This window comes from Chiloscyllium punctatum, chromosome 9 (genome assembly GCF_047496795.1).
Source record: "Chiloscyllium punctatum isolate Juve2018m chromosome 9, sChiPun1.3, whole genome shotgun sequence".
Classification (NCBI taxonomy): Eukaryota; Metazoa; Chordata; class Chondrichthyes; order Orectolobiformes; family Hemiscylliidae; genus Chiloscyllium; species Chiloscyllium punctatum.
In genome coordinates, this window is record NC_092747.1 from 15,890,524 (window position 1) to 15,962,612 (window position 72,089).

General features: G+C 42.2%; 1 protein-coding gene across 1 annotated transcript; it reads left to right on the forward strand.

Annotated features, from left to right (window-relative positions):
• The first annotated feature begins 2,893 nt into the window (after positions 1 to 2,893).
• On the forward strand, positions 2,894 to 50,755 carry LOC140481155 (S-geranylgeranyl-glutathione receptor P2RY8-like). Its single transcript, XM_072576912.1, has 3 exons — positions 2,894 to 2,954; positions 34,027 to 34,245; positions 43,106 to 50,755. The coding sequence occupies exon 3, from the start codon at positions 43,153 to 43,155 to the stop codon at positions 44,191 to 44,193; it is 1,041 nt and encodes a 346-aa protein (XP_072433013.1). The 5' UTR covers positions 2,894 to 2,954; positions 34,027 to 34,245; positions 43,106 to 43,152; the 3' UTR covers positions 44,194 to 50,755.
• Positions 50,756 to 72,089: the final 21,334 nt, after the last annotated feature.

Consider the following 72,089-nt stretch of genomic DNA (forward strand, 5'->3'; position numbering starts at 1 on the left):
CAAAGGAATACAGGAATTAAAGTTACCAGGTACAAATGTGAATATGTAATTTGTGAAATAAACAAATCAGCCAGGTTCTTACAGAATGGGGTCAAGGGACAGAATGTTGGCCCACTTCTGCTCCCATTTCATGTGTTCTTATGTTCAAATACACCAAGTAGGATTATAAGGTTGGAAATACTATAGTGAGTCCTTTGAGAAGGTAATCTGCTGTCTTTGTCTTCTCTGGTCTACATACAAGTCCAGAGCAAAGGGAGATGATGGCATAATGGTAATGTCATTAGACTTGTCATTCAACATTCCAGGCTAATACTCTAGGCTTGAGGTGCACCACATGATGAAATGTAAATACAAACAAAAACATGGAAAATTAACACCACTGTACCTACTATCTCATTAGTCACTTCTTTTAAGTCTCAAGAAGCCATAAGACCATAAGACCATAAGACATAGGAGTGGAAGTAAGGCCATTCGGCCCATCGAGTCCACTCCGCCATTCAATCATGGCTGATGCGCATTTCAGCTCCACTTACCAGCATTCTCCCCGTAGCCCTTAATTCCTCTAGACAACAAGAACCTATCAATCTCGGCCTTGAAGACATTTAGCGTCCCGGCTTCCACTGCACTCCGTGGCAATGAATTCCACAGGCCCACCACTCTCTGGCTGAAGAAATGTCTCCGCATTTCCGTTCTGAAATGACCCCCTCTAATTCTAAGGCTGTGTCCACGGGTCCCAGTCTCCTCGCCTAACAGAAACAATTTTCTAGCATCCACCTTTTCAAAGCCATGTATTATTTTGTACGTCTCTATTAGATCTCCCCTTAATCTTCTAAACTCCAACGAATACAATCCCAGTATCCTCAGCCGTTCCTCATATGCTAGACCTGTCATTCCAGGGATCATCCGTGTGAATCTCCGCTGGACACGTTCCAGTGCCAGTATGTCCTTCCTGAGGTGTGGGGACCAAAACTGGACACAGTACTCCAAATGGGGCCTAACCAGAGCTTTATAAAGTCTTAGTAGTACATCTCTGCTTTTATATTCCAACCGTCTTGAGATAAGAGACAACATTGCATTCGCTTTCTTAATCACAGACTCAACCTGCATGTTTACCTTTAGAGAATCCTCGACTAGCACTCCCAGATCCCTTTGTGCTTTGGCTTTGTTAATTTTCTCACCATTTAGAAAGTAGTCCATGCTTTTATTCTTTTTGCCAAAGTGCAAGACCTCGCACTTGCTCACGTTAAATTCCATCAGCCATTTCCTGGACCACTCTCCCAACCTGTCTAGATCCTTCTGTAGCCTCCCCACTTCCTCAGTACTACCTGCCTGTCCACCTAACTTCGTATCATCGGCAAACTTCGCTAGAATGCCCCCGGTTCCCTCATCCAAATCATTAATATATAATATATAATATATAAGCCCAGGTGGACCTGAAGATTTCTCTGTCCACAGCTTCACTGTTTGTTTCATATCACTTACTATATGATTGTAATTTCAATAACTTCCTCCCTCCCTTCCACCTCCTCATTTATAGTGATTAATAGAATGTTTCTTCTTCTCTAGAATGAACAGAGAAACAAAATCCCATCAGTTCTGAGGAAGGGTCACTGGACCCGAAATGTTAACGCTGATTTCTCTGCAGAGGTGCAGCCAGATATGTTGTAATTTCCGTTTCTGAAACAAAATATTTGTTCATTTCATCTAACATTTCTTTATTATTTCCTTTTAATTTCCTAATCACAGTCTTTAGAGGACTAACGCTCACTTTACCTATTTTTTCCTTTTCAGCATCCTGCAGTAACTCTTGCTGTCCAATTTTACATTCCTATCATATTTTATTTTCTTCCTCCTGGTTGATCTTATGTCATTCTATGCCATACCTTACAATCTGATCAGTCATCTGACCTGCCACTTCAATGCTGTTTGCTTAAGTTTGATGCTTTCCCTGACTTTTTAAAAGGTGTTACATCCCAGTGACTATTGTTTTAGAAAGCAAGCTGTTGCAAAAGAGATTAAGAATAAATTGTAGAAGTGGAGCTGTGATTGACAATTCTAATTTGATGTGTGTGTTTGTGTGCGCATGTATACACATGTATGTTTGTTTTCATGTGTGTCTGTGTGTATTTGTATGTATGTGCATGTGCATGTATATGTTCGTGTGTCGATGTGTGCATGGGTATATGTGTGCTTCTGAGTGTGCATGCATGTGTGTTTGTGTGCATGTGTCCTTGTGCATTATGTGTGTGGAAGCAGAGTCATTAGAGACATTTAAGCAACTGGTGGACATGCACATGGACAGCAGTGAATTGAGGGGTCTGTAGGTTCGGTTATTTTATTTTAGACTAGAAAATAATCCTCAGCACAACATCGTGGGCTGAAGGGCCTGTTGTGTGCTGTATTTTTCTATTCTATGTTCTATTTGTACACATATCAGTGCATGCTTGTGTGTGTTTGCCTCTGTGTGAGTTTATATTACGTGTTTGCATGAGTGTCTGTGTGCATGTGTGTGTTCTTGAGTGCGTATGTGTATGTGTGCCCGTGTGTGTACATGTATGCATATGTGTTTGTGTGTCTGTATGTGTGTGTGAGAGCGTGTGTGGGTGAGGGTATGTATGTGGGTGTGTCTGTGTGTGTGTCTGCGTAAGAGTGTGTGTCTGCATAAGAGTGTGTGCATGTGTCTGTGTGTCTATGTGTGAGTGGGTCTGTGTGTGTATGAATGTGTGTGTGTGAGAGAGAGTGTGTGTGGTTGTAGGTACGTGGGTGGGTGTGTCTGTGTGTGTGTGTGAGATTTTTTAGCGCTCAACTTCTGAAATAAGCTGGCAACGAAACCAAGTACTTCCTTCTGAAGCGTCATTTCCTTACAGGTACATCATATAATTCTCAAAAGGATCACGCAACTATGCAGAGATGCTGCAGTTCTATCGTGTACTGGTCAATCTCAAACTTGCTAGGTGAGTTTTCCCAGCATTTTATTCTCTAATCTTATCTTGTGATGTAAAAGCTCTCTGTGCTCATGTAGAAAAAATGGAATTTCTGTCCTTCAAATTCCTCTTTCTGTCACATTTTTATCATTTACATCTGAGCTGGTCAAAAAGATGTGGACATGCTGGTGTTGGACTGGGGTCAACAAAGTCAGAGGTCACACGACACCAGGTTATAGTCCAACAGGTTTATTTGAAATCATAAGCTTTCAGAGCACTGCTCCTTCATCAGGTGAAACTCCTTCAAATATGATTTCAAATAAACCTGTTGGACGATAACCTCGTGTTGTGTAACTTCTGAGCTGGGTGGTAGAAAAGCAGGCCATCTCATATGTACCTCTTCGAGCGATATTTCTGCTTTGTGTGATTGCTTTTACATTATTTTCTGTTATTGGAATTCTTGATTGAAATAACAGCAGGAGTTCCTGTTTAGATCTGCACTTGATAATGTAACGTATCAGGGGAACGGATAGAATCTAGTCAAATATGTTGCACATTGCACGCACATGGGCGAAAGGCTTTCACTTGGCTCACTGCTTTTAATCGCAACCTGCTTTTTTCTTATATTTCTTGGTGCGTGAGTTGTATAAACATTTATTGCATAGTAACCACGTGGAAAGCTCTAGTGTAGGACAGTCCCTATTGGTGGATAAGTGAAAACAGTTTAACATTACTTTAGCTGTAAAACACCAAGCTGGTAATAATATTTTTTGTCTCAAGATATTAATTTCTGTTTAGTAGAGTTTTAATTTATGTCATGTATTCGTGTCTGAGCTGTGAGCAGGGTGCTAATTGAATGTGCCTGGTTTTGATACTAAGATATCCTCTGCTCCTGATGCGATGCGTTGATTCTTTCAAGAGCAGGGTTTTGGTCAGTAGCCTTTGCAGCACACTCTGACGGGCTGTCACACCCTAACTTTCCTTTGTCTTTCACTAGTAAAATCCTGTTCTGACAGAAGCTTGCGTGCTTACCCTGCCCACAGCTGAAAGAAAAGGAAGTCACCACGATGCAATCCGCAGCCACAATTTCATGGCGAGATAGTGGTTGTGCACACATTGTGACAAGTCTCACATTTTGACTTAACATGTGAGTCTTCTCTGGTTTCGTGCGTCTGAAAGCTTGCCAAGGGCGGTGAGCACGTAGGATGTGGGCATTGCTGGCTGGGCCCAGCATCTATTCCCCATTCCTGGTTGTCCTCTCGAATTACTGCAATCCTTGCGAATGCAGTGACAGTGTAGTGTTGTTGGGGTATGGGTTGGGGGCGCTGGTGGGCGCTTTCAGGATTCTGACCCTGTGAAAGTGAATTAACAGTGATATAATTCCAAGTCAGGATGGTGAGTGGATCCAAGGGAATTTGCAAGCAGTGGTGTTCGAATGCATCTTCTATCCTTGTCCTTTTAGATGGGAGAGCTTGCAGGTCGGAAGATGCTGTTGAAGGAGATAAATGAGTCAGAACATGATGAGATAAATCTCCGCTCCAGTGACTTGAGTTCATATTCCATACTGATTCTCCAGTATGACACCAAGAGTATGCCTTCCGTCGGAGATGCCATCTTTTGCTTTAATATTCTGACTTCCCTCTCAGATGGACACAGAGTCCCATGACATAATTTTAAAATGAGTGCAGGAGGTCTCCACTGTTTATAAACCAATTTAAATCCTCAACCAATATCACTAAAGAAAACCAGAAAGCCTGGTCATTATCCCAATTGTTGATTGTGGGGCCTAGTGCATATATTAATCTCTCGCATTACCTAAATTAGTTATGAAAAGAAAATAGCTGGCAGCACTATGAAGAGTGTTCTACAAAGCAGTCAACCAGTCTTGCATGTGTTCTCACGAACATAGAAAGGATCATTGTGTAAATAGTGAATACAGTAGTGTCAGCATGTATCCAGGTACCAGTCATTAGAAATCTCCACCATGCTCCCATACTGACCTCTCTGTCCTTATCCTGTGGCAGTGTCCCAATGTAGCTCAATGCAAGCTAAAGAAATAGCATGTCACCATTCAACTCAGTGTTCTACAGTTTCCTGGAGCCACCTTTAGTTTAATAATTTTAGATGAAATCTTCTGTTCCCATTTCAATAAAAATGACTTTTGCTATGTCTTGTTTCTGGTTTCTCGCTTTGTTCCTTCACTATGATTCCTGGTGCCTGCCATTTGTTCAAAAGCTTCCTCTGTGTGGAAATGCTAGCTATCTCCCAACCGCAGTACCTCCCCATGGGACACTGATCAATTCTCCAGGGTTTCCCTTTTCTGCTTCCATTCACATGTGGGGCTGTGGGTGGGATGGGAGGGGGCTGCGGGTGGTCGGGTGTGAGAGATCACCAGGTGCCAGCAAAACCAGCTGGCACTGTCATCTCTCTATCCTAGCCCTGAGGAGCTGAGGTGGACCCCAGGTAACAGCCGATTCTGCGAGCACTTGACTGTACCACCAGCTGGTGTTCTGAGGTTTTGCTTCTTGCATCAATGAGGTAGCAGTTTGCAATTGTTACTATCCTTTGTTTTGGCTGCGGTGGTGGGGAATGTGTCAATATTGTGGTCCTCGTGCGTGGGTGAGCTCAGGTAGTTCTGCGCCTGTTTGGGTTTAGTTTGTTTCAGGTCACACCAGCAGATGTTCCTGGCTCCCAGTAATGTCTCTGACAATCACAAGGTACAGCCCTGTGTGATCACCTTTGCTGCTGATTGCTGCCAGGCCCACTGGGTGTAGGGATCTGGATGAAAATTGGTCCCACAGAGCAAAGCAGTGGGTGGCAGGGCCAAATATGTGTAACCGTGGTCTCATAGCCTGTTGATTGTTGTAGCAAAAGGTCCCTGTCTAGATTTTGATGGATGTCAGGCCATGGGAGTGAGAGGAAGGTGAAATCTTTTTATCCCAGTCAACACATACTATTTTTGAAACAATACCATTAAAAAGCAATGAGGCACCAAAGCCTGCTGGGAGAATAATAGAGACTCTCATTGCATTAATTGGAGGGAGAAGTTGTGGTTGCATGATCATTTGCATCTCTCCATCATTTCTCATTAAGGTCCCACAGTCATTGAGGGCTACCACACAGATAAAGGCCCTTCAGTCCATCAAGTCCGTGCCAGTCAGAATCAAGCACGTAGCTGTTTGAATCCTATTTTCCAGCACTTGGCCCTTCTATGCCTTGTCAATGTATGAGTCAGGGCCAGACCTTACCTACACGTTCTTCACAGTTTGTCTGGTTTGAGAGTTGGAGGTGGGATTATTCATGGCACAGGTGAAGACTGAACCTTTTCTCCACTCCTTCATGCTCATAGACAGGTAGTCCCTGACACTGAATGGCCTCTCCTGCTCTAGATTTATGAGCCCAGTGCTGGTGTTGGGGGAAATCAGACTGCCATCTTTCTTCCAGGAAATGTGTATTAGTGCCAGGTAGGATCCAGTGATCGAGTGAGACTGTGCTCTGTGTTTTGACCTCTTGATCTGGTGGGGATAGCTGTCTAATGTCAGAATATGTTGGTTGAACTGGGGACAGGCAGGCAAAGGAAAGGCATTAAACTGGCTGCCTCAACAGTACAAAGCCAGGAGTTTCAATTTTGATCTCCTGCCTACCGTTTACCATCTTTGTCCATTTTGATGTGTTTGAAGAGGAAGAACCACCTTGAGCGAAGCACACAAGTTCTACCCCACTATCCCGCTTAGCCACGGTGGTTCAGAGCTGGCTAATGCTGAAGTATTGGTTGCTTTCCTCCAACATGTAAAGCTCTCAGTGAGGAGCGATTTACCTGGTCCCCTTCATTATGCGCCCCCAGCCTTGGAAGATGGCAACAAGGCTGACTTAGAAATCAATCCCCTCCTTTGTGGGTACCTTTCTTCCACACATAAATTAACTTACATTTTAAACAGAGTCAATTTAACCAAGCTTTCTTAAGTTACCTGAGTTTGTTAATTACTAAACACTAATATAACAAACATATAAGCAGATTAGAAATAAAAATTAAATCCAAAAGTATAAACATTTTTGATCAATGAATTATACAGATCAGTTTCTGAATAGTTCACAAGAGCAAACAGTTGAACATTGCATCCTTTGCAGTAAAGTTAAAAATCACACAACACAAAGTTATAGTCCAACAGGTTTCATTGGAAACACACTAGCTTTCAGAGCGCCACTCCTTCATCAGGTGGTTGTGTGCAGTAAAGGTCCTCGTTAGCATTGGTGTTGGTAGCTGAACGGTCAATTTTATGCCACTTCATTCTACAGCTTTTTTGAGATGTTGTAGTTCTGATTCCTTTCTATTCTGATTGATTTCGAGCATTCAGGATGAGAGACAAGCCTTTTGCTATTGTATTTCCCTTTGTCTAGCTGTTAGTTAGCTGGCACTCAGAGATAGAGAGAGATTCTTTACCTGCAAATCATACCCAAAGGAAGTCAGAATACCTGGTTTCATCCTTTTTTGTCACTTCTCCCAATCTAATTTCTTTTCCCTTCTCTTATTTCTTTTACACACCTGATTTGACTCTTTTTATCATACTTCCTTCCTGTCATTCAGCTCATTTGTTATTCCTTCATTGGGTTTTGAAAAGTTTGATTTATCTGTTTCCTTACCTCTCTTATGATCCCAGTGGTGCATTGTATCTCCTTTTCTCGCTCAGTAAGTAATCACCTGACTCCTCTCCAGATTCCTTTGAGTGAAGCGGCTAACATCCCTAGCCAGAACGAGGTTTAGAGATGGTGATTTCTCAAAGACCCACCTCCTGGCTCACGGAAGCTTCCTCTCCCAACTAACAAGTCATGGAGTAAACCCTAACTTGCTTAACCCCCCCCCCCACTTCCTTATGTGTGCTGTACCCACTCTGACCCCTGTCTCCTGCTCCACCCTCCTGATGCTGCTTGGCTTGTTGTGTTCTTCCAGCCTCCTGCTTGTCTACACGAAACATAATTGCCGTTTCTCATTCTCTGAAGAACTATGTGATCTTTCTTGCGTAGATCCTCTCTCAGAACCTATTCCTCCAATAATTGCTTGGTCTAATTCTTCTCCAAGCTCCTGATCCCTGATTTCTCACTCACTGTTTGCCATATGAATTATGAGCAGAAGTCGGTGATTCTGCCCATCAAATCTGTTCCACCATTCAACACGATCATGGTTGATCTGTTTGTCCTCTGAATTCCACATTACCATCCATCCACAATCACCTCGGATTCTACTGTCTAACAAGAATCTATTAACTTTGTCTTAAAACATATTCAATAACAATGACTCCACTGTCTTCTGAGGCATAGTCTCATAACTGTCAGTGATGAAATATTTCCCACCATCTTTGTCATTTTAAACAGTGTCCTCCAGTTCTGGAGTCAGCCATTAGAGCAAACAGCCTTTCCATGCTCACCTTCTCAAAGCAGTCCATAACCAAGGCCTACTTTACTGGGTAAGGACCACGTATCACTCTTCATGTGAACTCTTTCGTCCAAACCCCTGGATGCATCTTACTCAGCCTCTCCATTTTTGAAGGTTTTTCTTTATTCATTCATGGGATGAAGTTGCCCCTGGCTAGGCAGCATTTATTGCCCATCCCTAATTGCCCAGAGGGAAGTTAAGATTTAACCCACATCACATGGAGGCCAGACCAGGTAAGAACAGCAGACTTCCTTCCCTAAAGGACTTTAGTAAACTGAATGTATTTTTCCTGACAATTGCCAATAGTTTCACAGTCATCATTAGACTCTTACTTTCAGATTTTTATTGAATTCAAATTCCACCATCAGCCCCAGTGGGATTTGAGCCTAGGTCCCCAGAACATCACCTGGGTCTCAGGATTAATAGTCGAGCAATTATAGCACTAAGATATTGGCCCCTCCACCCCTGCCTCTACCCCATCCTCTGTTATGTACTCCCAACCCCCTAGGACATCCAATCTCATAGGCTCATTTTTTGGTGTCACCAATTGAGTTTCAGTTTCCTTCAGGCTACCCATCAGGTGGGTATTAGCCTGCCTCATCAGTGACTGTCCAATGACACAAGGCTGGTAACCAGAGGGCACACATCTCAAATAAGGGCAAAAGACCTGGATGGTAGATGAGAAGATTTTTTTTATGTAAGAAGTTATTATGATCTGAACTGCCCTAATTGAAAGAGCAGTGAAAGCATATTTAATAGTAACTGGAAAAGGGAATTGGGTAGATAATTGCAAAGGGAATATTTGCAGGGCTATGGCAGATGGAAGACAGGAATGGGACTAATCCTATATAGTTCATCCAAAGAATGAGCTCAGATACATTGGGACGCCTTCTGTGTTGTATGATTTGCTGATTTGTTTGCATTCAGTATTTCCCTTAGTGTATTTATGTTTTTTTTTAATTTACTTGTGAGATGTGGCCATCTCTGGCTGGAACAGCATTTATTGCCCATCCCTAATTGCCCAGAGGGAAGTTAAGAGTTAATCACATTGCTGTGGGTCTGGAGTTTCATCTAGGCCAGACCAGGTAAGAATGTCAGTTTTCCTCCCTAAAGGACATTAGTGAATTAGGTGGATTTTTCTGACAATTGACAATCGTTTCATGGTCGCCATTAGACCCTTAATTCCAGACTCTTGACAGAATTCAAATTCCACCATCTGCCATGGTGTCCAGAACAGGAGCTGAATTTCTGGATTGGTAGTCTAGATAATTCCACTTGGCCACCACCTCCTCAATTTTGCTGATGTTATTAACCCAAAGAAACTTTCACTGGATTTTTTTTCCCTGTTGTCACTCCACAGAGTGAGCAAATGAACTTTCACCTGTCTGTGATGCCCTCAGTTGTGCAGTAGATGGCGGTGTGATAGTAAATGCCACAGGGCTGCGTACTAGTAGGCCTTGGATACCTCTCTGGAGCAACAGGCTCAAATCTATTATGCCAGATTGAAATTAGGTGGAATTTCAATCTAATCAAACTGAAATTGAAAACCAAGGTAAAAACAATGACTGCAGATGCTGAAAATCAAATACTGGATTAGTGGTGCTGGAAGAGCACAGCAGTTCAGGCAGCATCCAGCGAGCAGCGAAATCAACGTTTCGGGCAAAAGCCCTTCATCAGGAATAAAGGCAGTGAGCCTGAAGCATGGAGAGATAAGCTAGAGGAGGGTGGGGGTGGGGAGAGAGTAGCATAGAGTACAATGGGTGAGTGGGGGAGGAGATGAAGGTGATAGGTCAAAGAGAAGAGGGTGGAGTGGATAGGTGGAAAAGAAGATAGGCAGGTCGGACAAGCCAATATCATTTATTGTATCCGTTGCTCCCGATGTGGTCTCCTCTACATTGGGGAGACTGGGCGCCTCCTAGCAGAGCGCTTTAGGGAACATCTCCGAGACACCCGCACCAATGAACCAAACCGCCCCGTGGCCCAACATTTCAACTCCCCCTCCCACTCTGCCGAGGACATGGAGGTCCTGGGCCTCCTTCACCGCCGCTCCCTCACCACCAGACGCCTGGAGGAAGAACGCCTCATCTTCCGCCTCGGAACACTTCAACCCCAGGGCATCAATGTGGACTTCAACAGCTTCCTCATTTCCCCTTCCCCCACCTCATCCTAATTTCAAACTTCCAGCTCACTTACTGTCTCCTTGACTTGTCCTACCTGCCTATCTTCTTTTCCACCTATCCACTCCACCCTCTTCTCTTTGACCTATCACCTTCATCTCCTCCCCCACTCACCCATTGTACTCTATGCTACTCTCTCCCCACCCCCACCCTCCTCTAGCTTATCTCTCCATGCTTCAAGCTCACTGCCTTTATTCCTGATGAAGGGCTTTTGCCCGAAACGTTGATTTCGCTTCTCGCTGGATGCTGCCTGAACTGCTGTGCTCTTCCAGCACCACTAATCCTGAAATTGAAAACCAGCCTATTATCAATTGTGGGGAGATGTTGGTGTTGTGGAAATGTCAATAAATCAGAATCCAGAAACCCAGGAAGTGTGGGATTTGGATCCCATCATGACAGATGATAAAATTTGAATTCAATGAAAATTTGGAATAAAATGCTGATCTATTGTTAATTTTTGTAAAAGCTAATCGGGTCCACAAATGTCCTTTAGGGAATGAAATCTCTTATCCTTAACTTGCCTACATGTGACCCAGAGCAATATGGTTGACTCTTAACTGCACTCTGAAATTGCCCAGCATGGGACTCAGGTGAAGTGCACTAAGGGATGGGCAATAAATGTTGGCCTGAAGCAATCTTGTCATCACATGAACCAGGAATGCATTTTATACTTGACATTACCTTCTGTTCAATTACACACATGAAACTCTTGGGGAAGAACTTTTCATGCTTTGGACTGTCCCTTCACCACAATGTGGTTTGTGTTATCAACATGAATTCCCATGGCCACATAATTAATAAACAAAGTGAAGCCTTTCGAGTACTGAAGTCATTTGTAATTAAAAGTGGGCGGCCTTTTTGAATAACCCAGTAAATGTAGTCATTTTTGTTGGTGTCGTGAGAATGTTTAGAATACTTATATCAGAGACTGGCATATAAATTTCATAGCTGGAGTGTTACCTCTGCTAGTTGCCACCCTGGGGAGTGATGACTGTGCCTTACTGCTGGCACTTTGTGCTCATATGGGCATTTGAACTATTGATATTCTCAACACCACACTGAATTCTTGGATGACTCATAATTTGGACCAGCAGCAATGTATTCAACGAGTTTGAATTTCACCCACTAAAGATTAGGTATTCAGCTGCAAAAGAGGTTTTCTTGTAAGGCTTCTTTGTATCCCCATACAAGTTCAAGCCAAACCTCCAGGTAACTTCAAAACCATGTTCATTAACAGCCTGGTTGTGACAGTAAGACTACACAGTAACATATTCTGCCTCTAGTAAGCTCAAAGCCTTTTGTGGTCTGTATTCCTCTCTTCCTCAACATTTCATATATTTATCAAGATATCTCTACAACATTGCTATTGTGTCCAACTCCTGTAGCAGCACATTCCAGGCACTTATCACCCTCTGTGTAAAAAACCTGCCTCTCATGTCTTCTTTAAACATAATCCTTTTACCATAAATGTTAGTCCCCTGGTAATCAACATTTCTACTTGGAGAAAAAGACACTGATTATCCATTTTATCCATGCCCCTCAGAATTTTTAAAACTTCTCTCAAGGTGCCCCTCATCTCTTGATATTCAAGTGAAAACAATACAAGTTTGTCAAATTTCTCCTGACAGCTAATCCCCTCTAAACCAGGCAACATCCTGGTAAACTGTTTCTATACCTTCTCCAAAATCTCCACATCCTCTGGTTGTGTTGAGACTAGAACTACACACAATATTCTAAATGTGGCCGAATTAAAGTTCAAAACAGCTGCAACATGACTTGCCAATTTTTATACTCTATGCCCAATGAAGGTCAAGCATGCTATATGCCTCTTGGCCACCTATCCACTTGTGTTGCCACTTTCAGAAAACCGTGGATGTGTGCATCTAGATCCCTCTGTATGTTGGTGCTACTAAGGGTTTTGCCATTTATCATATACTTCTCTGTTGCATGAGATCTTCCAAAACGTATCACCCTTCATTTGTCTGGATTAATTACATCACCTCCTAGGAAGAGACTGCCATCTTGAATGTGTCTGATTAGCATTTCAATTCAACCAGCTCTTTTTCTGACCAAAGAAGACCCACTGGACTCAAAACGGTGTAGTTCAAAATGGTAATTCTCTTTAGGACCCATGCTCCGTATTGCATACATCTTCTCCAAGTTACCTTTAGCAGTGCTTTCCTTCTGGATTTCTCCTTTATATCCATCTGCCTGCTCTGAGATAAAGTAATCAACCTCTCAAACTGATTGCGACAACGATAGACAATTGCACAAGGGAGGCTGATGAAAAGGTCACTAGGTCACGGATATTCTTGTCGTCTGAATCTTCCATACATTATTATTATTACTAACCTTTATCTTTTTTCTATTGGTTTGATGCTCATACAATTATCATAGGGATCTGAATAAATGCTAGAAAGGAAGATTTAATCCATCTGAATCCATCCTTTGTGGGGAAGCCGTTCCTAGATAAACTGGGCATCGTTGGCCAGAGCAGCATTTATTTATCATCTACGAGATAATGAGGACTGCAAGTGCTGGAGATCAGAGTCAAAAAGTGTGGCACTGGAAATGCACAGCTGGTCAGGCAGCATCCGAGGAGCAGGACAATCGAAGTTTCAATATGATGAGGAGAAGAGTCATTCCTGATGAAGAGCTTAAGCTCAAAACATTGACTCTCCTGCTCCTCGGACACTGCCTGACTGGCTGTGCTTTTCCAGCATCACACTTTTTGACTCATTTATTGACCACCCCTAATTGCCAATGGGTAGTTAGAGACAGCAACATTTGGTGATGAGCTGGCTTATTGAATTGCTGCAAACCTTGTCCTCCTAGGAGAAATAGATACACCTGAAGTGATGTAGGGAAAGGAGATCCAGGATTTTGACCAGGAACAGTGATATATTTCCAAGTCACAATGGTGTGTGACTTGCAGCAGAGGGTGGTAATCCCATGAATCTGTTACATTTATCCCTCTAGGTTAATCCATCCACAAGTTGCCCTGTTACTGGATATTTTGCCTACAAATCTGGATTCTTCAAAGACAAATATAACAAGAAAACTGCACAATCCAGGTATTATTCCAAGTTTGGTGGGTTTCGTGAGAAGGGCTTGCAGCAAATGTGCACCAAAGCCTCAGAGTATAATCTTTGTATCAGTTTAAACCTTGCATTATATCTGCACCTTCTGCTGATTGAAAGCGGAACTTAGGTATCCCTCCCATCAATCCGAATGTGTGGCTTGATTCACCCGATTTATGTCTGAACCACTTGACCATTACTAATCAGGGATTTCATACAGCAACAAAGAACAAAGAACAAAAAAAAATTTACAGCCCAGGAACAGGCCCTTCGGCCCTCCAAGCCTGAGCCGATCCAAATGTACTGTCTAAACCTGTCGGTCAATTCCTAAGCATCTGTATCCCTCTGCTCCCCACCTACTCATGCATTTATCCAGACGCATCTTAAATGAATCTACCGTGCCTGCCTCTACCACCTCTGCTGACAACGCGTTCCAAACGCCCCCCACCCTCTGTGTGAAGCAACTTGTTAACCAAATTCTTTCTCCTGGTCATTTTGCTCATCATTTCCTTGAGGGACATGCTGCCTTATCTAGGAACTGTTTCCCCACAAAATATCACTTTATTCTGATGGATTAAAGCTTCCTTTTGTAGCATTTGTTTAGATCTCTATAATAATTGTAAGAGCATCAAGCAAATTGCTAAGGAGCATGGAGGGCAAATTTGAAATTCATGTCAGCATTTATTCCATCATTTGATTTTTCAGCCCTCTCTCTGCACATATAATTTTGCCCTTAATCTTTTCTTGATTTGGCTTTATAATGTCAAAATTGCACAGAAGCAATTTAAATCTGATAGCTTCTAATGTAGCTAAAAATCACACAATACCAGGTTATAGTCCACATCCTGGCTTCTAATGTACACAGTGCAGCAAAAATACAGAGGGAGTAGCAATCAAGTGGTGCATTAGAGTGGTTTCTGATTATTTGTTCTAAGTTATCGAGATCAAACTGCATATCTTCAATTACATTCAATGATGGCCAAATCAGATGAGTGACTTCTTTTCCAAGGTGCTTAATTAATTATAAAGTGCTTTGGAGTGTCTTGAGATTGGGAAAAGTGCTATATAAATACAAGGTATTCTGTATAGGTGTAGGTCTGGAAATTAGACCAATCAGTTCCTGGTTTCAAGGACTGATTGGCATCTTTACTCTTGAATAAGCTGAGCAGGAAGCAGAAATACACTGTAGGCCACAGTGCAACATATCAAAATAAATGAGATTGTGAAATCTGAATATGCAATTCAGGGGCAGGGAAAGGTCATTCAGCATCTCAATGAAATGGCTAATCTGACGGAACCTCAAATCCACATTCCTATCTATCCCTAATAATCCTTCATCCCTTTGTTTAACAAGAATCTACCTCTGCCTTAAAAATATTCAAGCACTCTGGTCCCTCCAAATTTTCAGATTTAAAAACCTTTGAAAAGAAAATAATTTTCCTAATTTCTGTTTTAAATGGATGGTACCTGGTTCGCAAACAGTGACCCCTAATTCAAGATTCTCCAGCAAGAACAAATATCCTCACCACACCTAATCTGTCATGACCCGACAGAATTTTATAAGTTTAAATCAAGTCCTCCCCTAATCTTCGAAAGAACAGGAGATATAAGCTTAGCCTGTCCAGCTTAGATGGTACTGTGGCTCAATGGTTATCACTGCTGCCTCACAGTACCAGGGACCTGGGTTCAATTTTAGCCTTGAGCAACTATCTGTGTGATGTTTGCATGTTCTTCTCATGTCTGGTTCCTCCCACAGTTTAAAGATGTACAGGTTAGATGGACTAGGTAAAAACAATGACTGCAGATGCTGGAAACCAGTGGTGCTGGAAAAGCACAGCAGTTCAGGCAGCATCCAGGGAGCAGTAAAATCGACGTTTCAGGCAAAAGCCCTTCATCAGGAATACAGGCAGAGTGCCTGAAGGGTGGAGAGATAAATGAGAGGAGGGTGGGGGTGGGGAGAAAGTAGCATAGAGTACAATAGGTGAGTGGGGGAGCGGATGAAGGTGATAGGTTGGGGTGGAGGGTGGAGTGGATAGGTGGAAAAGAAGATAGGCCAACAGGACAGATCATGGGGACAGTGCTGAGCTGGAAGTTTGGAACTGGGGTGAGGTGGAAGAAGGGGAAATGAGGAAACTGTTGAAGTCCACATTGATGCCCTGGGGTTGAAGTGTTCCGAGGCGGAAGATGAGGTGCTCTTCCTCCAGGCGTCTGGTGGTGAGGGAGCGGCGGTGAAGGAGGCCCAGGATCTCCGTGTCCTCGGCTGAGTGGGAGGGGGAGTTGAAATGTTGGGCCACAGGGCGGTGTGGTTGATTGGTGCAGGTGTCCCAGAGTTGTTCCCTAAAGCGCTCTGCTAGGAGGCGTCCTGTCTCCCTAATGTAGAGGAGACCGCATTGGGAGCAACGGATACAATAGGTTAGATGGATTGGCCATGCTAAAAATTGCCTGCAATATGCATGCGAGGTGAATAAGCCATAGGAAATACAAGGTTATAGTGTAGTGAGATGGGTCTGGGTGTGGAGGAATGGCCTGTAGAGATTCTATGGTAACCTGGTATATAACACAACCCACTAATCCCAGGCGTTAGTCTGGTAAACCTGTACCATGTTAATGAATTTACATCCCTCTTTTAAGAAGGAGACCAATACAGTGCTCAGTACTCTCGATGTGGTCTTATCAGTACCATATTGATCCATATTTGAGAACACCCAGAACTCTTGCATCTGATCACTGCAATCTCTCACCATTTAAATTGTATGTTTTTTTCATTCTTCCTGCCAAAATGGACAATTTTACTTTTTTCCACAATGTATCCCATTTTCCAGAGCTTTATTCATTCACTTAATCGATCTATACCTTTTTTTTGGAACCTCTTTATGTTTTCACAACTTACTTTCTAGCCTATCTGCATGTCATCAGCAAACTTGGCAACCATACCTTCTGCCATTTCATCCAAGTTGCTTATATAAATTTTAAATAGTTGAGGACCCAGCACTGATCCTTTTGGCACACCTCTGGTTACAATTTTATCCCTACTCTCTGCTTCCTGTTTGCCTACCACTCTTATGTCCTTGCTAATATGATTCCTCCTACACCATGAATGTTTATTTTGTGCAATAATTTTAGACGTGGCACTTTATCAAATATCTCTCTAATTATATCCGCCTTATTAAATTTTTGGCCATTCTTTGCTTTTTTTTATATTCTCTCCAATCCTCTAACATGCCACTTGCCATGTGTTTTTAAATTATTTTACAATCTTCAACATTTCTTACTTGTTGGAATGTATCTATTCTTTGTATTCTGAAATACCCCTTCAATGGTTGCCATAGCATCGCTATTGATCTAACCATTAACCTAATTTGACAATTCACTTGAATCATCTTTGCTTTCAGACTGTCATGCCCTTATTTAAATTTTATAAAGTAGTCTCAGTCCCCACTCCTCCGTCCCTCAAACTGAATGTTAAATTTAATCATACTATAGACACTGTTACCTAGTGGTGTCTTCACAATGAGATTATTAATTAATTCTATCTCATCAAAATACCATATCTAGTAATACCTGCTCTCTGGTCAGCTCCTGAAAATTCTGTTCTAAGAAACTATCTCATGAAACACTCCATGAACACATCACTTAGGCTACTTTTGCATTTCTGATTTATTCAATTGATGTAAATCTCAGATTAAAATCTCTGATTATCAAACTGCCTGTATGATAACTTCTCATGACTTCTTCCTTTTTACTCCACTCTCTTGTGTGGTTACTGTTAGAGGCACTTACTCCACTCCCACAAGTGAATTTTTGCTTTTATCATTTTTCCTTTCTGCACAAACTACCTTCAAATCTTAGTTTTCTTATGCTAGGTTATTCCTCTCTTTTATGACAACAAAAAGGTAAATTTGCCATAGTCCCAGAGGACCATGGGGCTAATTTCTAATTAGAGAAAGAGAGAGAGAGAGAGAGAGAGACAAAACATGGTAAGCTTAACATAAAGTCCACCATACCTCAGGTACAGGGTGAGATTGAGAAGGTGAAATTATCATGGTAACCTCAGCCTGTTCAGATCAATTGTACTGATATCATTACTAACTAATGCAACCACCGTACCACCTTTTTCTACTTCACATACTTTCTGTACCCTTCAAAACTCCAGTCCCAACCACACCATCCTAGACCGTGACTCCATAACAGATGCTAGATCATACTAATTCATTTCTATTTGTGCTGTGAGTTCATCAATTTTGCTTTGAGTGTTATGAGCATTCAGACACTGATGAGTGCAACAAGTAGTACTCCCTTTGCAAATAAGGTCTGATTCACACCCTGACCACCAGGTAAACCAAGCACCTGTTTCAGGACGTATCCAATTTTCAATGTCACTGATCTACCAGTCCAACGTTATGTCTCACCCTTTATATTTAACTGTTGTTCTCACCAAGCAAGTTTCCAAATACTCAATGTTAATATTATCAACAGAACATTTGAAGAGATTGTATCAAGTGCCTTCCTCTCCAATTTCCATGCCTTCTTTAAGGTGTTAAATAAAGAATCTAGATTAGGTTATTACAGCAGATAAACAGGCACTTGGCCCACTAGTCCATGCTGATGTTAACGCTCCTTTCCAACTCTCTTGCATCTTTCCTCGTCTAAATCTATCATCATAATCCTCTATTCCTTTTGCCCTCCTAAATTGGTAAGCACTCTCGTTTATTCATCCATATCATTTGCTTCAACCATACTCTGGTAATGATTTCTTCCTGCTGTTTGGTTAAAAGAAGCCTCTTTTAAATTTTCTGAAGCTTATGAAGGGCATGAAGTTTAAAGGATTTACATAATATCAGTGACAGTAGCTGACATCAACTAAATCAATCAATAAATATCAACTCTTGCAGATGTTTTGGGTCCACTTTTAATTCCCATTAAGGTTCTGAGGGAGTTAAAATCAAAAATATCTTCACTCTTCATTTCTTCAACCTATCTCCGAAACTTTACCATAAGCTCATAGTGTTGTGTAATATCTCAGTCACTCTCTAAGTAATAACGTGTAAGGGTCATTGGACTCATTGGACTTCATTTTTTTTCCAAAGATGCTGCCAGACCTGCTGAGCTTTTCCAGCGATTCCTGTTTTTGGAATAATGTACAGAAGGAAAATACAAAGATTTCTTACAACACCAGTCTGCTCTTTGTAATTTTTTTTTATCTATAAGAGAAGACTCATGAAAATGTGCAATTACAGATTTAATGAGGCAATTCCAGCTTTGGTGTCTTCCAATTGCTTCACCCTTAGCAAACTTTGTTTCTTAATTCTCAAAAAAAAATCATTGTAATGACATTCCACTCCAGCAAGTAGTTGGACTGATGAGAGACTGGGAACCATTTAAAGCCAAGGCTCTTAGTTTACTGCTATGTTAGGGCTTGCAGAATATTCTGATTATTGCAGTCAGTCCTTGTGTATAATAGACCCCAATCCTCAGTTTCCTGGGGTCAGAGCAGGCCTGGGAAAGACCACACCTGCTCTGATGAGGGTGGCGCAATTCATGTGCTCTGGGCTTTTGTTTGCCTCAGCTGAAGTGCCCCGTTAAATTCCAAAAGATTGGGTGATGACAAATTATCTGTCTATCCTACATCTCAAAAGGGAACACATCTAATAGAATTGCATGGATTCTGCAGAAAATGTTGCCATTCTGCCCTTATAAAGCCCCAGGGAGACTGAAATCAATTGCTACTGGACTTGAGCTATAGAACATAGAACAATTCAGCGCAGAACAGGCCCTTTGGCCCTCGATGTTGCACCAACCTGTGAACTAATTTAAGCTCATCCCCCTACACTATCCCATCATCATTCATGTGCTTATCCAAGGATTGTTTAAATCTCCCTAATGTGGCTGAGTTAGCTACATTGGCAGGCAGGGCATTCCATGCCCTTTACAACTCTCTGAGTAAAGAACCTGCCTCTGACATCTGTCTTAAATCTATCACCCCTCAATTTGTGGCTATACCCTCAAGTACAAGCTAACATCATCATCCGAGGAAACCAACTTTCCCTGTCTATTCTATCTGATCCTCTGATCATCTTGTATGTCTCTCTCAAATCCCCTCTTAGCCTTCTTCTTTCCAATGAGAACAGACCCAAGTCTTTTAGCCTTTCCTCGAAGACCCTCCCTCCAGACCAGACAACCTCCTGGTAAATCTCCTCTGCATCGTTTCCAATGCTTCCACATCCTTCCTGTAATGGGGTGACCAGAACTGTACACAATATTCCAAGTGAGGCCGCACTAGCCTTTTGTACGGTTGCAGCAGGAAGTAATCAAACCCACTAATAAAACCCCGAATCCTCACAAGGGCAAGCCACGCTCACTTTAGAGCGAATTGATTGACTTTGTCAAACTGTATGTCAAGAGTGCTTTCTTCAACAGTCAACCCTTTAATTTTATTTCACAATACCTTCATGCCTTCATGATCTGGTGCAATTGTTACATATAATTTTGTAACAAGTTCTTGAGGCATTGCTTCCGTTTTACACCAGCTGAAATTATTGACTTCCAGCTACATCTTAATTTGTGTGAGTTTTTTTCTCCTAATAATGTCCCCAAGCCAAACCTTAGTTCATTCTGATTAACATTAAAACGTTAGTATAGATGGCATATAGAACATAGAACATCAAACATTACAGCTCAGTATGGGCCCTTTGGCCCTTGGTGTTCTACCGACATATGAAACCAAAGTTGCCAGAAGATCAGAGACAGAATTTTATTTTTTACAATTCAGTCATGCATCATGAGTGTCACTGGCTGTGTCAGCATCTATTGCCCATCTCCAGTTGCCCTTGAGAAGGTGGTGGTGAGCTGCCTTCTTGGACTGCTGCAGTTGACCTACAATGCCATTCTGGAGAGAATTCCAGGATTTTGACTCAGCAACTGTGATGGAATGATGATATATTTCCAGGTCAGGATGATGAGTCTCTTAGAGGGGAGCTTTGCAGGTGCTGGAGTTCCCATGTATCTGTTGCCCTTGTCCTTCTAGGTGGATGTGGTTGTGGAAGATGCTGTCTCGGGATCTTTTGATGAATTCCTGCAGTGCAGTACTGACTCATTGTTCACACTGTTACGACTGAGTGCTGGTGGTGGAGGGAGTGGATGCTTGTGGATGTGGTGCTAATCAAACAGGCTGCTTTGTCCTAGATGGTGCCACGTCTTTTGAGTGTTATTGGAGCTGCAGGCAATTGGACAGAAATCCATCACAGTTCAGAGTTGTGTCTTGTAAATGATAGACAGACTTTGGGGAGTCAGGCAGGGAGTTACTTGTCGCAGTATTCCTAGCCTCTAACCTGCTCTTGTAGCCGCACTGTTATGTGGTGTGTCCAGGAGAGTATCTTGTTAATAGTAACCCTAAGGATGTCGACTGTGAGGCATTCAGTGATGGTAACACCATTGAATGTCAATGACTATCTTGTATTGGAGATAGTCGATGCTTGGCATTTGTGTGGCACCAATATTACTTGCCACTTGTCAGCCCACATCTGGATATTGTCCACATATTGTTGCATTTGAACATGGACTATTTCAGTATCTGAGGAGTCACGAATGGTGCTGAACATTATGTAATCATCAGTGAACAGTTGCAGTCCTGACCTTATGATTGAGGGAAGGTCATTGATGAAGCAGCTGAGGATGGTTGGGCTTAGGGCACTACCCTGAGGAACTCCTGCAGAGAATTAAAGAAAGTTTTTATACAGCAATTTCTTGCATTTTTAATACACCTTTAACATATTCCAAGGCTCGTTATTGGACAATCGTCAAAATGTTATATTGGCAAAGAAGATTTTGGGATGGGTAGCCGAAAGTTTATTCAAAGAGATAGGTTTCAGAGGGTTTCTTAAAGCAGCAGAGAACAGGTAAGTGGTGAGCACACATGCTAAATTGCATCATGAGGGTGGGATAGTAGAGCAGAGGTGTGAGTATGAACTCAAAAAAAAGGTGAGGATTTTATAACAGAGACGTTGCTGTACTTGGCCCAAAGAAATTGAGTGAACATGTGGGTGATAACTAACTAAAGCATACATCGTATGGGTAGTGACTGATGCAAATTATCGTGAGCCATCTCACAGAGTTGTAAGGGTAATGGCTGCCCAGTCAAACAGGGGAAATCAAGAAGGGTGTCTGGAAGAGAGACAGGATTTAAGGGTGCTTTGACACACCTAGAAGAGATTGAGGAACTTAGGAAAAAAATTTCTAAACCATAATGATACCTAAGTGGCTAAAAGTGGGCAAAAGGGGGAGCAGATATATTAGATTCAATAAGAGACCAAGAGGATTTTTTTAGCACTACTGCAGACTACAGAATGAAGGAAGATTATGCACCCAGAGAGAATTGAATGAAACGGATGAGAATTTTAAATTTAAAATAAGAGGAACTGAGAGCCAATATAAAACAGTGAGGATAGTGATGATGAACTTAACTTGATTTTGATCTAACTACAGATTGGGTGAATCAGCTGGTGAATCAATTGATCAACTCTGGATCAGGAGTTCATAGGGGGTATTCAGAGCAGTTTTTTAAAAAATGTTGTAGAACTAACTAGAGAGCTGTTTACATGCGACCTGGAAATGTACAATGTGACCAAATTAATCAGCAAATTATAGTAATGGCTCCCATTGGTAACAGTGATCATAACGTTGCATTTTATATTCCAATTGAGGGAGAGGAGATGAATTGAACACCAGCATTTTAAACTCAAAAGGAATAATTATGACGGTATGAAGAGGTAGTTAAAGTGAACTGTCAGACATTTTAGGAGAATTCTCAGAATACTTAGAAGAGGTAGATCCTAGTGAGAGAAAAAGATCCTGGAGAATGACATGCTGAATTGTGGAAGATAAAGATGTGTGACAGATGAAAAGATTGAACAGAACATAAAGTTCAGCAATGAAAGACTAAATGATTAATAAGAAAGGGAAAATTAGTGCATGCGAGATAGCTAGCTAAAAACGTACAAAGGGATAGTAAGAGTTTCTGCAGTATTTAAAAAAGGATAAAGAGTAAATAAGATGAGTTTTGGTCCTCTACAAAGTGATTATGGGTATTGATAATGGAAAATAGGAAAATGGTCGATGAAATGAACAGTATGGATGGAATACCGGCAAAAAACTATAATAAATTGTGAATCAGAATGTGAAAGGGAGCAAGGGCAGGAGTATTTTGTTGGTTAGGAGGGTAGGGGGGAATTGAGGATACTAGAAGTTTGTAGTTCAATGTTAATGCTTCAGGCTGATCAGACCACATGATCAATTTGCATTTCTAGTTAGATGGAAAGTGTCAAAATAACCCCCCCAGGCTAGAACCATACAAAAAAAACCCATGCCCATTTGCTGAGGATGACTGTTAACTCCCATTTTGGAAAGACCCAGGTTTTTTTTTTATCTGAGCTAAATGTTTAAGCAGTTTCATTGTTAAATAGAGGAAACTGACGAGAGGATTTCTGAGCTGGTCTCTCACTGAGTTGTAAGTTTCAATAATAATGGGCAATGATGCTATGAAATGTCTCTCTGAAGCTATTTTCCAAGTTCTGAAGGTAAGAAGAATTATCCTTTAAAATTATAAGCCACAAAGAACTCTACAATTAAAAATGTTGGAAGTTAAGTAAATGAGTAGACTACAGTTAAGCTGAGTCTTGAATTGTGAGCCCTTTTGTCCTTGTTAATCTCAATATGAAAAGTAGTGTCACAATGGTCCTCCTCATATCGTTGTAAAATTCTTACAGCAATCCAGTTCAGTGGATAGTTTGCACATTAGATAAGCTTCAACACTAAGTGAAGAAGTAGAAAATATCTGAAACTTCTTTCAGATAAAAATCTATACAGGGTATGATACAGAGGCCAGATACAAATTTTAAACAAATAAGATAGAAGTTTGTTTTCCTCCACTTCTGTTGATCCCAATGTAGGCAATGAGCCCTAACGAAGTGCTGAGTGATAATCAGGTCATGAAATTCTAATGAGGGCCTGAACCGACAAGTTAGGCTTGTCTTCTTTTTAATAGAAAGTTTATGCTTTTCAGGCCCGAAGGGCCTGTTTCCACACTGTAAGTAATCTAATCTAATCTAAAACTTTGCCTTGATTAATGTCAGAACAGGTTCAATGTGTTAGTGTTAGAAATGCAGGTCTGTGTCAGGGGAAAGCAGGGCAGTTCCGGATTTGATTCAGAGCATGTGATGGGGCCATTGCACTTTGTATTTAGGACCTAGGTTCCTACCATCTCAAAAAAAAGAACTGAGTTTCTGGCTAAGTTGGCCGTTAACAGGTCCAGGTTACTGATTGTCTGCCCTTCTTCTGTGGTTGCGATTGTGCCTGGGTGTTATCAGAGAACAGAGCAGACGGTGTCCACTCATGGAGAGTGTCAATGCTCTTACAGAAAGGATGGCACCAGAGGGGCCGGAGTGCTTTATCACCCCTTCCAACTCCATTTTGATTTTTCCTTCTCTCTTGCTCCCTCTCTTTCGCATTTGATGTTCTGCGTTGTCCCTCATGAGCTCTGCATGTGGGTTAGTCAATTAGAAAACACTGTTGATTTTACTAATGGTGATTAATAGAAGGAAATCCTCAGGTGGTTGGGTGATAGAAAGATAAAAAATATTCAGTTGTGTCTAGAAGAACACTTCTAGATACGGAAGGAAAAAAACGTTTGGTGATGGGAAAAAGCTGTTCAGTTCTATGTGATAACAATTCTGGATAGAAGAGAGAAAAGAGCTGAGTTCCTCTACAATGCTTTACTTTAATTAAAGACATGGGTGGTTTAATGGTGGGAAAAAGATATAGAAAAAGGCTATGATCATGTATGGGCTTTTGTGAGGTAGTGTCCATAGCTCTGAGCTAGGGTTCAAGTCCCACTTGCTCCATCTCTGACCAGGTTGATTACGATATGTCAAGAGTTAGATTCTGAAGAGACGGGGACATTGTGGGGGATAGGCTGCTGGTGGGGAGGTGGTGGAAGCTAGATTGCACTATTTTCCTCTCTGGCAATGTTTTGATTTACTTCCCTCCCTTTTTGTTGAGCTCCTCATGTTTACACCCAGGTGCTCTTGAAGAGTTGGCACACTAGGTCCTCCAGCATTCTCGAGACATTGAGACAATGGTGGTCACTGCAGGGGTTGAAGTGCATATCTGCCGCTTCCAACTCCATATTAATCTAGTCCCTCCCCCTTTTCCCACTATTCCTTGACTTTTGTTATTATTGCATTGCCCCTGGTGGGTAGTGTCTATGACTTATTTGTTTGAGTGCTTAAATTGGTGATTTGGTGGTTATTGTATTTTTTAAAAAAGAATGAAGAAGCTGCTTTCTTATTCCAGAGGTATGTCATAACATGTCTGAACACGTTGGTTACAAGACAAGTAGGGAATTTTTGTTCATTCATTTTTGGTACGTGGATTTCACTGACTGAACCAGCACTTTTGTCTATCCCTAGTTGCCCTTGAGAAGGTGTTGGTGAGCTGCCTTCTCGAACCTTTGCAATTCATGTGCTGTAGAACAGTGAAAAGTCCAAAATGCTGATGGGAAGGAATTGCAGGATTTTGACCCAGCGACAGTGAAGGAACAGCAATATATTTCCAAGTCAGGATGATTAGTGGGTTGAAAGGGAACATGCAGCTGGTGATGTTCCCGTATATCTACTGCCCTTGTCCTTCTAGATGGAAGTGGTCATGCGTTTGGAAGGTGCTGTCTAAGGAACTTTAGTGAATGTCTGCAATACATCTTGTAGACAGTAAATACTGTTTCTTCTGAATGTCACTGGTGGGAGTGGATGCTTGTTGATGTGGCACCAATCACACAGGCTGCTTTGTCCTGGATGGTGTCAACTTTCTGAATGTTGTTGGAGTTATACCCATCCAGGCAAGTGGGGAGTATTTCATCACAATCCTGTCTTGTGCCTTGTGGATAATGGAAAGGCTTTGGGTTGACAGAAGCTGAGTTACTTGCCGCAATATTCCTCGCCTCTGACCTGCTCTTGGGGCCATTGTGTTTATATGGCAAGTCCAGTTCAGTTTCTGGTCAATTGTAATCCCCAACATGTTGACCATAGAGCATTCAGTGATGGTATCATTATTGAGTATCAAGGGGGGGTTGCTAGATTGTCACTTATTGGAGATGAACATTTCCTGACAATTGTGTGGCACTTGCCACTTATCAGCCCAAGCCCGAATATTGTACCAATCTTATTGTATTTGCACATGGACTGTCTCAATATCTGAGGAGTCGTGAATAGTACTGAACATTGTACATTTGTCAGAAAATATCTGCTCTTCTAACCTTGTGATGGAGGGAAGGTGAAAGATGAAACAGCTGAAGATGGTTGGATCTAGGCCACTGCCCTGAAGAGATGTTTTGGAGCTGAGAGGACTGATCTCCAACTTCCTGGAAAGGGACAGGGAAAGAGACAGTTGGTTTCTAAGAAGGGAAAGGAGCCAGAAGGGAAGTGTGAAAACTGGTAATTGGGCAAAACTGTAGATTTACAAAAAAAAAAAGCCCTTATAATTCCTTTTGAATATCTTTTGCTGCCTAATTCAATGTAGGGATATCAGCCTGTTAAGAAATTGGTGTTAAACAATTGGGATGTGGCATCCAACTGCTCCTGGTCTCCCTAATTCTACAAAGAGTCTTTGATGATGGCTGAAAATTAAGTCCAAGAAGAAAGTTTAAGGTCAACAATTGGTGAAAACAGTTATGGTGTTTGGAAAGTAATAAAACTGACATTCAAAAATTTGTTCGTTCTGAGAGGGAAAAACCAGTCAAAAACCAGACATACTGGAAATGTTTGTTCTGATCATACTGTAGTTCTCTTTTAAGATATACAAGACAAGTCAGACCATATGTGTCATTCGCAAGTGGTACTAGTCCCTCTTGTAGTCTCTGAAAATCCCTACTGAGACTGGCCAAGTCTTACTCTGATCATCTTTCTCATCCCCCAACATCACCTTAGCTCTCTGCTACCAGGAGTTCTTAAATATCTGGAAAGAAGAAATGTAGACAGTGATTTGTAGTAAGCAGCTACTTTGGTGAATGTCTACAGTGCATCCTGCAGATAGTACACCCTGCTGCTGCTGAGTGTCTGTGATGGGACGGTGTGGATGCTTGAGGATGTGGTGCCAATCAAGCAGCTGCTTTGTCCTGGATGGTGTCAAGCTCCTGTGTCCCCAGTAATCTCCAGTTAACTGCAGTTCCTGTGGTATAGGCATCCTCTCAGTGCTGTGTTTGAAGATACTTTCGTAATTTTGACTCGTACAAGAATGAAGTATTGGTGACATGGATCCAAGTCAGGATGGCCTGTGACTTGGAGGTGAAACTGCTAGAGGCAAAAAGATAAATGAATGCTTTTATTTCTAAAGCACCTCTTCAGATTGTCAGGATCTCACAGCGAGTTAGAACTTTTGAAATGTGATCACTTGTTGTAAACAACAGTAACTCAATGCACTGCAAGATTCCACAGACTGTAATGACCTGTTAATTTTTTGGGGGAATGGGATGATTGAGGGATAAGTACCAGCCAAGATGCCCCAGGAAAACTTGACTCCACTTCTTTGAAATAGGATCCTTAAACCTCCCTGAGAGCATTGATTTAACATCGCATACACCAAAGATGGCACCTCCAACAGTGTAGCCATCCTTCAGTACTGCACAGGGAATATCAATCTTATTTTTTGGACCCAGGCATCAAGAGAAAAGCCAACATTTATTGCCTATTTTTGATTCCCCCTGAGAACGTTGAGGTGAGAGTCTTCCTTGTACCAGTGCAGTTGCTGTGGTGTAAGCATCCTCTCAATGCTGTTGAAGAAGATACTTTTTCATGATTTTGGCTCTCGTAAGAATGATGACATGGATCCAGGTCAGGATGACCTGTGACTCAGAGGTCAACCTGCAGGAGGGCACTATTATCGTGCATCTGCTGATTTGTTCTTCTAAGTGGCAGACAGCGCCATTACTTAAAGACTCAGATCGGTCTCAGTGCTTGGCTGTTGCAGTCTGTATGGCTCTCTGAAGGGTGTTTCAATGACAGGATAAGAGAAGTATTAAACTGGACGGGGTTCTGGTTGTTGCCTGGTATGGGGGGTTTGAGATGGAAAATAGACTGAAAATGGTACGTTTGCATTGGAGGTTGGAGGTTGAGAGGTGACCTTATTGAGGTTCAAACAATCATGAGGGGTATATAAGGTGAATGACAAGGGTCCTTTCCCTTGGGTAGGGTAGTTCAAAAATAGAGGGCATATTTTTAAGGTGACAGGAGAAATATTTGTAAAGGAGTAACTTTTTTGACTGGTTCATATGTGGAATGAACTGCCAGAGAAAGTGGTGGATGCAGGTACAATTACAACATTTAAAAGACATTTGGATAAGTTCAATAATAGATAAGTTTGGAGGGATATGGGTCAAGTGCAGGCAGGTAGCATTAGTTTAGTCTGGGATTATGCTTGACATGCACTAGTTGGACCAAATGGTATGCTTCCTTGCTGTATGACTCTGCAAGTGAAGGGAGTTTCATGTTATTCAGTGGTGCTGTTACAGTAAAGTGATGTAACCAATGTTCTGACAATGACCTGACCATGAATGAAAGACCTCGTAACAACTCAGGTTTGCTCATTGAACCTTTCCCTACCCTACATCCACAACTGAGTCAGACCACAATACTTGTACATTTTACCACCCAAACTTTGCTTGCCTCGTGGTAAACTTTCGCCCATCTGACGGAAGTAAAATATTCTGCCCCATTCTTACTCCATCAGCTAAAGCATTTAGAATACTCTGGCACCATCTCAGCTTTGGGACAATTGGGAAGGAATGTTGAAGACTTTCATCTTCCCATTGTGGTGTGGATAACATAAAGCGACAAGGGAAGGTCACACAGAAAGAGAAGTTGATGGGGGCTCTCAAAGGTCCAATGAAAGTTGTTTATTTTATTGTAGCCAGGAATGACTGAGAATGTCAAAGCATACCTACAGATTTGGTATGAGTAGTGAAACACCGCGTAGCACCATGTTATGAAAAGGTAAATATTTGTCAGCATAGGGGGCAACCAGTTTCTTCAGACATCACGTCTTGAAAATGAAAGTGGTTTGATGACAATAAAAAGCAGTGTGAAATTCCCCCAGTGTCATGAAGGAGAGGGGAATTCCAATGCAGATGACGCAAATCTTACTCAGGAGTAAACTGCACTGAAAATTCAAAACAGTCAGTTGTGAACCTAGAACAGGAGAGCAGGCCATCAGAATGCTCTGATCATGCCTGGTGGAGAACTGCAACGTACTTAGTCACTACTCACATTGCTCGCTCCTAAACTTTAGTAAACCTGAATCAGCTCTGGACCTTCAGGTTAGCTGTTTTACATTCACTGAGATTTGCTGCATTTGGAGCTGTATGGGTAATGGGTATTGTGATCTGATGCAGAACAGGTTCAAGACTATGGGCTGTAATTTCCCAGCTCCACAGGGAGGCAGAACTGGAAAATGGGGGAGGAGGCAAAAACAGGATGGCTGCCTGATGTACCACCAGTGGATGTTTGCAAGGACAGATTAGAAACCAGATTGGTTGTCTGCTGTGTGGAGGCAGGCAGCAATTAGGACAAATAAGGCCTCCCAGAAGGGCTTCAGTATTGGTATATTACTGAGACCTCCCTAAGGGCATTGTAGGTCAACCTACAGCATGTGGACTGCAGAAGTTCAAGAAGGCAGCTCACCCCCACCTCCTCATGGGCACCTAGGGACAGAAATAAATGCTGCCAAGCCAGCAATATCCACATCCCATAGGAGAACATAAAAACAAACTCCCCTACTCAAGGAAGCCAGCATTTATTGTCTATCCTTGATTGCCTTTGAGAACACAAAACAGAATATTACAGCACAGTATAGGCCCTTCAGCCCATGATGTTGTGTTAAACATTTATCTTAATCTAAAATGAACCAAACCTGCACACCCCTCAATTTATTGCCTTCCATCTGCTTGTCCAGTAGTTGCTTAAATGTCCCCAATGTCTCTGGCTCTACTACAACAATTGGCAGTACATTCCATGCAACCACCAATCTCTGCGTAAAGAACCTATTTCTGACAACTCCCCAAATGTTCCTCCCATTACCTAAAAATTATGACCCCTCATGACAGCCATTTCTGCCTTGGGGAAAAGTCTCTGGCTATCTACACTATCTATGCCTCTCATTACCTCGTAAACCTCTACCAAGCCACCTCTCTTCCTTCTTCTCTCCACTGTGAAATGCCACAGCTCACTCAACGTCTCTTCATAAAATGTGCCCTCCAAACCAGGCAGCATCCTGCTAAATCTCCTCTTCACCCTCTATAAAGCATCTACATCCTTCCCATCATGAGGCAACTAAAACTGGACACAATATTCGAAGTGTGGTATAACCAGGGTTTCATAGAGCTGCAGCAAAACCTCGCGGCTCTTAAACTCAATCCCCCTGTTAATGAAACCCAAAACACCATACACCTCCTTAACAACTCTATCAACATTGAGGTATCTATGTACATGGACACCAAAAATTCTGTTCCTCCACAATGTCAAGAATCCTGTTTTTAATGCTGTATTCAGCATTGTAATTCAACCTTCCAAAATGAAACACTTTGCATTTATCCAGGTTGAACTCCATCTGCCACTTCTCACTCCAGCTTAGCATTTGTCAATATCTTGTTGTAGCCTGCAGCACTATCTACAACACCACTAATCTTTGTGTCATCGGCAAACATACCTTCCACTTCTTCATCCAAGTCATTTATAAAACTACAAAGAGCAGAGGCCTAAGAACAGATTCCTGCGGGGCTCCATTGGTCACCAACTTCCAGACAGAATACTTTCCATCCACTATCACTCGCTGTCTTCATTTGCCCAGCCAATTCTGTATCCAGACAGCCAAATTTCCCTGTATCCTATACTTGCTAACTTTCTACGTGAGCCTACCATGGGGAATCACACCAAATGGTTTACTGAAATCCACATATACCATATCCACTGCTTGACCTTCATCAACTTGTCTCGCCACACCCTCAAAAAACTCAGTAAAACTTGTGAAGCATGTCCTGTCCCTCACAAAGCCATGCTGACTATCTTTAATTAAACTAGGTTGTTCCAAATAGTCATTAATCCTATCTCTCAGAATCCTTTTCAGTACCTTGTTTACCCATACACCCAGACTGACCGGTCCGTAATTCCCAGGGATTTCCCTACTCCCTTCCTTGAACAAAGGAACAACATTCGCCTCCCTCCAATCATCTGGTACTGTTCCCGTGGAGAGTGAGGATTCAAAGATCATTTTACAGAGGCACAGCGATCTCATTCCTTGCTTCCCGTCGTAACCTTGGATATATCTGGTCCGGCCCTGGGGACTTATCTATCTTGATGCTTCCCCAGATTTCTAGCACATCCTCTTTCTTATTATTAATCTGCTGAAGCCTATTAACCTGGTCCACGATTTCTCAGTATCAACAAAGTCCTTCTCTCTCTCATGAATACTGAAGCAAAATCTCATTTAGGGCCTCCCTTACCACTTCAGACTCCAGCCACAAGTTCTCTCCACTATTCCTGATCAGCCCTACCCTCTCTCTGATCATTCTGTTATTCCTCACGTAAGTGTAGAATGCCTTTGGGTTTTCTCTAATCCTTCCTATCAAGGCTTTTACGTGCCCTCTCCTCGCTCTCCTCCAACCATTTTTGAGTTGTTTCCTAGCTCCCCTGTAATCCTCTAAAGTTGTGCCAGATCCTTGCTTCCTTAACCTTCAGGAAGCTTCTTGATGAGAAGCTCCTCTTCTCTTGTCATCCAAGGCTCTTTCACCTTACCATTCCTTGCCTGTGTCAGTGGGACAAAGTTTTCCAACACTCGCAACAAGTGCCCCTTAAACAGCCTCTACATTTCTGTTGGTCATTTCCTGTAGAACAATTGTTTCCAATTTACGCTCCACAGCTCCAGTCTCATAGCAGTATAAATTCCCCTCCCCCAATTAAATACCTTCCCATACTGCCCTTCTCCATGGCTATGGTAAAGGTGAGGCAGTTATGGTAAATGTCACCAAAATGCTCTCCCACCGAGAGGTCTGACACTGGCCTGGCATGTTGCCTAGCATTACATCCAATATGGCCTCACCCCTAATCGGCTTATCTACACATGAGTCAGGAATCCTTCCTGGACACACCTGACAAAATCAGTTCCATCCAGACCATCTACACTAAGGTGGTTTCAAGCAATATTGGGGAAGTTGAAGTCATCCATAATAACAACTCTGTTGAATCTGCACCTTTCCAAGATCTGCTATCCAATCTGTTCTTCCATCTCCCTGCTGCTATTGGGGGGTCTATAGAAAACACCTAATAAAGTAACTGCCCCTTTCCTGTGACTGACTTCCACTCATACTGACTCAGTAGACAAACCCTCCTCAACAACCTCCTTTTCTGCAGCTGCCCAGGTGAGAAGGCAGTGGTGAGCTGCCTTCTTGAACCACTACAGTCCATTTACTGTAGGTACATCCACAATTCTGTTAAGGAGCAAGTTCCAGGATTTTGACCCAGCAACAGTAAAGGAATGATGATAAAATTGTAAATTGTGATGTGGAACTTGCATGTGTTGGTATTTGTTTGTATTTGCTGCTCTCGCCCTTCTAAATGGAAGTGGTAATGGATTTGTAAATTACTGTCGAAAAACATTGGTGAATTCCTGCAGTGCATTTTATAATGCACTACCTAGAGTGTCAATGGTACAAGAAGTGAAGATTTTTGGGTGTGGTGTTGGTGAGAACAAGCTGCTTTGAGTTGGGTGGTGTCAAGCTTTGTATTTGTTGAAGTTGCACCCACCCAAACAACTGGGGAATATCCCATCACACTACTGACTTGTGCCTTATAGATGGAGGACAGGCTTTAGAAAGTCAGGAGGTAAGGCACATGTTGCAGGATACGTATAGAATAGAATCCCTACAGCGTGGAAACAGGCCCTTTGGCCCAACAGGTCACACCAACCCTTCAAAGAGTAACCCACCCAGAATAATTTCCCTACCCTATATTCACCCCTGACTAATGCACCTAACCTACACATCCCTGAACACTATGGGCAATTTAGCATGACCAATCCACCTATCCTGCACATCTTTGGATTATGGCAGGAAACCCACGCAGACACAGGGAGGACGTGCAAACCCCACACAGACAGCTGCCCGAGGCTGGAATTGAACTCGGGTCCCTAGCACTGTGAGATACCAGTCCTATTAACTAGCCTTTGATATTATTAGATTAGATTCCTCGAGTATGGAAACAGGCCATTTGGCCCGACACCGATCCTCCAAAGAGTAACCCACCCAGACCCATTCCCTTCTGACTAATGCACCTGATACTATGGGCAATTTACCTGACCTGCACATCTGTGTGACTGTGGGAACAAACCAGAGCACCCAGACAAAGCCCACACAGACACGGGGAGCATGTGCAAACTCCAAACAGACAGTCACCCAAGGCTGGAATTGAACCTGGGTCCCTGGTGCTGTGAGACTGTGGTGCTGTGAGACTGTAGTGCTAACCACTGAGCCACCTTGCTGCCCCAGTGATTCACAGTGAAAAAATGCTTATGGTGCTATCAAGTCAGAAATTCCAGAAACTTGGATCCAATGAAGAATTGGAGATATATGCCAGAATCAGGATGTTATGTAACTTGGTTGGGAACTTTAAGTTAATGTTGTTTCTATGTGCCTACATCTTCAGTTTGACTGTTGCCAACTTTTCATTTCAGATTTACTACTTACTAATCCAGGGAAGTGAGAAGTGAACTCACATTCTCTGCCTTATTATTTAAGGGCCTAGTTATTATCAGCATAGATTCTGCACTCCTCCATCAGTGTGCTTAAAGGTATTGAGGTTCAGGATAAGTAGGAGATGTGAAGTAACCAGCTCAATCCTGTATGTGCCTCTCCACTGACTTCTCAATTGAGGCAGGGACACTAGGAAAAAACACGGTGCACCATAAAATCCAATGCATTGCTTTCAGAGCAAATATAGCAAACATTTCATCAAAAAAGGTAACAATTTTCAGTTGTTTGGTTACTAATTAAACAATTGAGGAATCTTGGTGAACACATCGGGGCTCCCAATGTATACATATGTGTGGAAGAGATAATGATCTCTGATTATAACATATTCCCTCAATGTTAAACTAGATTGCCAAGTAATCAGTCACTAACAAATGTTTCGCATCTGATATCCTAACTGTAAACATGTTTGGACACATTGTACATTTTGGCAGGGTCTGTATTGTATAAACGTTACCAAGTAAATGTCTCAGTTAAAGAGAAGCAAAGGAAGGACTGACATTTATAAAGCACACTTTCAATTTCTATGTTCAACTTCTGCTCATCTAAAAGAAATGTATTTTGTATACCTTAGGCTCATTGAGATAAAGGGTCAGACCAAAGTCACCATGCAGTCTGAAGAAGCTTAAATAACAGTGCGGGAAGAATTCCAGAAAATATCGGAGTCTGTTGGTTTGTCCAGCATCGTCAAGGTGTGGGGCAAGGTCACACCGTCATAGAGATTCACAGCACAGGAAAAGGCTCTTTGGCCCATCGCATTCCCATTCATTAAAAAGAAACACCTAACTGAAAGGTAAAGTGAAGCAAAGTGTTCTACAAGGTTCGCACTTCATGTATTCGTTGCATTTATTTATTGATTTATAAAAAAGTATTCATTTTCAAATTTGAACACTCCTCGTCACTGGGATTCTGGTGAAAGTCCAGGGCAGATTCTCAAGATTGAAACAATATGACAAAAAGAGTTCAGGGGTCAAAGAAATGGCTTGTCTTCTCTCTGATTCAAACACAATGGGCTGAATTACAGAATCATAGAATTTTACAGTACAGGAGGAGACCATTCAGCCCAATTCCCAAAAGAGCTACCCAGCTTCCCGTTCTCCAGCCCTGTCTCCGTGGCCCTCAAAATTAATCACTTTTAAATATATCTCCAGCCCTGTGTTGAAACTTGGTATTGAATCCACCTCCACCACTCTCCCAGGCAATGCATTCCAAATCCTAACAATTCTCTGAGTGCAGAAGTTTCTCCTCATCTCACTCCTAGCTCTCTTGCTGACAATCATGAAATTGCAATGCTTAGTTGCTGACATACCAGCTGATGGAAATACAATATCCTTCTTTATCCTGTCAAAACTGCTTATAGTGTTGAACATGTCAGTAAGGTCACTTCTTAATCTTCCTTGTACCAAGGAGAAAGCTCAATTTCTCCCATCTTTCCTTGTACCTAAATCTCAGCATTCCTGGTATCACTTCAGTAAATCTTCTTTGCACTCTCTCCAGGTTTTAACATCCTCCTGCACCATAGCAGTTCTATGGTTGTGGGTTTAAGCAGGAATCCAGTTGAGCTGATTAAGATAGTTACATGGTTTGACAGAATATTTTATTTGATAGGGCAATTGGGACAAAGATACAGTGGCTTTAAAATTAGTGCTGGGCCAATGCCAGATGCTGTCTGGAAACACTTCTTCAGACAAAGGATAGAGTTTGAAGAATTCTGGATTAGAGGGTATGAGCCAAAAGGAGGGGCTAGAAATGCTAGAGTTGCTTTCGTTGGAGGGGGCAGAGGCTGAGGGAAGACTTGATTGAAATATATAAAATTATGAGATGCATTGACAGGGTTTGCAGTCAGAATCTTTTTTTCCAGAACTGAAATATCTAATACTAAGGGGCATGTATTTAAGGTGAGGGGGGAAAGTTCAAAGGAGATGTGACAGGCAACTTTATTACAAGGAGAGTAGTAGGTATCCCTGGATGTAAATTTGCTTGCTGAGCTGGAAGGTTTGTTTTCAGATGTTTTGTCAGCACAATAGGAACATCATAAGTGAGCCTCCGGTGAAGCGCTGGTGTTATGTCCCACTTTCTATTGATGTGTTAAGGTTTCTTTGGGTTGGTGATGTCATTTCCTGTGTTAATGATGCCATTTTCTGTTTATTTTCTCAGGGGGTGATAGATGTGTTTGTTGATAGAGCTCTGGTTGGAATGCCATGCTTCTTGGAATTCTTGTGCGTATTTCAATTTGGCTTGTCCTAGGATGGATGTGTTGCCCCAGTCAAAGTGGTGTCCTTCACACCTGTATGTAAGGATATTAGTGATAGTGGTAGGTATCCCATGCTAACAGGGAATACTGGTGGAGGCAGATACAATGAGGGCTTTTTAGATAAGCACATGAATAATCAAGGAATGGAGGGCCATCGACCAAGACCAGACAGAAGTTTGATTTAGTGTCATGTTCCACACAACATCATAGACTGAAGGGCCTGTTGCTCTGCTGTATTGATCTAGTTTCTGTGAACATTGGAACTCACTTTCCTAAAAATGCTGTTGAGGCCAGGGTTCAACACAAAACATCAGGGATGATTTAATTAGATTTCTATTAGGTAGTAATGAGATACTAAACCAAGTGCAATTGGAGTCAAGATACAGATCGACTGGGATTTGACTGAATTCTGGATCAAACATAAGAGGCTAAGTAGCCTCCTACTTTTACTTTGTTCCTAAATCAAACCCTACTCATGGCATTAGAAACACCTCCTCATAGAATGATGGGATTGAATCTTAGAATATAAGAACATAAGAACTAGGATCAGGAGCAGGCCGTCCGGCCCTTCGAGCCTGCTCTGTCACTCAATAAGATCATGGCTGATCTTTTCGTGGCCTCAGATCCACTTACCCATGCTCTCAGTGTATCCCTTAATTCCTTTATTGTTAAACAAAAATCCACCTCAGCTTTAAAATCGTTTACTGAAGTAGCATCAACTACTTCACTAGGCAAGGAATTCCATAGATTTACAACCCTCTGGGTAAAGAAATCCTTCCCAATTCAGTCCTAAATCTGCTTCCTCTAATCTTGAGGCTATGCCCTCTTGTCCGAGCTTCACCTGCCAGTGGAAACATCCTCTCTCCTTCCATCTTATCTTTTCCCTTCGTAATTTTATATGTTTCCATGAGATCCCCCTCATTCTTCTGAATTCCAATGAATATAATCCCAGTCTACTCAGTCTCTCCTCATAAACCAACCCTCTCAACTCTGGGATCAACTTAGTGAACCTCCTCCAGTGTCATTACACCCTTTCTCAAGTAAGGAGACCAATTCTGCACACAGTACTCCAGGAGTGGCCTCACCAGCACCCTGTACAGCTGTAATATTACCTCCCTGCTTTTAAACTCAATCCCTTTAGCAATGAAGGACAAAATGCCATTAGCCTTCCTAATTACTTGTTGTACCTGCAGACCAACCTTCTGTGATTCATGCACAAGGACACCCTCTATATAGCAGCATGCTGCAACTTTTTACCATTCAAGTAATAATTCTTTTTACTTAATGTATGACTTCACATTTATTAACATTGTATTCCATCTATCAGACCTTTGCCCACTCACTCAATATATCAATGTCCCTCTGCAAAGTTTAAACAGTCCTCTGCACACTTTGCTCTGCCACTCATCTTCATATCATCTCCAAATTTTGAGACCCTAACATGGCCTCCAACTCCAAATCATCTTTCAATTATCACCTGCTATTTCTCCCACCATCTCTTTTAGTACCTGGGTTGCATTCCGTCAGGGCCAGGAGACCTCTCTATCCTGAGCTCCATTAGCTTGCCCAACTCTACCTCTTCCGTAATAATGATTGTTTCCAGATCCTCACCCACCTTTATCTCTTTGTCACTTATTGGCATGTTATTAGTGTCCTCACTGTGAAGAACAATACAAAATACCTGTTCAATGCCTTGACCATTTCCTCATAACCCATAACTCAATGCCCATCTCATCTTCTAAAGGACCAATATTTACTTTAGGCACTCTTTTTCATTTTATACATTTTTAGAAACTTTATATTCTGTGCTAGTTTTTTCTCCTGTTCTATCTTACTTTTATTTATTGCTCTTTTTGTGGCTTTCTGTTGACCTTTAAAGTTTTCCCATGTCTCATGCTGTTTCTGGCCACTTAATATATCTTCTCTTTCAGTTTGATAGCCTTCCTTATTTCCTTAGACACACAAGGCAGATTTCCCCATTTCTTACGTTCCTTCCTTTTCACTGGAATATACTTTTGCTGAGTACTTTGAAAAATTGCTTTGAAACTCCTCCACTGCTTGTCAACTGTCCCACCATAAAGTCTTTGTTTCTGGTCTAGTTTAACCAAGTCCGCCCTCATTCTATCATAGTCTCCCTCATTTAAGCACAGGACCATGGTGTGGATTTTACCTTCACACTCTCCATCTGTGTTCTAAATTCAACCATACTATGATCGCCCCTTCTAAGAGGATCCCTAACTATGAGGTCATTAATTATTCCTGTCTCATTACACAGGACCAGATCTAGGATAGTTTGTTGCCTCATCGGTTCCATTACATACTGTTCAAGAAAGCTTTCACGGATAAACTCAGTGAACTCCTCCTGATGGCTACCTGACCAAGCTGGTTTGAACAATCAATGTGTAGATTAACATTCATATTGATAATTGCAGTACCATTTTTACAGGCATTAGTTATTTCTTTGTTTATTGTCTACCCCAATGTGATGCTATTATTTAGCGGCCTATAGACTACGCCTATCAGTGACTTCTTCCCCTTAGAATTTCTAATTTCCACCCAAATAGATTCAACCTTAATCTCCATAGAACCTATATCATCTCTCAGCGCCACCCTGATGTCGTTCTTGAATATCAGAGCTACACCACCTCCCTTGCCTTCCTGTCTGTCCTTCTGATTAGTCTGGTACCCCTGGGCATTTAATTCCCAGTTGTGACCATCCTGTAACCATGTCTTCGTAATGGCTACCACATCATATCCATTTTTGATGATTTGTGCTGTTAACTCATTGACCTTGTTACGAATGCTACAAGCATTCAGGTAAAGTGCCTTTATGCAAGCTTTCTTACCCTCATGATTTCCAACATCTCCAATAATATGTCCATAGTTATTTTAGATTAGATTTCCTACACTATGGAAACAGGCCCTTTGGCTCAACAAGTCCACACTGACCCTCCGAAGAGTAATCTACCCAGACTCATTCTCCTTACTTACCTCTGACTAATGCACCTAACAGTGTGGGCAATTTAGTATGGCCAATTCCTTCCATTTTACTTCTCTCATAGTCTGCCTTGAACTTAAACCCTCCTGCACACATACCAACCCGCTGATTACCTTTTTATTTACCATCATACTTCCTGTCATTTCCCTTGGCATTTCCCCAACTCACTCGTTTAAAGTCCTAGTGACCACCCTCTTTATCCTTTTCACTCAAACACTGGTTCCAGATCAGTTCAGGTGAAGACCATCCCATCGGTACAGATCCTCCTGGTTCCAAAACTGATCCCAGTGCTCCATGAAATGGAACCCCTCTTTCCCATACTATTCCCTTATCCATGTGTGTACTTCACCAATTTTCTAATCCCTGAGCCAATATGCACGTGGCTCAGGCAGCAATCTGGAGATTATGAACCTCAAAGACCTGTTCCTTGATATCATTCCTAGTGCTTGATAATCCCCAAACAGATCCTCCATCCTATCCTTGCCTATGGTGATAATCCCAACGTGGATCACAACAACTGGATCCTCCAATATCAAGCCGGTCAGAGATGTCCTGGGTAGGTAACACACCATGCGGGACTCCTGATCCGGCTCACAAAGGATACTAACTGTCCCCTAATTATAGAATCCCCTATAACTATCACTTGTCTTTTTGCTTCCCCCTCTTGAATGGCCTTCTGCAACATGGTACTGTGGTCAGCTGGCTCATCCTGCAGTCCTTTTCCTCGCCCACACAGAGTGGAAGTACCTCATACCTGTTGGATAAGGTCAAAAGCTGAGGCTCCTGCACTCTGAACCCAAGATCCCCCTACCTGCCTCACTTATAATCACACCCTCTTGTCCCTGGTCACTAACTGAATTTGAATTACTTAATCGACCAGATGTGACTGCCTCCTGAAAACAAACTGTCCAGGTAACTCTCCCGCTCCCGATGTGCCACAATGTTCGAAGCTCAGGTTCCAGATCATCAACTCTGAGCTGGAGTTCTTCCGGCCCCAACTCCTTCTGGATAGTGAGGAAGGAGACGGAGGCTTTGAAAATGAGATGAATCATAGTTGAGAACTTTGGAAAACTCTGGTTCAAGAATGGAAGAATGCAAGAATTATAAGCAAGAGTAGGCCTCTTAGCCCATTGTCCTTCATGACCTAACAAGACCATGGTGATCTGAGTGCAGCCTTATTTCATCACCTCGACTGTCTGCTCCCTCCACCCTACCTTTCCATGCCAGTTAAAATATCTACCAAACACAGGCCCAAATATGTTCAATGGAACAATCTGGAAAAATCTCTGTGGAAACGAGTCACAGGCCAACAAATAGAGTCATAGAGTCATAGAGATGCACAGCATGGAAACAGACCCTTCGGTTCAACCTGTCCATACCGACCAGATATCCCAACCCAATCTAGTCCCACCTTCCAGCACCTGGCCCATATCCCTCTAAACCCTTCCTATTCATAATGCCTCTTAAATGTTGCAATTGTACCAGCCTCCACCACATCCTCTGGCAGCTCATTCCATACACGTACCACCCTCTGCGTGAAACACTTGCCCCTTAGGTCTCTTTTATGTCTTTCCCCTCTCACCCTAAATCTATGCCCTCTAGTTCTGGACTCCCCAACCACAGGGAAAAGACTTTGTCTATTTATCCTATTCATGCCCCTCATAATTTTGTAAACCTCTATAAGATCACCCCTCAGCCTCCGACGCTACAGGGAAAACAGCCCCAGCCTGTTCAGCCTCTCCCTGTAGCTCAAATCCTCCAACTCTGGCAACATCCTTGAAAGTCTTTTCTGAACCCGTTCAAGTTTCACAACATCTTTCCGATAGGAAGGAGACCAGAACTGCATGCAATATTCCAACAGTGGTCTAACCAGTGTTTTGTACAGCCGCAACATGACCTCCCAACTCCTGTACTCATCTCCGAGAGGAAAATATTTCTCCTCATCTCAGTGCAGTTTTCACACTAGTTTCAAACCCCACCATAAAGGGCAGCATCCACTTCATCACCTGTTCAGCATAACTTCTGTACTCAATGCCTTTTTTAGAAAAGTCCTAGATCCCATTTGCTTTAACGCCTCAACATGATTCAAGATCTTAATAGATCTGTGCACATCAACCCTCAAAAACTGCTGTCCAGGCGTACCTTGCATCATTAAGCCTGTATCAGCTCTTCCTAAATCTTCATTAAAAATACAACATCTCATACTTCTCTGTCTTAATTTCCATTTGAACATCATTCATCTGCCAAATCTGCTCACTCCCTGTAACTCCTATTGCAGTTGATTGCTATCTATCACAACACAAAGTTTGCTATTTTTGGTATGTTTTGACATTATATTCTCTATTCCAATTTACAAACCATATCTTGATTAAAAACAATGGTCCTTAGCATTGACAATTGGGAAACATTGCTGTCGATCATCATCCAATCTGAATAATAACTATCCCAGTCCTGAGGAAGGGTCACCGAACTCAAAACGCTAACTCTGATTTCTCTTCGGAGATGCTGCCAGACCTGCTGAGCTTTTCCAGCAACTTCTTTATTTATTTATCATGGTTCACTGTTTTCTTCCCTTAACTCAATTCATTCTGATAAAAATATATTGTTAAATTAGTTGCAGTCTTACTTCATCCCAAATATGACTCAACACCAGAGAAGGCATGAGATGGCTGGTCAGGAAGTGGAAGCATACATGTTCATGCGACTAAAGATGTTTTGTTGAAATTATGTTTGTCATAGAACAGTGATTAATGAGAACTTTGCAAATGCTATAAATCTGAAACAAAATTACAGCATGAAGGAAATGTGTAGCAACTGAGAATAAGCAGTCTAAATCTAATTTATTATGCTTAGAGATGCCCCTCCACTTGTGAACACAGACATACTCCCTGGACTTAACTGTTTCTCCTAGCAGGAGCAAGTGAGCACTGCAGATGCTGGAGGTCAGAGTGGAGAATGTGGTGCTGAAAAGACACAGCAGGTCAGGCAGCAGCCAAGACACAGGAGAATCAAAGTTTCGGGCAAAAGCCCTTCATCAGACATGGTGGCTCAGTGGTTAGCACTGCTGCCTCACAGCACCAGGGTCCCAGGTTCAATCCCAGCCTCAGGTGACTGTCTGTGTGGAGTTTGCACATTCTCCCCGTGTCAGCCTGGGTTTCCTCCGGGTGCTCCGGTTTCCTCCCATAGTCTAACGATGTGCAGGTCGGGTGAATTGGCCATGTTAAATTGCCCATTGTGTTAGGTGCATTAGTCAGACGGAAATGGGTCTGGGTGGGTTACTCTTTGGAGGGTCAGTGTAGACTGATTGGCCCACAGTGTAGGGAAACTAATCTAATCTTTCCAGTACCACACTCTCGACTCTGTTTCGCCTCGCAATCAATATAGACTTAAGCATATCTAAACATCCTCCTGCCTATGGCCCAATGTGAAACTAATTCCATTCAGTCCTACATTTAGGTGAAAGTGAGGACTGATGAAGGGCTTTTGTCTGAAATGTCGATTCTGCTGCTCCTCGGATACAGCCTGACTTGCTGTACTTTTCCAGCACCACGCTCTTTGCTCATTCCTGTATTTGCTGACCTGTGTTTTATTCCCTGTCTGGCAGCATCTCAATTTCATCTTTATTTTCAAATCCCTCCATGCCATCATTGCCTCAACTCCTACAACATGTTTTGTCCCAACAAGCCTCCAAGGTCTCCACTGAATAGAACTTATTCAGTCATGCATAGGAGCATAAAAAGGTAAGAAATAGGTGCATGACCGAGCCAAATATCTCTTGTAAATCCCTAATTTTCATCTTCCCACACTGGTAGCTGTGCCTTCAGATGCCTAGGTTCTGAACTTAGGAATTCCTCCCTTAAATTCCTTTCATTCTCCCACACTCCATCTCACCAATCTCTTTCACCAAGCTACCCAAGGCGGTATATATGATACTTTCTATAGCTCGGTGTCAAATTCAGTCTGATGCTGTTCCTGTGGAGAGTCTTCAGATGTTACAGCATGTGAAAGAAATGCAACTTGTTGTTTGTGCAATCACCTTTTCCAATCATAAATCCCTGGCATCACATTGCAACAGTTAATTATTCTGCTTAAAATGGCAGTCTGCTTTATAATTTGAGAGTAGCAAGAAAAAAAGATTCGATTCCTAGTTCTACATCCACCCATTTCAATCAAGGTTATTTGTGTCATTCATTCTTGCTTTGTGGGCATCACTGACAAGGCTGGCATTGTTTATCTATTCGTAGTTGCCCTTCAAAAATGTAGCATTGTGCCTACTTCCTGAACTGCTGCATTCATTCATTCAAAAGCAGATTTGATTTCCCCTTATGACAAAAGCATTCTTTTTAGGTAGTCCGTTTCTGATTTCTGATTAATAATGTTCTGTTCTTTCCTTCTCTTAAGAAAATCCATCCACTCGTAGTGGTTTCGATTTGAAGTGCCAGTTCATCATGGCGATGGATAATGAGACTCTGGAAATGCTATCAAATCAAACTATTAAGACTACCCTTCCAGTCTTTTACCTCATTGTTGCAACCATCAGCCTGCCTGGGAATGGGTTCTCATTGTTTCTTCTCTGCCGAGCACAACCTAAGACACCTTCCATCATCTTCATGATCAACCTCACCCTCACTGATCTTCTACTGGCCATCTTCTTGCCTTTTCAGAGTGCATACCACTGGAACGGTAACAATTGGATCTTTGGAATTGAACTGTGCAATGTAGTTACTGTGTTATTCTACGCGAACATGTACTGCTCCATCTTAACGATGACATGTATTAGCTTGGACCGCTATGTAGGAGTAGTGCTCACAATGCACTGTGTCAGATGGCGGACAAAGAAGCATGCAATTGCAATTTGCCTAGGAATGTGGGCAGTCATGTTGGTTGTCTTACTGCCACTGGAGATGAAGGATTTGACATATGACGTTGATGAACTTAATATTACCACGTGCTTTGACATTCTGAAGATGGACATGCTACCTTCCAAAGGAGCTTGGGCAGCTTTTCTTTTCACTTTATTTATAATCCTGTTCTTAATTCCATTTAGTGTGACTGTGTATTGTTACATTCGGATCATCACCAAGCTGATCAATACCTCTTCAAGTTATGTCAGTGCACAAAAGAGGAGAGCTATTGGTTTAGCTTTAATAGTGCTGCTGGTGTTTGTAACGTGTTTTGCACCCAACAACCTTATCCTTCTGGTTCATATAATCAAACGGATCTTTTTCAACAGAGGGGTTTACACAGCCTACAAAGTCACGCTCACCCTGAGCTGCTTAAATAGCTGCCTTGACCCATTCATTTATTATTTTGCCTCCAAAGAGTTTCGTAAGAAGCTCAGAACATACTTGGGGATAGCAATAATCTCAAGCCAAGGAAGTCTAACTGAATGCAGAAGGGAAAGCATGTTCTCAATGCGGTCAGGCTTACAAAATCATCAAGCTTTGGAGATGCATCTCTCTTTGAATTCAACAAATGATTCAGTATAGACTGAAGTTGTCAAAAGATAGTGTGATGTAGTATACTGAAAGCAAACCCATAACTGATGGGAAGGTTACCTGATTGTTCGATTGCAGAGTTAAGATATTAAGCGTGAAACCAACTTTGAGATCATGCATCTCTGGAAGCAGATGGAAAAATTCCAAAGCCACAAGTCTGAGAGGAGTTCTCAGATTTGATACCTACTTAAAACTTGTCACATTAATTCCATGGTTTCCCTAGTTCACAGGTTAAGATTTCCAACCAGAAGCTGTTGAGGTTCCCCCTCGGTTTTGAGGAGTGAGAAGGTGCAGATTTGAAAATCATTTGGAAGGGGTTCCACAGGCAGCAACATGACCAACTGCTGAATGCCATTGAAAATTGTCGGATAACGATCTACAGACAACCTTGAGCTCTCCGTTGAAAGATGAATGTAGCAAAGGGAACATGCATGGATCTAAATCCCTTTGATGGAGTGAAAGGGGAGGATTTGCTTTTCATTTTTAGCTCTTAATAATCTGCCAATGTTTCTGATCAAGACTCGTGAACCATTAAGTTAACTCCCACCTCCTTCTCTCTGTAACTGCTTGCTTGATCTGTTGAGTAGTTTATAGCACTTTCTGTTTTTATTATAGAATTCTATCAGATATTTTGCTTTTTGCCATCTTCCAAACCCCACGTTAACACTTTCCTCAGGAATCAATAAGCAATATGGAACTTTTGATGCTGCTCAGTTCAGTAAATCTTCCTGTTGTATATTCATAAAGCTTTTTGCGGGAATTCCATTGTTATATGTAATTTCAGATTTGGAATTCTTGTAATTTGCAGAAGGCATCGCATAATTAAGAGATAGTTATAAATGAAATTCATTTTTGTCGTATTGTTGTATATTCAGAAGGTCCTTCATTTCTTTCATAGTACAGTATTATAGTGGGAATATTTGTTGCATGCATGTTTCTGACGTATCCTAACTCTAAATCAACACAAATGTATCGGAAAAAGTCAGCAATGAACAGATTCCAAGTGAAATAAAAAATCATTTCATGGGATACCCAAGTGTAAACTGAAGTATCATCAGACTGCCCACTTCATGACACGGAAATAAATTAGCTAATTCATTTTGAATTCATTCTGAGTTGTCAAGTCCAAAAGGATGCTTCTTTCTTTGGATTAGAGAAGAATGACCCAGCTGCCCAGTGTTGCTTGTTGGAGAATGCAAAAATAACTAAATTAGCTGTATTGTCACAAGGAACCAATAAGTCCTTTAATCTCATGAAAACATTGCAACACTCCTTCATGGAAGTGTTATCAGGCAGCCTTCGACACCAGGCTGCATTAGGAGACATTAGGAATGGGGACCAAAGCTTGATCAAAGAAATATGATGAAAGGGGTGTCTTTGAGCAGAAGAGACAGGAGGGCAAGAGGACAAGCTGAGGAAGGAATTTCCAGATCTTGGGGCCTAGGAAACCTTCAGAAATGGAATGGTTGAAATTGGGGCCACACAAAAAGCCAGGCTTGGGGAGAGCAAAGATCTCCCAGCCCAATAGGATTGTAGGGCAAGAAGAGGTTAGCAATGCTGAGTGACAAAAAGATTGAGGGATTTGAAAACAAGGATGATTTTTTTAGATTGATGGTGTTGTATGACTGTGAGCTATTATAGTTCAGTAAGAGCAAGGTTGAATAGGATGGTGCAAATTAAAATCAGTTGTATTGTCTGCACTCCCCACACAAGTTTCTGCATGGAGGAAAGGGTTGAAGCCTGAAAATCATATCCCAGAGAAAGGCCAGGATAGGAATTTAAAAAATAATCAAATCAATTCTAAAAATCCAATGGAGGAAACACCTTTCCTTATCAGCTACACATCCTTCATTTGTCCATTTTATCCAGTGGTAAAACAAACGTTCGATCATTTGACGTATTGGAATCAATCTGAACCTTACTATAAACAAGATATTTCACAGAGTCACAGGATTATTACAGTGCAGAAGGAGGTCACGCAGCCCATCTGCCTGTGCCAGCTCTATTATGTAGTGCCAATCTCCTGTCATTTCCCAATATCCCTGCACATCATTCATATCCGAACAATCATCCATTGTCCTCCTGAATGCCTCAATAGAACCTGCCTCCACCACACTTCCAGGCAGTGTATTCCACACCCTAATGTTTGCCTATTTCCAAGTGGCACATTTCAGCTCCTGACAGTATACACAGGCACTTCAATACGATTAGGGTAAGGTTCACCTCCATTCATTCTGATGTCCTTATATGAAGCTAAAGGTGGGAATATACACAGCAGTTTAGAATTCTGGTATATTGCTGTTACTTTGCAGAGAACTATTTTTCACAGCTCAAGTTCAACTTACAATTGATTTCCATAAGCATATTTATTTGCAAAACTTTACTTTGAGATAATTATAAAGTAGCCTGGTGCTAATCTATTATAGAAGCTCACTAATCTTAACTCCACATAGATGTCCAGATACTGAAGGCTAATTTCATTCCATTATTGAAGGAACTGGAGAATATTTTGTTATTGTACTGTGGTTTCCACAAAGCCTGTCCAATATTTAAAAGGCACAAATCAAAAGTGTGATAGAATATTCCCCACTTGCTTGGATAAATGCAGCTCCAATAATACTCACCACCATTGTCCCTTCATAGATCACCTTAAACGTTCATTCCCTCCAGCATCAGTTTAGCAGCAGAAGCAGGTATCTTCTACAAGATGCATTGCAGAAACTCACTATCTGGCAATACCTTTCAGACAAGTGGAGAAAGAACAAGTTGATCAGGAACGTGGAAGAGATGGTGTAGTGGTAATGTCACAGGACTAGCTAATCCTGATAAAACCATGACAGATGATGACACTTGAATTTCATAAAATCCAAAATAATTTGATTACTGTTGATTGTTGGCTTTCGAGAGCAAATTCCATCTGGTTCACTCATGTCCTTTAAAGAACAGAAATGTGCTGTTCTTACCTGTTCAGGCCCATATGATTCCAGACTCACAGCAACTTGGTGGACTTTCAGCAGTTAAGGATGGGCAATAAATGGTCACTCAGCCGATGATTCTCACATCCCATGAATGATTCTTTTTGTATTAAAAAAAACACCAAATGAGAATTCCCCAGAAAGTCACAGCCATCATAAGTTATCACTGAGTCAAAATTCTGAAAGTCCCAGCCTAACTTCACTGTGGAAGTATGTGGAGTCATCAAAGTTTACAGCATGGAAGCAGGTCCTTCAGCCCAATATGTCTATACCACTCCTCCCAGGTACATCTCACAGACTGCAGCAGTTCAAGAAAGAAATGGACCATCCCCTTCTCAAGGGTCATTATGGGCAAACAATGAATGCCCACAGCTTTAGCACTGGATATCTTGCAATGGCACAGTTTTCATCAATGAAAGTTATCCTAAATGGTTGATTGGCCTAATGTACACAGCAGAGGTTACACCATCCCTAAGGTAATACAGTGCACCATTGAAGTGTCTAAAGGTGCTTTGTGGAGAGATTACGTTTTTGCTCCAGCTGAACGAAGAGGGATATATTCCCTCCAGTGATTGAACCAAACTTAGGGATAGCTAGTTGGTAAAGACTCAACATAATCAGAGGGTGAATTAAGCATTTGAAAAAGTCCTCCAGACCAATATTTTCTCTCATTGTCCATCAGCAACAAACCTGCTACAGGAGTAATAATACCTTTATCTATAAACAGTGTGGAAGCTTACAGAACCAACAACATATTAAAAGGTCAATGACATCACAGATCATGAGATCAAATTTGACATTATTGAATCTGATCTGATGTGCAAGTTTATATTTCTTCCCCTAAGCATCTATGTTTTTGAATTTGTATATTAATTTAATTTTCACTCATTGCTAATGCCTCCCTAGTTTTTGTTGCTTTTGTCATTTGTTTAAGCTCATTTCTTGAGGTACACTATAAGTTCTGTCGTGGCTGTAGGAAAGGAGGTTGCAAAACTTGGGACTACGCAGATTCACCAACAAAGTAGTTGGTGACATTTAAAATTGACTGCAAAAAATGGTCTTATTTGGCTTCCCAAGTTGAGCAGTGTGGGCAATATTTCAATTATTAAATCTGCTTTCATTGCAGTTTCTGGGTCTTAACAATCACCTGCATTAAACCATTCTCCTTATCTATTCTGGCAATGTACCACATGCCAATTTATGTATTAATCTGTCTGTGCCATATGCATCATCAAGTATACGTACAGAATAAACTTGCGCGTTATCCAGTGCATGAAACCATATGGCCTGTGTGTGGTGCAGGACATGTATTTAATCATCTTATGCTTCTCCTCTGCACCTGTCAATACTGATTAAGTGGGGAATAAGAATAAAAAATGTCACTGAAAGTAATGATGATGAAGGAATTGCTAACAGCACTGCAATCCAAAGATGGCCACAGATCCAAAACGCAAAGCCTCAATGCTGAAGTGAACTTAATTAAATTTGATGGTGCTAAACCATAAGTAGTTACTGACCACCGTGGCCAACCTAGGTTGCAGTTATTCCAGCTCCAGGCAAAGATGAGAAAGAATGGGCCTACATGAATGGTTATCCAGTGCATGTAGGCTTTTATTTTCTTGGGGGAATGGCATTCCCTCAATCCATGCAATCCGTACAGGATTGAGAGGCTGGATCTAGGGCATTGCTTTGGACCTCCCGACCCACGTTTCTTCATATTCCACCCCGCCGAACTCACACACCGACCAACAACGTCTGACCTGTCCCGTGGGCTGTCTGGAGATCCAGGCAACATTGTCCCAGCATTCTGGATGGAGAATGTCACTCTTATTCCAATGCTGCAGGATTTCTGTCAAGTGGAAAAGTGGAAATGAAGTGAGTTGGTGATTGCTTTTATGGAGCAACAAATAAAAGATAACAGCTGGACCCCAACCAGATGAAAAGGGCTTAGTCTTGAGAGATTGCTTCACCTTATCTTGCTATTTTTCTTTGATTCTTTTCAGAAGGGCAAAAAAATGTGCGGCTGAGATTTATAATTTCTGAACGAGGTTCATGAGTTTCCATAAACATTGTGTAGAAGGAATGTAGGCTTGACAATCATTTTTCCAATCAGGACCACCTCAATCTTTGTTACCCTCCCCCCCGCCCCAACCTAACACAGAGCTATTGTGGTACAGTGGTAGTGTCCCTGCCTTTAGGCCAGAAGACCAGGGTTCAAGTCCCCAAAAGTGTGTAATAGCAATCTCTAAACAAGGCGATTAGCACAATATCTTCTCCCAACAAGCAGCCAATTATGAGTCTTTAACATTACTAAAAAAGCAGGTGGATGAGCCAACATTGACAGATTTGAAATCCATGAATCTCAAATATGCCTGTTGCTAAACATCCAAATCTCCCTCACCCTCACCCTCCCTCATTCTCTGTCTCAGGATTAGCTGTGACTCAGTCAATAATGTTTCATGTACTGAAATCTATGCATTGAATTAGGCAGCAAAATCTCTCAGTGGAATTGACTCCAATACCCCATGTGGAAATTCAGTGTTGATCAATGTGTCAATGAGAAGGTGCCTGAATATCAGTCTAGAAGAAAGTGAGGACTGCAGATGCTGGAGATCAGAGCTGAAAATGTGTTGCTGGAAAAGCGCAGCAGGTCAGGCAGCATCCAAGGAGCAGGAGAATCGACGTTTCGGGCATGAGCCCTTCTTCAGGACCTGCTGCACTTTTCCAGCAACACATTTTCAGCCCTGAATATCAGTACCAAATTCACTTTACATCTGTTGGCTCTGATGGGCTATTCCAAAATGCTTGCACTTATGTTCAAGATAATTTTCCTTTGAAGCAATTATATGGTTAATAAACTTTCATCCGTATTCTGCTGTTCTTCTCTTGCCCACCCTAATTCCAAAAACACCAAAAATAACAAATGATCATATCAGATATGTATATATGTAATAAAATTATGTGAGTGTATATATATATATGTATTTATGAATACAGTTATTTGAAAAAGAAGCTCATGATAGTGTTCTGAATGGTTAGTAATTCACTCACATTCCTATCCAAGGACCCAGAATTTGCCTGTTTGTTTTCACCAAAGCATTAACACTGAAACTTCAATGTTATGCAAATTCTAGATTTTAAAGAAACATTGCATAAATTTATAGTAAAAGATTGTAAAGAAAATTCATCCTGAGCACACAATGGTGTATTGTTCAAATAATCACTGACATCAACTCCGCAGCATTTATCATATACTTTCACAAAATATTCCTTATGGAACTGACAGTTGAGCAATCTTTTGGAATAATGTTGTATTTTTTTTTAGAAAATGTACATAATAGTGTATGGTTGAACAAAGTTTTACTCTGAATCTGGTTTTGTGGCCTGGAATTTATTCATCCCAATGGCGACATCATTCCACTCCTGTCCATTGGCTTGGAGAGAGCAGGAGAACTGATAAAGGTGCAAAATGTTTCTCAGGATCTTGATTATGGCTGTGTCCAGTACTGCATTACTGATTTTATGTTCTGGAGTTACCACATCCTTTGAATAAATATTCACACTTGATTTTTCTGGAACCAAGGTGTTATGAGTCTTTAACATTATTACAAAAGCAGGTAAATGAACAAACATTGACAGGTTAGAAGTCCATGAATCTCAAATGTATGTGTTGCTATAAATCCAAATCTCCATCACTCACATCCTTTCTCATTCTCCGGTTCAGTGTAAGCTGGTGGCTCAGTTGATAGAGGTTCATGTATCGAAATTGATACGTTGAATTAGGCAGCAAAATCTCTCAGAGGTATGTAAGGGATTTGTTGTTAGTCTATAGTTTCACACAAGCATCAATTTCTACATTTCCCTTCGACCATAAAATAGATGAGCAATTAGGCCATTCAGCCTATCAAGTCTGCTCCACATTCGATCAAGGTGAATATGTTTCTCAACTCCATTCTCCTGCCTTCTCCCTTTAATCCTAGATTCCCTTACTAATCAAGAACCTATCTATCTCTGTCTTAAATACACTGAATGACTTGGCCTCCATAGCCTTCTGCAGCAATGGGTTTCACAGATTTACCACTCTCTAGCTAAAGAAATCCCTCCTCATCTTTCTTCTTAACTCTGAGGCTATGCTCTTAGGTTCAAGTCCGTTTGTAGAGTCATAGGGTCATAGAGGTGTACAGCATGGAAACACACCCTTCGTTCCAAACCGTCCATGCCGACCAGATATCCCAACCCAATCTAGTCCCACCTGCCAGCACCCGGCCCATATCCCTCCAAACCCTTCCTATTCATATACCCATCCAAATGCCTCTTAAATATTGCAATTGTACCAGCTTCCACCACATCCTCTGGCAGCTCATTCCATACACGTACCACTGTCTGCGCGAAAAGGTTGCCCCACAAAGTCTTTTTTATATCTTTCCCTTCTCACCCTAAACCTATGCCTTCTAACTCTGGACTCCCTGACCCCAGGGAAAGACTTTGCCTATTTACCCTATCCACGCCCCTCATAATTTTTTAAACCTCTATAAGGTCACCCCTCAGCCTCCGACGCTCCTGGGAAAACAGCCCCAGTCTGTTCAACCTCTCCCTATAGCTCAAATCCTCCAACTCTGGCAACATCCTTGTAAATCTTTTCTGAACCCTTTCAAGTTTCACAACATCTTTCCGACAGGAAGGAGACCAGAATCGCAATCAATATTCCAACAGTGGCCTAACTAATGTCCTGTACAGCCACAACATGACCTCCAACTCCTGTACTCAATACTCTGACCAATAAAGGAAAGCATACCAAACGTCTTCTTCACTATCCTATCTATCTGCGACTGCACTTTCAAGGAGCTATGAACGTGCACTCCAAGGTCTCTTTGTTCAGCAACACTCCCTAGGACCTTACCATTAAGTGTATAAGTCCTGCTAAAATTTGCTTTCCCAAAATGCAGCACCTCGCATTTATCTGAATTAAACTCCATTTGCCACTTCTCAGTCCATTGGCCCATCTGATCAAGATCCTGTTGTCATCTGAGGTAACCCTCTTCGCTGTCCACTACACCTCCAATTTAGGTGCCATCTGCAAACTTACTAACTGTACCTCTTATACTCACATCCAAATCATTTATGTAAATGACGAACAGTAGATGACCCAGCACTGATCTTTGTGGCACTCCACTGGTCACAGGTCTCCAGTCTGAAAAACAACCCTCCACCACCACCCTCTGTCTTCTACCTTTGAGCCAGTTCTGTATCCAAATGGCTAGTTCCACTGTTCCACTAATTGAAACACAATCTCCATGTACACTCTATCCAGACCTCTCTGCATTCTGTAAGTCTTAATGAGATCCTCACACCTCTGCCTTCTAAATTGCACAAAGTGTAGACCCAAGGTTCTCAACCACTCCTCATATGACAGCCCCCTCATCCCAGGATCATGTTTGTAAACTTCCTCTGGATCCTGTTCAGTACCAACGAACCATCCCCTTGATGCTGGGTCCAAAACTGCTCACAATGTTCCAAATGTAATCTGATCAGAGCCTTATACAGTCTCAGCAGTGTATCTCTGCTCTTGTATTCTAACACTCTTAAAATGAATTCTAATGTTGCATTTGCCTTCCTAACCTGCATGTTAACCTTATGAGAATCCTGAATTCGGACTGCCAGGTTCTTTTGGGCTTCAGATTTCCAAAGCGTTTCCCTATTTAGAAAATAGTCTGCATCTTTATTCTTCCTATCAAAGTGCATGACCTCACACTTTCCCACATTATATTACATCTGCCTCTTTGTCTATTCTCCCAGTCTGCCCAAGGCCTCTGCAGCCTCCCCGATTCCCCAACACCAACTGTCTTTCCACCTGTCTTTGTGTCACTTGCAAACCTAGGAACAATTCTTCAGTTCCTTTGTTCAGATCATTATAACATGAACAGTTGTGGTCCCAACAATGACCCCTACAGAACTCCACTAGTCATCACTACAATCCCTTTATCCCTAATCCCTGCCTTCTGTCATCAGCCTATCCTACATCCATTACCAGTACCTTCTGGAACCTTTCTCTCTCCAGAAGCCAACTCTCAATTAGAGAAGAACTCAACTCACTTTTTAAAATTAATCTCAATTCCAAATTAACAGACACAAAAAAACACCCATGGGGCAGATCTTAATGTTAACTACAAAAAGAGGGAAAAACTAAAGAAATTTAAATCAAATCTTCATAATATTTTCTAATGAACCTGTTCAGAGATATTATTGCACACCTCTGGAGTAGATGGGACTTGTACCAGGATCTCTTGGCTCAGAGTTTGGGACACACCCACAAGAACCTCAAATGAAATGATCATGTGGAGAGGAGGTAAGACATTCCAGCTGCTGCAATGCCAATTAACGTGAAAAAGAATTTACCGGCAAATTATCCAATCGGCCAGTGAACAAATTACAAACTGCAATTGCAGCAACACAACATATCACTCAAATCCCGTTCTGCAAACTAAACAAAGTCTAAATTACAAACACTGCACACCAGGGACATTGTCACAGCAACGAAAAAAAGTGGGAAAACAAGGAAGGAGTTAAATTGAAATGGTGTCGGAGGGACAGCTTCCAGGCCCCACAGCGCCCACCATGCTCTAATGGTATTGAGGGTGCTATTGGATACCCAGGCACAAATGTACCAAAATGTGGCCTTTTAGAGTCATAGAGTTGTACAGCACAGAAACAGACTCTTTGGTCCAACTCATCCATGCAAACCAGATATCCTAAATTACTTAGTCCCATTTACCAGTATTTGGTTCATATCCCTCTAAACTCTTCCTATTCATGTACCCATCCAGATGCCTTTTAAATGTAATTGCACCAGCCTCCGCTATCTCCTCTGGCAGCTTATTCCATACACGCACCACCCCCTTCATGAAAAAATTGCCTTTTCGGTCCCTTTTAAATCTTTCCCTTCTTACCTTAAATCTATGCCCTCTAGTTTTGGACTCTCCTCTCCTGGAGAAAAGACCTTGGCTGTTCACCTTATTCATGGCCCTCATTATTCCTTTTAATATAGAACTCGGCTCTTAAGTACAATGTTGAGAGTGTGTTTGCTGGAAAAGCACAGCAGGTCAGGCAGCATCCGAGGAGGAGGAAAATCGACATTTCGGGCCGGAGCCCTTTACTCAACACTCCAATGCTGTATGCTGACACTGTGGTTTATCAGTGGTTATAGCTCAAGAAAAAGATGTTAAATCAATGAATTCCAGGTGAATAAGCCATAAGTTTGAGCATTCAGCATCTATTAGAGTCCAATCGTATTTTGACCTGAATAATTTGGAGTGAAAGCAGTTGCAGCTGACATTGTAGGGTTCCAATTGATCAATGCAACTGCCAAAAGAAATACTACTCAGATGATAATTCATGAATAGACAGGAACAGAGCAAAAGGTAAAGCTGCAGTAGGTTTAGATGGTTGTATGCAATCTTTCCAGGCATGTCAAGACACATCTCTGGAGGTGTTGTGACTTGTTCTGAGGCTTCTGGCCTTGAGGTAAATTCCCCCACTATCAACATCCTGGGATTAGCCATTGACCAAAAACTGAACTGGTCTCACCACAAAAAACAAGTAGCTACAAGAGCAAGTCAAAGGCTAAGAATAGTGCAGCTCGTAATTCATCTCCTGACTCACCAAAGCCTGTATACCATCTACGAGGTACAAGTCAGGATTGTAATGGAATACTCCCCACTTGTTTGGAGCTCCAACAACACGCAAGCAGTTTGGTACCATCCAGGACAAAGCATTCCTCTTGACTGGCACCACATCCACTCCCTCCATCATCAACACTCAGTCACATTAGTATGTATCTACTGTAAGATGCATTGCAGAAATCCACAAAGACTCCTTCCGAAGCACCTTCCAAATCCATGACTACTTACATCCAGAAGGCCAAGCGCAGCAGGTACATGGGAACACCACCACCTGCAAGTTTCCTTCCAAGTGACCCACAATCTTGACTTTGAAATATATCACTGTACCTTTAGTGTCAATGGGTTACAATCCTGGAAATCCCTCCTTAATAGCATTGTGTTTGTAGACAGGCTTACAAGGGGCAAAGGTAAAAACAATGACTGCAGATGCTGAAAATCAAATACTGGATTAGTGGTGCTGGAAGAGCACAGCAGTTCAGGCAGCATCCAACGAGCAGCGAAATCAACGTTTCGGGCAAAAGCCCTTCATCAGGAAGCCCTTCGTTTGCCCGAAACGTTGATTTCGCTGCTCGTTGGATGCTGCCTGAACTGCTGTGCTCTTCCAGCACCACTAATCCAGTATTACAAGGGGCAAAGCCACTTAAGATTTAGTACTGGGTAACGAGCCTGGCCAGGTATTAGATTTGGAAGTAAGTGAGCAATTTGGAGACAGCGATCACAATTCTGTCAGGTTTACTTTTGTGATGGAAAGGGATAGGTGTACTCCACCGAGCAAGAGTTACAGCTGGGGGAAGGGAAATTACGATGCAATGAGGAAAGATTTAGGAAGCACAGAATGGGGAAGGAAACTGCAGGGGATGAGCACATTAAAAATGTGGAGCTTATTCAAGGAAAAGCTCCTGTGTGTCCGAGATAAGTATGTACCTGTCAGGCTGGGAGGAAGATATAGAACGCGTGCGCCATAGTTTATTTGGGAAGTGGAATCCCTGGTCAAGAAGAAGAAGAAGGCTTATGTTAGGACAAAATGTGAAAACTCAGTTAGGGCACTTGAGGGTTAAAAGGAAGTCAGGAAAGACCTAAAAAGAGACCTCAGAAGAGCCAGGAGGAGACATGAGAGAGACAGAGATAGGATGCAGAGCTGGGCTGAGAAGTGGCAAATGGAGTTTAATGTGGACAAGTGTGAGATGATACACTTTGGACAGAGTAATCAGAATGCAAAGTACTGGGCAAATGGTAGTATTCTTGGGAGTGCAGATGAGCAGAGAGATCTCAGTCTCCATGTACACAGATCCCTGAAAGTTGCCACCCAGATTTACAGGGTTGTTAAGAAGGCATACAGTGTTTTGGCCTTTAGTAATAGAGGGATTAAGTTCCAGAACCAGGAGGTTATGCTGCAGTTGTACAAAGCTCTGGTACGGCCACACTTGGAGTATTGTGTACAGTTCTGGTCACTGCATTATAAGAAGGATGTGGAAGCTTTGGAAAGGATGCAGAGGAGATTTACTAGGATGTTGCCTGGTATGGAAGGAATGTCTTACGAGGAAAGGCTGAGGACCTTGAGGCTGTTCTCGTTAGAGAGAAGTAGGTTGAGAGATGACTTAATAGAGACATACAGGATAATCAGAGGGTTAGATAGGGTGGAAAGGGAGATCCTTTTTCAAGTATGGGGGCGGCAAATACGAGGGGACACAACTTTAAAGTGAGGGGAGATAGGTATAAGACAGATGTCAGAGGTAGTTTCTTTACTCAGAGAGTAGTAAGGGTATGGAATGCTTTGCCTGCATCGGTGGTAGATTCGCCAAGTTTAAGTCGTCATTGGACAGGCAAATAGACGTACATGGAATAGTGTAGGTGGGATGGGCTTCAGATTAGTATGACAGGGCGGCGCAACATCGAGGGCCGAAGGCCCTGTACTGCGCGTAATGTTATATGTTCTATGTGTGTGTACCTGCTCCAAATGGACTGCAGCTACCTAGATTACACCTCCTCCCACCCTGCCCCCTGTAAAAACACCATCCTATATTCCCAATTCCTTCGTCTCCGCCGCATCTGCTCCCAGGAGGACCAGTTCCAATACCGTACAACCCAGATGGCCTCCTTCTTCAAAGACCGCAAGTTCCCCCCAGATGTGATTGATGATGCCCTCCATCGCATCTCCTCCGCCTTTGAGTCCTGTCCCTCCAATTGCCACCAGGACAGAACCCCACTAGTCCTCACCTACCACCCCACCAACCTCCATATAGATCGTATCATCCGTTGTCATTTCCGCCACCTCCAAACGGACCCCACCACCAGGGATATATTTCCATCCCCTCCCCAATCAGCGTTCCGAAATGACCATTCCCTCCGTGACTCCCTCGTCAAGTCCACACCCCCCACCAACCCAACCTCCACTCCCGGCACCTTCCCCTGCAACCGCAAGAAATGCAAAACTTGCGCCCACACCTCCCCCCTTACTTCCCTCCAAGGCCCCAAGAGATCCTTCCATATCCGCCACAAGTTCACCTGCATCTCCACACACATAATTTACTGCATCCACTGCACCCGATGTGGCCTCCTCTGTATTGGGGAGACAGGCCGCCTACTTGTGGAACGTTTCAGAGAACACCTCTGGAACACCTGGACCAGCCAACCCAACCACCCCGTAGCCCAACACTTCAACTCCCCCTCCCACTCCACCAAGGACATGCAGGTCCTTGGACTCCTCCATCACCAGTCCATAGCAACATGACGGCTGGAGGAAGAGCACCTCATCTTCCGCCTAGGAACCCTCCAACCACAGGGGATGAACTCAGATTTCTCCAGTTTCCTCATTTCCCCTCCCCCCACCTTGTCTCAGTCCCAACCCTCAAACTCAGCTCCACCTTCTTAATCTCCAATCTTCTTCCTGACCTCTCCGCCCCCACCCCCATTCCGGCCTATCCCCTTCCACCTATCGCATTTCCAATGCCTCTCCCCCAACTCCCTCCTCCCTACCTTTTATCTTAGCCTGCTGGACACACTTTCCTCATTCCTGAAGAAGGGCTTATGCCCGAAACGTTGATTCTCCTGCTCCTTGGATGCTGCCTGACCTGCTGCGCTTTTCCAGCAACACATTTTCAGCTCTGATCTCCAGCATCTGCAGTCCTCACTTTCTCCTCAATCCTTTTCTCATGAGCCCCATTACACCTTCCTTCATGTGGTCAACTCAGTTGGCTGGAATGGCTGGTTTGTAATACAAAATGATGTCAACAGTATAGTTCAATTCCTGCTCCAGCTGAGGTTACCAATCAGGTCGCTCCTTCTCAACCTCTAACCTCACCTGAGGCAGGGAGATCATCAGGTTAACCCACCATCAGTTGTTGCTTTCTAATGAGACACCAGCTCAACGGTCTGGTTAGACTTTACCTATAATTTTACCTTATTCCATAGTGTCATTACTGTTACAGCACTGAATATAATCCTCCCACAAGTGACTTACTATGGTTTAATGTATCTTCTCTGTACTCAAATTAATTCAGCACCTTGAGTGAGGTGAATATTTTCTGAAATAATTCTTCTGTGATGTTAAAACATCTTTCCAAGTTGACTCCTACTTTGAGTTATTATCTCCAACATGGGTTTGCTACAGCGTGGGAGATTATCTAGTGATACAGAGGGGTGAGTGTACCACAGTTCTGGTAGATTTTTAAAATTGGGGTCATGCCAGTTAAATAAAATTAACAAAAATGCATCTACTACCACTTCAGCCATTACTTTTAAGACCCTAGGATGAAGTCCATCCAGATCTGGAGACTTGTCAATTCAGAGCTCTATCAATCCAACCTCCCTACTGAATGTAACTAACACCTGGATTCACTCTTCCTTCCATCTCCTGATTGACAGCTACTAATGGAATGTTTCAACATTTATAGCAAAAGAAACAATGGTGACTGATTTTGAGACATTAGTTGGGGAATAAATATTGGTCAGAACTTCAGGAAGAGCTTATCTATTCCTTCTCTCAGCAAAGGAAACCTTGGCTCAGTCACTCATTTCAGAAAATGAAACAGAAATGCCAGTGAAATGGTGGCTTACAGTCACTATCTTACTGATCCTTAGTGGTGCCAAATCGGAATCGATGCTTTGTCAGAGATGCCATCCCATGACCTTTTACCTTTCCCCAAACTCTTGCCATCCAAAACTCAATCATCTTGGAGTCCCACCTTCCCAAGGTTTTTCAGAGTGTCCCAGTTTTGAAAATCTGACCACCTTTGGAGAAGTACACCTTGGGGACAGTGCACAAGTGACCCATTATTATCCGTACTGAGGACAGGTCACTCGACCAGAAAGGTTAACTCTGATTTCTCTCCACAGATGCTGCAGACCTGCAATTTTCTACCAATTTCTATTTTTGTATCCTTTTATTAGAGGTTGACAAGATCTAATGCTATACATAGCTGATGGTAAAGTCAGCAGAGTCCCACTCTGTCATTAAAGAGTGATGACTGGTGATGATTTATAACTCGTGGGTCAACACCTCAGGTGAGGGGAAAGGTTGAGTAGTAGGTTCTTCAGCTGTTGTGAGAACCCAACCCATGCTCTTGGTGTCTGTATCACAAACCAGCTGGCCGACCAATCGAGCTAACCGACTCCCAATATTAGCCCAAATGATTGAGCAAGAAATGCAATGGTGTAATGTTGTCTGCCAAGACCATTAGACTTAGGGGAGAAATGTGAGCCTGAGTTATATGCTCCTGTTGATAGCACTCTGACCTTTGAATCAGCAGGGTGCAACTGAAAATGTGGTCAAGTACTTGGGGTTAATAATCTAGGTTAATGCATCAGTGTTACATTATCCAGAGGGAGAAACGGGTTAAAAGAAACTGTACTAGCTGGAAATATCTATGCTGAAGATGCAAATTAAATTATACAAAATAAATTAATATGTCTCTTTTCCAAGTTTCGGTTTTTTTCTCTCTGGCATACCATCCTTTACATGAGAAATGAGGCTTAGATTCCCAATTGCCCCTTCAAGTGCAAATGTATGATCCTGTAGCATTATTGAGTTACAGTTTGGCAGAACAAAGTACAAAATACACTCAATTTTCCCAGACTGTTTTCACTTGCTGAAAGCTGGGTTGGCTGTTGCTTAAACCTTAACTTTGCAAGCCTTGCTTCCTTCCTGCCATGTCCAAAGCTGTTGTTGCAACTGATCTTGTTCATTATGATTCACTCTCCCACTGAACTCTGTGTTCAGGAAGTTCAAAGTGCATGACTACTGTACACTCACCCCGGAGTGTGTCCAATGTGTCAGCACCAAAACCAGTCGCATTTCCTTGATATCTCTCCGCCCAATATCCATCCACCACCTTCTTCATCAACCAAAATCTGAAATGCTACAGATGGCACAACGTAACAGAAGCTGAAAACAGACTGGTTTAATGTTTTAGGGTTTTAAAATAAAGATTCAAATTTTTTGAGTGCAAAAGTGAACCACTGTTGCTGGAAATCTGAATTATGAAAGCCAGCAAGACCAGAAATTCTTAGTAAGTCACTTGGGCAGTGTCTGAGGGGAAGGAAAAATGAACTGAGGACTCAGGTCAATAATCTGTTGTCAGAAATATTTTGTCTCTTTGTCTGTTCTCTCTTGCTTATCTTCTCTGCCAATAAATTAAGCCAGCAGGAGGCTGAAAGAACACAGCAAGTCATGCAGTATCAGGAAGTGGAGAAGTTAACATTTTGGGTATAACCCTACTTCCCCTGAAACATTGGCTTCTTCACATCCTGATGCAGCTTGGCTTGCTGAGTTCTTCCAGCTTCCTGCTTGTCTACTTTGGCTTCTAGCATCTGCAGTTTTTTTTGGTTCCTAATTTCGGACGAAATGTCATCGCACAAAATCATTACCTCTGTCCCTCTCGCTATAGTTCCTGCAAGACCCATTAAGTATCTCAGTCATCTCCTGCTTTTAATTTTAACTTTGGCATTTAAGGAGTGCCTTTCATAACCTGAGGAAAATTGAAAGCACGACCTGCCTAATTGCATATTTTTCAAGTGTAGTCACAGTCACAAAATGGGAAAGAGAGCAACTAACTTACACAATGACATAGGTAAGATTGAGAAAATGGTTCTGCTGAAGATGTATGAGCATCTTGGGCTAAATTAGACATCAGAACCACAAAGGTAATAACTATTGCTTTACTGCAAGATCCTTAAGCAAACCTACATAGTATGGTTACGGCCAGAGAGCTGAGTGCATGGTCCGAAGACCAGTGTTTCAATTCGTGGGGAACAGTCACAAGAACTGATGAAAAAGGTAGCTGCACCGTTGGGCAGTTTTTGCCTGAATCACACTGACACCTGTATAATGGTGAATTGTATAATTGTCTGTAGAAAGTGATTTGACAAAGTCAGAAGTCACACAGCACCAGGTTATAGTCCAACAGGTTTATTTGAAATCACAAGCTTTCGGAGTGCTGCTCCCTTCATCAGGTGAAGGAAGAGTCTGAGACTGTGCCCTCTGGACCTCGACACTCCCATGAGGGGAAGCATCCCTCAGCAGTTAGCCTGTCAAACCCCTTAAGAATCCTATGCATTTCAATAAGACGGTCTCACATTCTTCTTCACTCCGGTGGGTAGAGGCCAAACCCGTTTAGCTTTTTGTTCATGAGACAATCCCTCCCATACTGTGGATCACCCTAGTGAACCTTCTCTGAACTGCTTCCAGCGAAATAATATCTTTTCTTAAAAGAAGGAAAAATACTGCTCACAGTATTCCGATGTGGTCTCACCAGCACCTTGTACAGGTGCAGTAAGACTTCCTCTTATACGCCAACACCCTTGAAGTGAGGGTCAACATTTGATTAGCCTTCATGATTACCTGCTACACCTGTGTTTTAGCTTTGTGTGTTTTGTTCACAAGGGTCCCAAGTCCATGAATGTTGCAATTTACTTCAGTTTTTATCTGTTTAAATAATACTGTTTTTTTTTTGCTCTCTCTTCCAAAATGAACAACTTCCCATTTTCCTACTTTATGCTCCGTTTTGCCATTTTTTAACCTATGTGCTTAACCTATCAATATCTCCATGTAAACTGTTTGTATTCCTCTCATAATTCTTTTTTCCACCCATTTTTGTGTCGTCTGCAAATTTGGTTACATTTTCTTCTTCCAAGTCATTTATAAATATTGTAAACAGTTATAGTCCCAGCACCGATACCTGTGGAACTTCACTGGTCATGGGTCACCAACTTGAAAAGGAACCCCTTAGTCCCACTTCCTGTTTCCTGTCCAGTAACCAATTCTCCATCCATGCCAATGCACTACCTCCAACACAATGGATTAATACCTTAACCTTTTGTGAGGTATCCTATTGAATCTTTAATCTTTTATGAGGTATCTTATTGAACGACTTCTGGAAGACGCAAGACCTCACATCTACTGATTGCCCTCTAGCCCAGACTTGTTGAGACTTCCTCAAAAAAAACTATAATGAATTAGTCAGACACAAGTTCCCTTTCATGAAGCCCTGCTGACTCTGCTTGATTAGATTATGGTTTTCAAACGTTCTGCTGTTATTTCCGTAATAATTGACTCAAACAAAAAATTGTTAGTCCAATCAGCCAGTAGTTGCCCATTTTTTACCTCCCTTCCCTTTCTGAAGGAGGTGTCTCCCAACAATGTGGTTGACTTGTAACGCTCCTCTGAAGTGGTCCTAGCAAGCCATTGGGAGCAATTAGGGATGGGGAACAAATGCGAACCTTGCCATCTCACACAGCCTCATACAATAAGAAAAACTGAACTTTACAGTCCAGGTTTTTAAACAGTAGACAATAAATCCTGCAGCAGGATGTTTTGATGTTCAATAGGTAGCAACTTGTCAGCAGTGGTTTCTTTTCTTTTCTGCGAAGGAGTGAATTGCAAATCTCACTCAGCTGCCCACATCTGTTACAAAGTGGTTGTGGAATCGGCACAGAAATTCAAGTTAAACTGAATTTCCTGTCACTCACAATCACATGTTTATGCTGTCTTCTTTCAGTGAAAGAATAACAAGCCATATTAGGTGACAATTGTAAGGAGAAAACAGAGTAATTATCCCATCTGACTATCAACATCATTTTAGCAGCAAGTGCCTTGGAGTTCACCTACGCCAGGTCTGGTAAACATGTTTATTCATGCAACAGTCCATATGTACATGATCTAATAATAAATGAGAGAAGGAGATTTGTATTGACTTATGGTATTTGATGTCACAGAACATTCAGCACAGGGGGTCAGTGGTTAGCACTGCTGCCACACAGCGCCAGGGACCCAGGCTCGATTCTGACCCTTGGGCAACTATCTTTCTGGAGTTTTCACATTCTCCCTGTGTCTGTGTGAGTTTCCTTTGAGCGCTACAGTTTCCTCCCACCATTCAGTGATGTTCAGGTTTGGTGGATTGATCGTGCTAAGTTCCCCATGGGTGGATGCGCCTTGGGAAATACAGGAATGGGGGGGTTGGGTGGGATGCTCTTCAAAGGGTCAGTGTGGACTTGATGGACTGAATGGCCTGCTCTCACATTGTAGGGATTCTATGATGACCATGTCTCCTTCCTGTTTTCCCTTTAGGTCTTGTCTTCCTCTTTTCTTACTGTCTCTGTTATGCAACTTGCAGCCAAAATAGTGGAGCTCATAATTGAGCAATGAGTTACTTTATGATACAGGAAATTAAAGTAACAAAGGAATTTTAAAATGAAGCTGATCTTTAAACTAATGTACGAGATTAAATTAATACACAAGCTTTAAGAATATCGAGGCTTTTAAACTGTTTAGGTTTTTAAAATGAAACCGGTCCTTTCAAACTGTACTCGTAAAATGACATTTTAAAAATTATACTTTTTAAAAAAAATACAGGCTGTTAAAATGGTTCACGGTATTTGTAATAGCACAAGGTTTTACAATGATGCGACTTTATTAAAATGCTAGTGATGGTTATCTGCACAAATCTAGACATTTTAGCTCACAGTTCAATTAAGTCATTGGGGGAAAAACAAACAGTAGCTAATGTGGAACAAGAGAAAATGTCAAACCATGAAAGAAAAGCAAAACAAGTTGGGGACAGATGTTATGATTTGAAATTTTTGAATTTAGTATTGAGTCTAGACAGTTGTTAAGTGTGCTGGAAGATAGGGGACAGTTCCCCAGCTTGTTCATGCCCCCATCTCAGATTGTTGCTTGGTTTGTTGGTCTCTCTCAAGTTTCTCCCTTATGTCCTTTACTTTGCTCTCAGGCCCTGATAGCTATTTGGGACCTTTTCATTCACACCTTCTCTTAGCACAAGAAAACATATATGTTTAGAAAATAGGAGCAGGAGTAGGCCATTCAGCCCTTTGAACATAATCCACCATTCTATTATGAACATGGTTGATCATCTAACTCAGTCTCCTGTGCCTACATTTTTCCTATATCCTTTGATCACTTTAGCCCAAGGAACTGCATCTAACTCTTTCTTGAAAATATTGAATCATTTGGCCTCAACCACTCTCTGTAATAATGAATTCCACAGGCTCACCACATTCCGGGTGAAGAAATTTGATTTGATTTGATTTATTGTTGTCATATGTACAGTGAAAAGCTTTGTCCTGCGAGCAATACAGGAAGATCATAACATACAAGGATATACAGATCATAGGGTGTTTAGATAGATACAGATTTCACCTCATCTCAGTGTTAGCCCAAACCCTGAGACTGTGACCCCTGTGGTTCTGGACTCCCTGACCATTGGGAACATCCTTTCTGCGTTTACACTGTCCAATCCTGTAGATTTCAATAAGATCCTCCCACACTCTTCTAAACCCCAGGGAATTTGTATGTCCCTTTTTTGAATCTGACAGTATCTTTCATTTCTTTGTTAGCCATGAGAAGATCACCTTTGCCTTTTCCATTTTGCCTCACAGGAGTGAACAATTTTTGCAGGTCACCCTTGCACTCTTTAAATGTTTGCCATTGCCTATCCACCATCATCCCTTTCAATAACAATCCCCAAAGTATCACAAACAGCTGTCACCTCATACCATCGTAGTTTCCATCTTCTGATTTTTTACATGTCCTGTGATGACCTTCCTTGGTCTTGCATATTGAGTTCCTTTTGCCCCACCCCCTTATTCTAACATACCCTGATTTTAATGGGGACCTGAGTTCAAAGCCTGCCGTGGCAGATGCTGGAATTTGGATTAAATAAAGGTCTAGAATTATAAGTATAATAATGACCATAAATCCCTCATCGAATGTTGGAAAAGCCCATCTGGTTCACTAATGAAATCTGCCATCCTTACCTGGTCTAGCCTACATGTGACTCCAGACCCACAACAACGTGGGTGACTCTTAACTGCCCTCTAGGCAATTAGGGATGGGCAATAACTGCTAGCCTAGCTAGAGCCGCCCATGTCCTTTGAGCAAATAAAGAAAAGGAACAGCAATCGACCTTTCAGCTCCTCGAACCTGCTCTCCCATTCTGGAGACCCGATACATTAACTCTGTTCTTCTCTCCACAGTTGCTGATGAAGAGCTGATGCTTGAAACATTGACTCTCCTGCTCCTCAGATGCTGTGTGACTGTCTGTGCTTTTCTAGAACCACACCTTTTGATTCCCTCTGCACAGTTGCTGCCAGACCTGCTGAGAACTTTGAGAATTTTTTGCTATTATTTTGTCCTCCTAGGATCACAATACCTTGCTGTCATGTGGGCATGTTTTCAGTTGCTGGGCTCTTTGATCAGCTTGAAGAGAACACTTGACAGATTTCAATAGTCAATTGGCACTTCTTCCTTTTGTGACTGGAGTGTGATCGTGGCACTGTCCCTCTTGGTGGTGAACAACATGGTCTTTCAAAATAACTTTGATGAATTTGCTGCAATGCATCACGTAGATCTCAGCTACTTCTAATACAAGGTGGGACTGGATGGTGGGATGGTTAGAGAGTCATGCTTCAGAGGTGAGGATTGCTCAGACAGATCTGGCTCAGATTGGGCTGAACTGATTGTTGTTGTTGTAGCTACCCTTGTTCCATTAATGTGAATTCCCCACTACAATTTAAGTCTAGTGACTGGTGATAATGGGTCTTTGAGGGGTCAGTAAGTAAGCTGATCATTTGAAAATACCTCACCTCTGTGTCATTTTTACAACAGTCTTGTTCTGTTTGTTAGAGTAAAGGTCAAGGTCATTATTAAACCGCAGTACAGACTGATCAAAGACTGATCGATATATGCCTGGGGAGGTTACTGGACCTTTTACCAGTTACAAATGTCCAGTAGCTGGCATTTCTGTGGTCCAAAAGACACCAACTGTTTGCCAACCCAAGTTTTGATGTTGACAACGTCCTGTTGCAAGCTGGAATGGTGGCTTTGCTGTCAAAGGGGCTGTGAATAAAGCTGAGCATCACACAGTTGTTAGTAAGCCACCTTACTGCTGACATGGCAGAAGGAAGCTCAGCGCTGAGGCAGTTGGAAGTGTATTGGCTGAGCTCATTTCCCTGAGGAGGACTGCCCTGGTAATGATCGTTCCATTTGTATTTTCACTGGGCCACAGGGTGGCAGCAGTGTCCCATGAAACCTTCCCAGGCTCTGCACAGCGTGTGCCATGGCAGTCATGATTTGGAGATGCAGTGTTGGACTGGGGTGTGCAAAGTTAAAAATTACACAACACCAGGTTAAAGTTCAACAGGTTTAATTGGAAGCATGTGCTTTCGGAGCACTGCTCACAACCACCTGATGAAGGAGCAGCACTCCAAAAGCTAGTGCTTCCAATTAAACCTGTTGGACTATAACCTGGTGTTGTGAGAGTTTTAAGTTTGTGCCATGGCAAGAATTTGGCAAAATCAGCTAAGAACCTGAAGGAGATCCTTCTGGATGTCAGGATCAAAATCTCGCCTTTACAACCAAATCCCAGAAGTCAGGACAAGACTCTCGCCAGTGAGCGGTAGAAGGCTATTCATGGGGGATGAGTGGTCATCATCACCCTCATTATTACTTCAAATCAGTGGTTAATATGCATGTACCTTCTCCCATGGGTCGGATAGAAACCCGATGAGGCCAATCCCCAACAATCAAAATGGTGCCTGGTGACTCCAGCTCACTGCTGCCTCCAGTGGGCCTCCTCATGGACACAGTCAATGAGCAATGATCCACATCTCAGGTCAATGGGCAATATCCACCTATAAACAGTGAGGTCTGACAAGTACCAGCTGTACTATGTCCCAGTGGCAAATCTCCTTGCATTAACATGGATAAACTATGCAGAATAGAGGAGGGTCACCAGGTTGATTCTGGAGATGAGGGGGTTACCCATTGAGGAGAGGTTGAACCATTTGGGACTGTACTCATTAGAATTTAGAGGAGTGAGAGGGAAATTTATAGAAACAAATAAAATTATGAAAGGGATATTTAAGATAGAGGCAGGAAAGTTGTTTCCACCGATGGGTGAGACAAGGACTGGGGATGTGTCCTCAAGATTAGGGGAAGTAGATTTAGGACAGAGATGAGGAGGAAATGTTTTTCCCAGAGAATAGTGAATCGATGGAATTCTCTGCCCAAGGAAGTAGTGGAGGCAGCTTCATTAAACATATTCAAGACACAGTTGGATGGGTTTTTGCATGGTAGGAGAACTAAGGATTATGGAGATAATGCAGGTAGGAGGAGCCGAGACGATGGATAGATCAGGTATGATCTTAATGAATAGTGGAACAGGATCGACAGGCCAAATAGCCTACTCTTGCTTCTATTAGTATGAAACTTTAAAACCACAGTATGCTGCCACATTGTAATGCTGGAAGGTGCCAGCACTGAATGTTGCATTTTGCTGCAAGGACACTTTGCACACAGGGACTAACACCAGGCTGCATCTCAGAGCTGCTCAAAGGACCTCATCCAATCTCGGTCCAGGCTGTTCAGAATCAAGGGTTCTGGATCATTCCAGTCCAGACAGTGGGCCATGGTTATGTCCAGTGAGCTCAGTCTAGGGAGTCACATTTGGTCAGTCAGAGTGCTGCACATCTATCAGTCAGCGGTCTGGCCTGTCATCATTCAGGCTTGTGTTCCATGTTGTTCAGGTTGGGTTGGGCCATGGTCAGTCCTGTTTTTTTTAATATTCATCTGTACCTCATGGGTGTCACTGGTTGGCCAGTATTAAATACCCATTCCTAGTCACCCTTGAGAAGATGGCAGTGGGCTGCCTTTATAAGCCGCTGCAGTCCATGTGCTGTAGTTAGACCCACATGCCCTTAGGGACGGAGTTCCAGGATTCTGACCCAGTGACAATAAAGGAACAACGATATATTTCCAAGGCACAATAATGAGTGGCTTGGAAGGGAACTTGTAGGAGGTGGTGTTCCCATGTATCTGCTGCCCTTGTCCTTCTAGAAGGAAGTCGTTGTGAGTTTGGAAGGTGCTCTCTAAGGAGCCTTGGTGAATTTATGCAGTGCATCTTGTAGATAGTACATACAGTTGCTACTAAGTGTTGGTGGTGGAGGGAATGCTTAAGGATGTGGTACCCATCAAACTGGCTGCTTTGTCCTGGATGGTGTCAAATGTTATTTATGAAGTTGGGAGTGCATGCTGCCCCTTTAAGAGAGTAGGTGAGGTAACCCAGAGTGGGGAGATTGAGGTTAGACTATGTAACCTCAATAAACCATAAAGACCTGTAATAAACTGTTCTTGGCTCAAGTTTTTTACAGACCTATCTCATGGTCTTTTAATAATTTATAATTAGATTTAAACATAATGTCAAGCTTTATAGCAAAACTCTGTGTCTTATGATCTTACTCCACAACTACCTGATGAAGGAGCAGTGCTCCGAAAGCTAGTACTTCCAATTAAACCTGTTGGACTATAACCTAGTGTTGTGTGATTTTTAACTTTATTCAGGCAAGTGAAGGTATTCCATCACATTCCTGACTTTTCCTTTGTAGATGGTGGACAGGTTTTGAGGATTCTGGATTAGTGGTGCTGGAAGAGCACAGCAGTTCAGGCAGCATCCAAGTAGCTTCGAAATTGACATTTCGGGCAAAAGCCCTTCATCGTAAGTTATTCACCACAGTATTCCAAGCTTCTGACTTGCTCTTGCAGCCACTGTGTTTATGTGGCGAGTTCAGTTGAGTTTCTGGTCAATGATAAACCCCAGCAATATTGATAGTGGTGGATTCAGTGATGGTAACACCAATGAATGTCAACGGGCAGTGGTTAGATTGTCTCTAATTGGAGATGATCATTGCCTGGTATTTGTGTAGAGTGAATGTTATTCAGCCTGGATGTTGTTCAAGACTTGCTTCATTGAACATAGACTGCTTCAATATCTGGGGTGTTACGAATAGTGCTGAACATTATGCAACTTCTGAACCTTTTGATGAAGAGAAGGTCATTGATGAAGAAGTGGAAGATGGTTTGTCCTAGGACACTACATTGGGGAACTCCTGCAGAGATGTCTTGGAGCTGAGATGACTAATCCCCAAGAACCATTACCATCTTTCTGTGTGTCAGGTATGACTCCAACCAGTGTAGCATTTGCCCCTTGAGACTCATTGACTTCAGTTCAATTATAGCTTGTGATGTCACACGAAGTTGAATATATCTTTGATGTAGTCCTATTTGGTGGCTTCACCAGGTTAACACTTCATCTTCAGGTATGCCTGGTGCTGCACTCTCCATTGAACCAGGGTTGATCCCCTGGCTTGACGGTAATGTTTGAGTGGAAGATATGCAGGAGATAAAATTCTGCTGCTGTTGATGGCCATCAGCACCTCATGGATGCCCAGTCTTGAGTTTCTGGATCGACTGAAATCTTTCCCATTGAGCATGGTGATAGTGTCACATAACATGATGGAGCGTATTCTCATTGAGAAGACATGAGATTGTCTCCACATGGACAGTGCAGTGATCATTCTTATCAATCCGATAATGGGAAGATGCATCAGCAGTAGGCAGATTGGTCAGGATGAGGTCAAGTATGTTTTATCCTCTTATTGGTTCCTAGTCTAGCAACGATGTCCTTTAGGACCCTCCCAGCTCGATCAGTAGAACCATTTAGGATAGATTTTGTGCCCATGCCACCCTCCAAGCGTTGGCTCTACTGGAGAAGCAATGATTCATCAGCCAAGGGAAGACAGTATGTGATAATCCACAAGAAGCTTCTCCTCAGAGACAGGGGTCACAAAGCCATGTCATGATGCCCATTGTATGTGCAATGCCACACTATCCTTTACCAGGGTCAATGAGGGCCATACAATGTCCCCCCACCAACAGGGATGTTTTGCAGTATAGTGCAGAGTCAGAGGGCATCACTTAATCCTGGCAAACTTTGCTCCTGACAACTTGGGGACTCAACATGGGCATGTGACAGACAGTAAGTATCTGTGAGAGTTGCAGCATTATACTAAGTAGGAAAATGAGACTTCTATCTCAGTGAACATCACTTTCAGCCTCCTACAGTACTACATCATTGACCACAGCAACCCAGACAGCACTTGTTCATTCATGTCTATCTGTCCCACAGCAATCACTTTTAATGGAACTAAGTCAGCTCAAGTCATCTTTCACTTGCTATTGCAGAGGCTAGCAACCGTTCCACCCAACTACAATTACAGTTTATCTGTTTGTTCTTTCTTCAAGTTCCCCATTGTTTAGTAAAAAAATAAAGCTATAGTGTGATTGAAGCTTTCACAAGATTTGAGTGCTCCATGATCCATTTATGACAATGTTTTAGCTATTGTGGCTACTATGGATAGAATAGCAGTTAATCAGACAAGATTCCAATATGGTGTGACACTAAGGATGCTATCCTTATGGGGATTTAAACAGATAAAGCAAGTGGACAAAAACTTGGCCGATGGAACATCGTGTAAGGTTATGCACATTGGCAGGAAGAATAGAAAATTGAAGATTATTTAATTGGAGAAAAACTGCAGAAAGCTACAGAACAGAGTCCTCATCCCTGAATCACAAAAAAGCCAGCATCGAAATTCAGCAAGTAATAAATAAAATGTAAAGTCGTCATTGTCTTAGCAGGTCACTGGACTGTTGTCTCAGTAGACAGAGATGGCTGGTGTTGGTCTGATCTGTGGGTTACCACATCTCAAGCAAGGGGAGAGGTTGAGAAGGAAAGCCCAGCATAGTAACTTCAGGCTGTGCGGGGATCAAACCCACAGTGTTAATGTCACTCAGCATTATAAATCAGCTGTCCAGCCAACTGAGCTGACTGACCCCATTCAGCAGATAATAGTGAAGACAAAAGGAATGTTGGCCATTATTTCAAAGTGACTAGAAGATAAAACTAGGGAAGGTATGTTAAAACTATATAAAGCATGAGTCAAACTGCAGCGAGAACACTGTGAACAACTTTTGGCCTCTTATCTAAATTGTGAATTACCACTGACCCTTTTCCTGAACTGGTCTCAAAACAATAACTCTGTTTTCTCTCCACAGATGCTACCCGACCTGTTGCAATTTCTGTTTTGGTTTCAGATCTACAGTATCCGCAGTTCTTTGCTTTAGTTTAATGCAAGGTACACTTGCATTGGATGCAGTTCAGAGAGGATTCATGGGGTTGATCCATAGTATGGAAGGGTTTTCTTATGTGGGGAGGTTGAAAAAGTTGGCCTTACACTCATTGGAATAATGGGAGGCAACCTGAAGCGTACAAGGCTGTTAGGCGTCTTTGTAGGGTAGATGTGGAAGGCTGTTCCTCCTCATGGGAGAGTCTATGACAAGAATGTAAAATCTCAGAATATGGGGTCGTTCATTTATAACAGAGTCATAGAGAGCTACAGCACAGAAACAGACCATTCGGTCCAACTTGTCCATGCCAACCTTTTAGCCCAACTCAATCTAGTCCAACCTGCCAGCACCTGGCCCATATCCCTCTAAACCCTTCCTATTCATAGACCCATCCAGATGCCTTTTAAATGTTGCAATTGTACTAGCCTCCACAACTTCATCTGGCAGCTCAATCCACACACACACCACCATCTGCATGACAACATTGCCCCTTAGGTCTCTTTTATATCTTTCCCTTCTCACCCTAAACCTATGCCCTCTAGTTCTGGACTCCTCCATGCCAGGGAAAAGTCTTTGTCTATTTATCCTATCTATGCCCCTCATGATTTTATAAACCTTGAAAGTTCACCCTTCAGCCTCCGACACTCCAGGGAAAACAGTCATAGTCTATTCAACCTCTCTCTATAGCTCAAATTCTCCAACCTTGGCAACATCCTTGTAAACCTTTTCTGAACCCTTTCAAGTTTCACAACATCT

Coding starts and splice junctions, on each gene's coding strand:
- LOC140481155 (XM_072576912.1), top strand. CDS start 43,153: ATGGCGATGGATAATGAGACTCTGGAAATGCTATCAAATCAAACTATT.